This window comes from Lotus japonicus, chromosome 4 (genome assembly GCF_012489685.1).
Source record: "Lotus japonicus ecotype B-129 chromosome 4, LjGifu_v1.2".
Lineage (NCBI taxonomy): Eukaryota > Viridiplantae > Streptophyta > Magnoliopsida > Fabales > Fabaceae > Lotus > Lotus japonicus.
The window spans coordinates 17,002,150-17,059,653 of record NC_080044.1 but is presented as its reverse complement, the minus strand read 5'-3'; the positions used below and the strand labels follow the sequence as shown (position 1 = coordinate 17,059,653).

Here is a 57,504-nt window from a genome sequence, read left to right as displayed (position 1 = left end):
GCAGAAAAATCATGGAAACAAAATCTGGTGATTCGTGCTCCAACTATAAGTCAACAAATCAAATAAATGACTCAATGAATCACAATTATAAAGAGCATTATTATATTTCTTCCCAAGATTGAGAATATTGTCCACCTTCATTTTCATTCCAAGTATAGGATATTTTTTTTTGAAAGGAAGCATAGGATATTAGGATGTATGATTTTATGTTTCATTCCTATATATGTATCTGTTGCATTGTTTGTGTATTATATACCATCATTATATATTGATTATTGATGCTGCATGCTGCAGCTTGCTTGAAAACACAGCAGAAAAAATAAAGTGTCCACGTTCAAATTTTGTTCCTCTTCCACAATTACTTTCTCCTCCCCTCGCATTTTTTTTTCTTTTGGTATTAAAGCCTGTGTGAACACTTGTTGTATAAATCATGTCTTCTTTGTCTTTTGATGTGAGTAATTAATTTCATCGCACTCAAACTCAGTTCTACAAACTACCTATTTGGCGTGAACAAGCCATAGCTCTTGCCAAGAGTCGAAACATGTTGGGTCATCTAACAACTTAAATGAGGGTCTATATAGATTTCATTCAATACACCACACTAAACGCCAATGATGTCTCAAATATAAATAATTTATCCCAAAAAAAAAATTTATGTTCTTTTTGTATTGGATTAAAGTACTTTTTGTACTTCTCTTTAAATTAATTATTTTCAGGGGACCAAGATTAACTTTATATGATTGTACTTCTCATAGTAACCCACCACATGATTGTTTAGAATGAGAATCTAATCAAAGGATTATACAGTTTTCTTGCACTCAATCTCTTCCTATATGTGAGTGGTTGCATTTGAAAATTTTATTATTACACATTAGTGTTGGCTTGTCAATTGTTGATGTTATATTAATAAAACTTATTTGGTCACCATATACAACGTTGTAGTTTGATCAACCACACCGCCAAAGATCCCCCGCATTTCGCTGCAGTGGACCCCTTTGTCCATGCCGAGGGTCAGATATTATTTGTGGAGCTATAAAACATGGTGTATCTTCCAAAATCCAAAATAACTCTGAAACTTGACCAAATGATGTGAACCTCTCAATATAATTATTAGGCGCAGTTGTCATCTACCCATTGGATTGAATATGATTGGCCGTCTAATAAATGCACAAGATCTAGCAGGTTTTTTTTACTAGCATGTAGTACTTCAATTAAGGGTCTTCTTTGTCTTCCAACTAAAAGACCAAATTTTATTCAAGATTATTGTTGTTTAAGATTGTACGCATAATGTAAAAGTTCATTAAAATTTATTGAAACTCATTTATTTAATGGTACGTTATATTAAAGAGAGAATGATAATTATTGATCAGCTAATTAGTGAAAATTGTAATATGTGAAAATATGATGCGATAGCTTAAAATATAATATTAAATGAGAACATAAATAAAAGCAAAAGAGATAAAAAAGGCTTTGAATTTGGAAAACAAAAATGGTTTAGAAAGAAAAACAAAGGCAGACTTTTGCATGATGGTTTTTGAGGGGGGGCAGGAATGCTGTTTGTGTTTTATCCAATCAGAGCAAGCCATGGAGGAAGTGGGTGCCACATCATCTTAACTTATTAAAAATTAAATTATGGTCCCTCAACTATATGAATTAATAAGTATACCATATTCTATTAAATCATTTAATTAGTAAAATTTAATCAATCTGTAAAAATTAAATTGGGGAAATTATTTTGACCTAGAATCAAAATCTCAAAAACTTCAACAGGGTTCTTCATCCCTTTCATATGGCCGCCGTGGTGTTCATCGTCGCCTCGCCGTCTCTTCACCGCTCGTGTTTTTCGTCTTTCATCCAACAAACACCCGTGCTCATCATCATCGTTTTGCCCTCTCTTCACTGCCCGTGTTCATCATCTTCCATCGTTCGTCTTTTTCGTGGTCTCGTCGTCGTCGCGTTATTCATCCTGGGTTCTTAATCTTCGCTGGTTATTCATATACAAACCGTGTTCATCATCATTGAAGGTTAGTTTTCTGAGCTTGTGCCAAAGTGCCAATAATCCTAGAATTAACAAGCACAATTAATGTTTGAAGAAGAGTAGTTTCTCCGCGTCTTCTTCGGACTGGATTCTGAACCCTATGTGCTACATGAAGGCTCTGTAAAATCTTCTAAAATTTTGGAGGTTGTCCCTTGTGTATTTTGGTTTCTTGTTGGTTGCGTATGGAATCCAAGGAAAGGGCATCGACTTCTCTGATATCTGGTTGTGGAAGTAAGGCAAATGGACAAAGATTAAATTGGTTAGTGGGAATTGAAGTGCTGGAGGTAGATTTCATGGGCGGGTTCCTACTGGTGTTCTATTCTTGTTCTTAGATTCAGTAGCCTTTCTTATTTCTTTTTCTAATGATCTGAACTTATTCTTCTTTGCTTTTCTCACTCTTTTCTATTTGGGTTAGCACCCGTGCTATATTTGAATACAAGTGCTTGGCTTATCAAAAAAAAAATAGTTTATGTAGTTAGTTGTAAAGAATGGCTTAGTGTTGCCTGGTGGTTTGAGGTTGTATGATAAGCTTCCTTCCTTCTATTATCTTGCTTTTAAGTTCTGTAAGGGGCTAGTCTCCTCTGTTTGGCCACAATTTGAATATAAAAAAAAGAGAATCAAGCCTACACTGAGTCTTCTTATTGTATTTTAGTGAAGAAACAATTCATTTGCTGAAAATTTTCAATTTTATTGATTTCTGTCATATGTGAATAAGCTAGTTTTTTAGTTTTGGAAAACCATTATTCAAGCAGGTTTGTTTTGTGGAAATTTCCTGCATTTTCAATATACTGGCTTATCTTGGTATTTGAAGGAGCGCAACTAAGGGCATGGCAGTGGATCTCACCCAGGGTAAAGGGATACAACAGCTCTTTCTATGAATGGAGGGACCAGCCTATCCTGTGCATCAAAGCTGCAAGTTAATTCCTTGGCTGTGTTGCGGGTGACCAGATGTTTGTTTGGCTAGTATGATGTAATATACTGGTATATTTAGCAGCTGATGGTTGTACAAAAAGCTGCTAATGGAAGCTCATTTGATATCTGGATTTGCAATTTCGCTTGACAGCGGTGGGTAGAGAAAATTGATTTGGATTCCACTATGTGGGTGAGATTTTCTTGTTAGGCAGGATCTTATGGCTGGTGTTTTTAGCTATTTGCTTGTTGGTTATCCTGTTATTACTTTTTAATTTTTTATTCTCCTCCTCTGTATGCTTCTGTTCTGTTTTTTTCCCTTGGCCCTTGGGTCTGTACAATTTGTTATTTGGCACTTCTTGTGCTAATATTCATATATATATATATATGGCTTACATGAAAAAAAAATCTGGCTTGTCTTGGTATTTTCATTAACATCGAAGTTATAATAAATTTATAAGGGGGCAATTAAAAGTATAAACATAGTCGTGTTCAAGTGGTAACTTGCTTTAATATAAACCTGCAGGTCCCAGGTTCAAATCCAACCTGCAACCGTTTTTCATTTATTTTAACATTTTATTGTGTGTTAAATTCTAATATATATATATATATATAGGGTGTATTTTAAATTAAAAGTGTGTCATATCCCAGTGGGTATCATGCTTTACAATATGTCTAAAGGTTGAGGGTTTACACCCAACCTAAAGCTGTTTTTTCGTTATTTTAACATTTTACTGTGTTATTTTTTCAGTTCCAGAGAATGACCTTTGTTATGATATAAGAAGGTAAAGTTATAATATATTAATAAAGTATTTAAAAATTTATCCTTCTTTTATGATAAATATAAAATAAACAATTTAAAATACATAAAATAATCTTCAAGTATAACTTTTTAAAATAATCTCATAATTCTAAGTATATTTTTAAGAAATTTTTTAAGCTTTTAAAATTCTTTTAGGTCAATTTTATAATAAGTTAAATAGAACTTATAGTCATTGCTTTATATCGATTTAGGTATAAGTTAATATTGCCATGTAGCACTTATAATCATTGTTATATATTGATTTAGGTCTAAGTCAATATTTCCATATAGCACTTATAGTCATTGTTATCTATCGATTAAGGTCTACGTCCAGATTGCCCTATAGAACATAGGGTCATCGCTTTATATCGATTAAGGTCTTAATCGAGGGTTGCACTTTTCATAATCGTACTATATCGATTGAGGTCTTAGTATAGTCATTGCTATATATCGTTTAAGGTATAAGTCAAGATTGCTCTATAGAACATATAGTCATCGCTTTATATCGATTAATGTCTAAGTCAAGATTTCCCAATAGCACTTATAGTCATTGTTATATATCGATTAAGGTCTAAGTCAATATTGCTCTATAGAACATAGAGTTATCGCTTTATATCAATTAAGGTCAATCGAGGGTTGCACTTTTCCTAATCGTACTATATCGATGGAGGTCTTATTTGCCCTAGAACACTTATAGTCAACGCTATATATCGTTTAAGGTGTAAGTCAAAATTGCTCTATAAAACATAGAGTCATCGCTGAAGGTATGAAAAACGGTAGAAAGGGGGGGTTTGAATAACGTTTTCAGTATAAAACTTCCACCTTAAAGATTTTGACAAATCTTTCGAGAACTTAAGTGCTAAAGATAAGAGATAGAAAAGCACACAAGGATTTTATCCTGGTTCACTTGATAAATCACTCAAGCTACTCCAGTCCACTCGTTAAGGTGATTTCTTCCTTCTTAGAATGAAGGCAATCCACTAATCAGGTAAGAGTTACAACTGCACTTGAAACCTACAAGTGACTAACAATTACACTGACTTAGCTCACACTAAGATTCACTCTCTTAGTCTTCTCTAGGATCCGATCAACCTTGATCTCCTAAAGGAACTAAACAAACTGTTTATCAAAGAATTGTTTACAAGAGATTTGCTTCTAAAAAGCTAATAGTAAACTCAATGAATTTCAGATGAAAGAAAAACTTAGAAGAATTTAAGATTGTCTTGCGCGTATGTGAATGCTTCTTCTTTTTCTTTTTAGTCTTCAGCCTCTTTATATACTCCAAGGATTAGGGTTGAGCGTTGCATGGGAAATGCTACCGTTGGAGGGCAGTTCTGGAAAATCCAGCTTCTGCTGTGTCTGAGACTGTTAGGTAGGTCGTCAGGATAGTACATATGCTTTTGTACTTGGATAGCGACGCGACCTTTAAACCTAGGAGACTTCTGATCAGGGGAATGCTTCATATTGGAACTTGTGAAGCCGGTTGATCAGAGTCAGAGGGAAAGCCCAGATCCTCTGACCATTGTTTCTTCTGATTCTGAACTCAGAGGGAAGAACATGGTCTTCAGAGTATCTTGCTTCTGGACATCAGAACTTCACTAATCAGCTTCTGGATCTTCAGAGTCTTCTACACCATCAGAACATCTGAGCCTTCAGTGTTTCTTGGTTATCAGACTTTCTGGATCTTCAGAGCTTCTCGTGACTGAGTCCACATCAGAGTTTGTATAACTTCAGAACTTCTGAAGCTTTTCCACTGTTCATACTGAACATGGTGAATGCGAAAGCGTTGCTTGGGTAGCTCTTTATACACAGTGCTTCTGATTTGTGTGAGATTGAGTTGAGGTCAGAGCCTGTAAATAGCACACTCAGAAAAACACTTTAGAGTACCACAATTGTTCATATCAAAAGGTTAACTTGTAATCATCAAAACATAGAGTTGTACTACTAGATCAAAACTTTGATCTTACAATCGCTTTATATCGATTAAGGTGTTAATCGAGGGTTGAACTTTTCTTAATCGTACTATATCAATGGAGGTCTTAGTTGTCATATATTATAAAAATAACAAATTATAAATAAAATACAATAATACTAAATTTGTCTTCATCTTATAATGTAGCCTAGTGGTAAGCACAGTCATTCATACATTTAGTGTCCCGTGTTCGAATCCTGACGGAGGCCATTTTAGCCAAAATCAATGTATTGTTATTTGTTTATAAATACAAAAATAAGCCCCATTGAGGTTCGAACCCAGGTCAAGACAGAATATAGGAGGAAAGTTACCACTCAACCAACAACCTTTAATTGATATATAATCCACTAATTAAGTACATATATTATACTTCAGTACCATTAATAAATTAAAGTCAACTAGTTAATTGCACCTTCCAGTGATCACTTTATATCGATTAAGGACTTAGTCAGGGGTTTCCTTACAACACTTTGTAGTGATCGCTTTAAATCAATTAAGGACATAGTCGAGGGTTGCCATACAACACTTTGTAGTGATTGATTTATATCAACTAAAGACTTAGACGAGGGTTACCCCATAGCACTTTGCAGTGATTGCTTTATATAAATTAAGGACATAGTCGAGGGTTGCCCTATAGCACTTTGTAATGATTGCTTTATATCGATTAAAGACATAGTTGAGGGTTTCCCTATAGCACTTTGTTATGATTGATTTATATCGATTAAGGACTTAGTCGAGGGTTTCCCCATAGCACCATGGAGTGATTGATTTATATCCATTAAGGACTTAGTCGAGGGTTGCCTCATAGCATTTTATAGTGATTGATTTATATCGGTTAAGGACTTAGTCGAGGTTTGCCCTATAGCAATTTGTAGTGATGGATTTATATCGATTAAGGACTTAGTCTAGGGTTGCCTCATAGCACTTTGTAGTGATTGCTTTATATCGGTTAAGGACTTAGTTGCGGGTTTCCCTATAGCACTTGGAGTGATCACTTTATATCGATTATGGACTTATCACATTTCTTAATTATCCTATATTGATTAAGTCCTTAGTCAAGGGTTGTATTATAACCCTTGTAGTGATCGTTTTATATTAATATTTAATTAATGCCTACATAAACTATTAATTTGTAACCATTATGTATTTATGCCTACATAAACTATTAATTTGACACATAGCAATTGACATTGATCGCTTTATATCGATGAAGGACTTACTCGAGCGTTATCGCTTCATATCGATTAAGGATTTTGTCGAGGGTTAACCCATAGAACTTGGTAGTGATCACTTTATGTAGATTAAGGTCTAAGGTTGACCCATAAAACTTGCATTATAAGTTTATAACACTCGGAGTTATCGTTTTATAAAGTAACAAATTGTAAGAAATACATTGTTACTCAATTTGGTTTGACTTATATTATAAAATGCTAGTATATTAGAAAAAGTAAATGTAGCGTAGTGGTAAAACAAGTAACTATTCCATATGATGTCTTGTCTTCGAATGCTACTTGTAGCTATTTTTATGTATTTTTTTAACATTTGCTATCATTAAACAAAAATCATAGCAATATTATTGTTGATTAAACAAAAAATTAGGATTCAAACTCAAGTCAAGGCAAACATCAAGGAGAATAGTTACCACTAAACCAACAAATTTTAATTGATATATTTGGCTTATTAATATATATTAGTGTTATGTTACAGTTAAGTGTATTAAATATATATTTAACATGATTTGTCTTGTAGTACTTTTCATAATCAAAATATATCGATTAAGGACTTAGTCGAGGATTGACATATAGCACTTGGTAGATAACACTTTAGATGGATTAAGACTTCGTCGAGGGTTGCATTATAACACTTAGAGTGATCGCTTTAGATTGATTAAGGACTTAATCTAGGGTTGACCTTTGTAAGACTCCTTCAAGGGTTTCCAAATAGCACTTGGAGTGGTCGCTTTAGATTGATTAAGGACTTAGTCTAGGATTAACCTTTATAAGACTTCTTCGAGGGTTTCACTATAGCACTTGGAGTGATCGCGATTAGATTGATTAACGACATAGTCTAGGGTTGCCTTATAGAACATAGAGTTATCGCTTTATATCGATTAAGGTCTTAATCTAGGTTTTCACTTTTTTTAATCGTACTATGTCGATGGAGGTATTAGTTGCCCTGTAAAACTTATAATCATTGCTATATATCGATTAAGGTATAAGTTAAGATTGTTCTATAGAACACAAAGTCATTGCTTTATGTTGATTAAGGTATAAATATTGTCCTGTGGAACATAGAGTCATCGCTTTATATTGATTAAAGTCTTAATCGAGGGTTACACTTTTCTTAATTGTACTATATCGATAGAGGTCTTTGTGGCGTGTATTATAAAAGTAATTAATTGAAAGTCAATTTGTAGGCTAATGGTAAGTAAAGTTACTGATGCATTTGATGTCCCGTGTTCGAATCCTTACGGAAGCTAGGTTTTTAATTTTCAAACTGGTGCCCTCATTTTAACCAAAAGCGAATTATTATTATTTGTTATAAATACAAAAAAAAGTACCAAAGCCAGGTTCGAACTCGGGTACTGAGACAAATGAAGGAACAATGTTACCACTAAGCCATCGAAGTTTATTTAACTGTTATCCACTAATTAGATATATGATGCACTAAACATTCATTTTAATTATAAAAAAAATAACATGTACTGCAGCAGGAAGCAGGAAGCTTTGCAGTTTGAAGAAGAAGAATCACTGCATCGGCGTCGAAACCAGTTTTTGGCATCCCTCACCGTCGCGTTGTTCAACGGCCGCCACCAATCCGAGGCCAGTCATCCCCACCACCACCGTATCCTTGACAGTGTTCCTTTCTAAACAGAAAATTCGTAATTGAATATTCATTCTCAAATTGAAAATTGAGATTCCTTTCTACCATTCCAATTCACCCAGAAAATAATTCTTTCTCTCTGCAGTTTGATTGGAAAAGAAATCATTTTTGTTCTTCCCACATTTTGCACATTTACCCCCAATTTGTGCAATTGTTGCAGATTCATTTGGTTTAATTTGTACAGATTCACTCATCCAAAACGCCATCCCTGCTCTCTGAAGCCTGAAAGTCTCCAACCTTCTTCCCATCGAGCTCTGAGATCGCGTGCTTGGACCCTGTCATCGCATCTTCTCGTCCCATATCCATCGCCGTCGCTCCCACCACTTCGTCTTCTTCGCCATCGTCCAACGCCAGGCCTTGCTCCGTCGTCGTACCTGTTTGCTCGAGCCCAGCCGCCGCACCTCCTCGCCCCAGCACCCGCGCCGTCACTGCAGTGGCTGCTATTGGTGGTGAAACCCTAGTAGAACCCAACCCACATGACTATGAATTTTTAGATAAATAAAATAAAATTTTACTATGAATGTAGATTAAATCAGATATTTCAAAATTATAAAACAAATTTGAGACTAAAATTTCACTTTAATAGTTGGGGGATAAAGTGAAAATTTTAAGAAGTAAAGGGACTAAAATGTGAAATATAAGACTCACTAGGCTACCAGATGACATGGCAGCCTATTACACTTGGCATATTTTAATTGGCAGCAAAAGGGGGGCATGACTGCTGTTTAAAACAGGAACAGCATATTTAAGCTTGCCGAAGAAGTATTTTTTTACTACAAGAGAAAAGAACGGAGAGAGTATATAGTACAGTAAAAGAAACAAAAAATCAAAATCAAAATAACTGATAACTTACAAACTAAGTAAATACGACACTGATCCGATCATCTGAAATTCAAGGGTGAAATATATGAAGAAGCCTCCATATTCAAGTGTCCCCATAAAAAAATGCTGAAATGATTGTTATATCCCTCTAGAAGATTTTCGGATCTCATTATTTTAAATGCATACTTTTTAAGGGTGTTCTCATAGGGATAAATTTATGAGCTTATAAAAAAAAAGATAAATTTATGAGTTTAATGGAAATACACCGTAAGTGTCAACTTTTTTACACAGACGCCCAATTGAATTCCGTCAAATTATAGAATATATTTTTGTTTTAATTAGAATTTAAAATAAAAGTTATTATTCCTCCTACGTACGTGGCATGTTGTGATTTGTTTTCAATTTAAAACTGTTTTACACTGATAGTGCATATCCATTAAACTCTTAAAATTAATCCAATTCTTTCAATTATTTATTTCATCATCTAATTCATCAATTTATTCTAAAGAAGTTTGGATTTGATATGTTTTTATCTTAACTTTTTCCCTTTTTTGGGTATTAAATAAATCTGGTTAAAACACTTCGTTAAATTAGTTAAACTTGATATAAAATTAAGTAAACATATAAATACAAATTAATATACATTAAGAATATTATATACATTAAAAATTAATACTATGGTCCAAATTTAAAAAATATTTTTTCATTATAAATTGTTTCATATAGTATAATCAATTAAAATTTTCCGTCAAAAATATTGTTGTTTTGGTTAACGATATGGAATATCATAAAACAAAGCAAGTGGGCTAAAAGCCCAACAGTATAATGTGAGTGGCCAGAAACAAAAAAACCTGGATTACACTAAAGTGTATTTTAGAAGAGAACTTATTTGACCAAAAAAAAAAGAGAGCTTAGATACGGATACTGAATACTGGCAGCATACAAGACGGTGTCTAAACTGAAAGATCCTCTTGAGTCATAGAGCATCTTCATGTATTGTACTTGAGGGTTAGTTCAAGTGATAAGAGTTAGGGGACATAATGGTTGGGTGGGATGAAGAGTGAAGGGTCCAGGGTTCGAACTCTGAGAATAGATTAATTTACTAACATTACTAACAACTAACATTTACCTATAAAAAAAGGGTTAGAACGTAGAAGCAGGAGAAAAACGAGCGATCATAATAGAAGGAGCCCAAACAGTAAAAAAAAAAAGCCAAGTCGGTCAAGAGGGGCTCAAACGGACAAAAAACATGCTCCAATTGATCAAAAAGGAACCCTAACGTTAAGAAACTGGCTGAATTGATATTTAGGTATAAAAGGTGTTTCACCTCTACTCTCTTTTCCTTAAACGCATTATTCCTCTCAAACGCAAACGCAAGAACACATTTTCTGCATTGCCTCTCTTCCCTCTTCTTCAACATCGGCGTGCTTCCTCTCACCCTCTCTTCCTCTCACACCCCTCTCTCACTCCTAGCCCCTTCCATCGGAACCAAGCCGAAACCCTTCCCTGTCCCTTTTTCCACAAAAATTTAAGACGTCTCCTGGCTCCGCCGCCGCGTTATTCCTTCTCTTCATTCTTTTCACTAAAAACTCTCTCCCTTCTTCGTTCCCACTAAAACCCTCTCCTCTCTTGTCCAAATCAGACCAAATCAAGGCAAAGCACCGCCAGCCACTACATGAGCAATATGTGCCTTAGTACCTTATTGATACCTTATATCCTATGTGGCATTTTGGGCCCACAAAAAAAGTGATAAAATACCAACTAAGGTACCAAGCATTTATTTCATCCCCAATGTTGGCGTCTTAGAGATCTTAAAATAAGATTTGTTAACTTTACACGGTACCAGCATTGGAGAAGGATGGCATGAATGAAAGAAGACACAAAAATAATATCATTGATTTAGCTTAGGAACCTCTGAAAGTGAGATCTCAAAATAAAATAATCCTTTTTTCTCTATCATTGAATAACATAAAGAAAGTAAAAATAAGAGGGAAAGAATCTGAATGATCCAAAATTTGAGAAGGATAAATTTCATTAACAAAAAAAATTCTTACAAATCTAGAAAATTTATACAACAAACTCAGAATAACCAAAAAATTAAACAACAATGTACCACAAACCTAGAAAATTAACATCAACCCCCAAACATCACTAGAAGCTTTAGATCCTCCACATGGAAAAGGCATCTTCAGCTCGCATATCGACCCCTCACAGTTTCTTCACCCTCGCATACCCCTCCATTGCCTCGAAGCTTCGAATATGCCACATGCAAAAGAGACAATGCTGAGAGAAAGAGAGGTGAACAGTTTGGAAGAGCAAAACAGAGTGATATGACATGGAGGATGTCGGCCATGAACTCCGATCTGGATCCAAATGGTGCAGTGGAGATGAGCTTGCAACAACAACATGGTTTCTTGCTGTTCCTCTTGCCCCTATTCTTTGTACAGGGTTGGGATACCCCTAGTATCCCACTATATATTCAATCTTTTGCTTATAAAAAAAATGGAGACATAGAGGATAAAGCCATGAATGGGATGAGATTAGTTTCAAATTTTACTAGTAAATTTTCATGCGAATTTTCCTATGTCACAAATTTTTGGAAAATTATTCATAAAAAGTTCATTGAAAAGTTCGATGGGAATATCACTAAAAATTGTTTAGAGGAGGTTTTAAACCGCTGCTAAACACGAACAGAAAAAACATAAAACAAAAATGTTTAGCTTCGTGGTTGTTCCGGTCTAAGGTCTAACAATGGATATAGGATACCCTTGATGAACCCTAGCAAAGCAGAAATAATATGAGTGATGTATGAATAAGGAAATTATCTTATTAATGATGAAAAAGGTACCTAGTACAAGGTAAGGGCACCCCTTTTATAGTGGGAGTGGTCCTTATCTAGAATATTCATGGACTTGGGCCTTACATGCAAGGCCCAAATCCCAATGCGGAATAAGACAAATACATATACCCTTAAATATAAACAAGACAAAGTAACCCGGGCTCACGTCTTCCTTCTGGGTCCCATGCCTTTATCCATAAGGCATTAGTCTTACTGGGCAGGTCAACGGGCTTGTGCCGACCCGCCCAGTCCACAAGCCCACAAGACATGAAGCTTCGCCCCTCTTGGAGCTGAAATGTCTTATAATTGGAGCGAAAAAGCCATACCGCCTTCATAGAAGCAACTCGCCTAATCTGAGCTAGCCCACAGGCCCACAAGACATGAAGCATCGCCCCTTCTACTCTCGATCGCCCAAACTGTCTAACTTATCTCATGTCGTTTCGTGTAGCCGTTGCACCGTTACCGAGAAGTTGCCATCATTAGCATTCCACTGTCGCTGTCTTTTCACGCGGGATTCGAGGGATTGCCTCGTTTCTTGAAAACGTTCAAAATTGATCGTGTCGCTTCCTCTTATTTTCTCTTTCTTCATTCAGTTTTTCTATAAAACCCCAAAGTCTCTTCTTTTATTTTCTTTTACTTCTCCTTACTCTCACCTTTGTTTTTCTCTGAGTATCTTGAAGCTTTCTGTTCTCAACAGTCGTCGCTGCTCCGGTGACCTCCCACCGCTCCGATCACCATAGCTCGTTGCTTTCCAGTTACCTCGCTTACCTTCGGTCAGTTTCTCTTTTTTCTCTTTATTATTTTTGCTTTTCTGTTCATCTTCTTCCCATGAAGCTTCCCAAAATGTCTGCCAAGGTCAAACCTATTCCTCTCTTTCTCTTAATTCTGGGTCTGATGATGATAGAACCATCGTTAGTCAAGAAGTTATTAAGGTTGATTCTGATTCCGAATCTAACAACTCGCCCTCCACTTCAAACCTTGCCAACAAGAGAACCCGCTTCATAACTTCTCACCTTTCTTCAGATAATCCTTCCACCTCGGAAGATTGGCGCACCAGTGAAATGTGCATGGATGATAAGTGCATTTTCCGTTCCATTTGGAATAGCGTTCAATCTTTGAATAATAACCGCCTCACCGCCCAGGGTTTTACCAGAGTAAACCCTGAAACCGGCCATAACGATGATTTGTCCTTAAATGTCTCCCCTTGTGATGATAATGACGTTGTCACCCTTAAGCCCTCAGGGTCCGATGGTGCGCCCGCTTGGTTTTTTCTTCATGGATATATTTTTACCGAGCTTTTCATGAAGCTCCCATTTTCTCCTTTTGTCTGTGACATACTTACTTGCTTAATCATCGCCCCGTATCAACTCTTACCGAACGCCTGGGGTTTCATTCGCTGCTTTGAATTGTTGTGTGAGCAGCTAAACTTCGCCCCCACTTACCCTTTATTTTTCTATTTCTACAAAACTAGCATCGCCAAATCCTCTTGTGTGTCTTTTGTTCCTCTGTCGTCCCGCCCCATTATGTCCATCTTTAAACCTTTAAAGAGTAATTTCAAACATTGGCAAAAGAAGTTTTTTAAGATCTTTCACTCTCCTGAAATTCTCAATCTTATCCTTGACTCAAAAGATCGCCCTTTGTTCCCTTTACATTGGACTGTGAACCCTCGCCATGATATTACTGTTGTGCTCGAGGCGTTGACCGAGGAGGAGCAACAGGTCGCCTTATACATCCTTACCCTTCCTCAAATTTCCTGTTGTGACCTTCTCCAGGCCGCCAAAGATGAGAAACTTCAAGAATTTTTTTGTAAGTTTAGATTTATCGAATATACATCTTGTAGTGACAGTCTTCTTTGATCTCCTGTTGTTGACTTGTATATTCTTTACTTTGTGTACAACTGAGATGGGCAAAAATAAGGGCGACGTCAATCCTGATAGCATGCAGGCCTTTATTTCGAGCTAGGTCGAAATTGTTAAGGGTCAGAGGAAGAATGAGAAGAAGGACTCCAAGGGCGAAAGAAAGAAGTCGCCGCTGATTGATGATCGTGAGCCTAAATGCCAGAAATCTGGTGACTCTTCCAAAAGTGATCCTAAGCAAACAACTTTGACTGATTCTTTGTCTAAGGCTCACAGAGAGAGGAAACCTCACAACAACATTCCCCCGCCCAAGCATCAAACTTTTGGTTCCTTCGACAACTTGGTGGCCGCCTCCAGCCCTGTTCCTCAATCATCGCGAGACGCGATGCCCGGTAGTGACACCAGCGCTCTTCACAACGTCTTCGACACTAAATTCAATGGGCTCCACTTTATGGAGAGGAATTTCAATACCCAAATTCCTCATGAAGTGGCCTCGCCAGGTGCGGTGACCCTCGCCGTGAACCAAGCCCTCGTCGCTGCCAGCTGTGCCGCCGGTCTTCTCCCTCATCTGAAGAATATTGAGTCCGAGAAAGTCCGCGCCCAGCTGAAGCTTGAAGAGGCTAAGGCTGCCTATACCGACTTGAAAACTGAGACGGATACCACCGCTAAGCGCGCTGATACTGCTAAGAAGCAAACTGAAGATGCTTTGGTCGGCGTCCATCGACAGCTACAAGGGGCGACAGAGGATCTTGCCCAGGAGAGGGCTGTCAAAGCGGGTCTTGAAACCAAACTTGGTGCTGCAGAGGAAAGGATCAAGAAACTTGAGGCCGAGCTGAAGAAATCTGACGAGAATCTTTTGGAACAGATTTCTCGCCAGTATGTCTTAGGTCATCTAAACGCCAAGGCTCAACTGCAGATTCTCTATTCTAAGCTTGATTTCTCCTAATTTGGCTTTATGAAGAAGATCATAGATGGGAAAGTCGTCGGCCCCGCCGATCCTGACGTGCGCAGCCTTCCTTTCATGCAAGAGTCTGATGATGAGGAAGATGACGAGGGCGTGAAAAAAGCTGCCACCAACTCTCATGAAGAGGCCCAGGGCGATGGCGTGGAGAAGACTGCTTCCGACGCCAATGCAGACAAGCAAGCAAAGGATAATCAAGCTTGAAAATATTCTATGTTTTTAATCTTGATCGTCATTTTATTTTGCTGTTGTTTGAACAATGGGCCTCGCCCTTTTTTATGTACTATCTTTACGTTTGGGGCTTGCCCCTTTTTTTTTATCTTTAATTATAATTAATGTTATTATTCTGTTGGCTTTTTACTGAGGCTTTGCTCGCCCTTTGGCGAGACTTTTTATGCTTGGTACAATGGCCAAGGCTTGGGCACATTTTACTGGCCTTAGTCGTTTTACGGACGGGGCTTGGGTTCTAGTGGCCACTAGAATTGCCAAGGCTATGCTTGCTCGGTGATGACACTTTCTGATTGCGAAAGCTTTTTGTCATACTAGATCATCACCATAGAACAATTGGTTAATAAAGTTCATGAGTTAGATCTTGTCAGTTGTGACGAATATCATACTGTAAAACTTTTCTCATTTCTTTAAATAAAACTAGGATTTATAGACCCTTACATGAGAGTTTCCTCCCTTCTTTTACATATGTCGCCTCATTAAAAACATTTTTCAAGGAAAAAAGAGTGCGACTTTCTTGTACTTAACTATAATATTGTCTCAAACTGGAGGCGTTCCACGTGCGACGCACTGCACCTCCATCAAGTTGTTCAAGCTTGTACACCTTTGCGCCTACTTCAGCTTTAACCCTAAAGGGTCCTTCCTAGTTTGGTGTCAACTTGTTTTTTCCTGCAGTCAACGTTCTTTCACGCATCACTAGGTCTCCCGCCTTCATTTTTCTAGGGACGACCTTGGTTGCGTATTTACGGGCGACCCTTACTTTTCCAGCTTCATTGCGTAAGTGCGCCTCTCTTTGCAGTTCTGGGAGCATGATTAAGTTTGCAATCAGATTGTTGTTGTTTTCCTCTTCATTCCTATTCATCACTCTCCAGTTTTGGCTTTCTACTTCCACGGGCAAAATAGCATCAGAACCATAGGTCAGCCTATAGGGCGTTTCCCCGGTACTTGTTTGCACCGTAGTGTTATACACCCACAAGACTCATAGTAACTCTTCCGCCCACCATCCTTTCGCCTCATCCAGATTTTTCTTCAACCCATTTAGTATGACCTTGTTGGCCGCCTCAGCTTGGCCATTCGTTTGGGGATGCTCGACTGAAGCGAAACGCATGTTAATCCTTAGGTCAGCACAAAAGTCTTTGGTCAATGCACTGGTAAATTGTGTGCCATTGTCCATGACCAAAGCCATTGGAACTCAAAAGCGACACACAACTCGTCGCCACAAGAAATTTCTTATCTTGGCTGCAGTAATAGTGGCTAGTGCTTCAACTTCTATCCACTTGGTGAAATAGTCCACCGCCACCACGATGAATTTCATTTGAGCCTTAGCTTTTAGGAAAGGTCCCAGGATGTCCGTCTCCCACATGGCGAAAGGCCATGGGGCGGTCATTGTTGTGAGTTGTTTAGGCGGTGCCTTGTGTACAGCAGAAAAAATTTGACACTTTGATCATTCTTCTTCACGTATTCAAGGCAATCTTTTTTGATAGTTGGCCAATAGAATCCCGCCTTGAGTACTCTCACAGCTAAAGACCGCCCTCCAATGTGGCTTGAGCATACTCCTTCATGAACGTCAGCCATTATTTCTTGAGACTTCGCGGTATCTACGCATTTAAGCATTGGGGACATAATCCCCCGCCTATACAATTGTCCCCCGACCAAGGTATAAAAGCTAGCCTCTCTTCTTTTCTCCCTAGTATTTTTGCTTTCATCCTGAGGTTGCTGACTTAAAATTTCGATAATCGGATCCATCCAAGATGGTTCACCATTCTCTATAGCCTTTGCCACTTTGAATTCGACCATATCTGTACTTGGGCGGGGTAGGGTTTCCTGTATCACAGTTTGGTAATTCCCGAGTCGCCGAGTACTTGCCAATTTAGCCAATGCATCTGCGCGCTCATTCTGGCTTCTTGGTATTTGCTCAATCTTAACTTGTCTGATCGCCTGAATAAGCCTCTAGACAATTTCCAGATACTTAGACAGTTGTGGGTCCTTCACCTGGTACTCGCCGCGAACCTGCTTTACAACCAACTGAGAGTCGCCCTTTATGTATAGTTTCTGCACTCCCAGTTCAATGGCAGGTCTCAAACCAGCTATTAATGCCTCATACTCAGCCTGATTGTTGCTCGCCCGGAATCCAAACTTTAACGATTGTTCAATCAGCATTCTATCTGGGCTTTCGATTGACACACCAGCCCCACTTCCTGATTCGTTTGACGAACCATCAACTTAGAGTACCCACTCTGAATTTTCTTTGTCGCCTTCAATGGGCGTTAGTTCTGCTACAAAGTCAATCAAACTTTGAATTGTGACTTGTCCTCTTGGTTCATAAATGATGTCGTATTCTGACAGCTCTACCGACCAACTAACCAGTCGCCCTGATAAATCAGGTTTATGTAAGTATGGCCGAAGTCGCCTGGCCGTTTTCAGTATTGCTAGAGCTGTCTTTTCTATTTTTTGGTAACGCATCTCCGCCCCTTGCAGTGTATGACTAACAAAGTATATGATTTTGTACTGCTTGTTTTCTTCCTGAAGCAGGACTGTGCTGACCGCCGCATTGGTGACCGCTAGGTAAAGAGTCAAAGGAATCGCCGGTGTAGGTTTGGCCAGCATAGGTGGCGAGGCCAACAAAACTTTCAGCTGCTGGAAAGCGTCTTCACACGCCCCTGTCCATTGAAAAGTTGTATTCTTTTTTAAGCGTGCAAAAAATGGTGCCGCCTTATCGCCTGCCCTTGGCAAAAGCGAGATAAGGCCGCCAATCGTCTTGTCAACCTTTGGACCTCTCGAATGTTAGACGGGCTTTTCATGTCCAAAATAGCCTTGCATTTGTCTGGATTAACCTCGATCCCCCTTGAAGTGATCATAAATCCTAGGAATTTACCGCCCAAAATTCCGAAGGAACACTTTTCCGGATTCAACCTCATGTTATACTTCCTGATCTGTGCAAATGCCTCGGCCAAATCTCTGTGGTGCTCTCCCCCTTTAACAGTTTTAACAATCATGTCATCCACGTAAACTTCCATATTTCTTCCCACTTGGCTTGCAAAAACTTTGTCCATCAAACGCTGGTAAGTTGCTCCTGCATTTTTTAATCCAAAAGGCATTGTCTTATAGCAGTAATTCGCCTGACTAGTCATGAACGCTGTTTTTTCCTCGTCTGGGCGGTACATCATGATTTGATTGTAACCCGAATATGCATCCATCAAACTTAGCATTTCATTTCCAGAAGCCCCATCTACTAACTTATCCACGTTTGGAAGTGGATATGAATCCTTAGGGCACACCTTGTTTAAACTTGTGTAATCCGCCATCCTTCATTTTCCATTTGCCTTTCGTACCATGACCACATTTGCCAACCAAGTTGGGTATTGAACTTCTCTGACGAACTTTCCTTTCAGTAATTTCTGGGTTTCCATCTGCCCCGCCTTATCCTTTTCCTCGCCCATTCGCCTTCGGGCTTGTACCACAGGTTTGGCCCCAGGTAGAATTGATAAGTGATGAGATATAACATCGGGGTCAATACCCGGTACATCCTTGATTGTCCAAGCAAATAGATCCAAATTATTTTTGAGTAGGTCGACCAGTCGGTCTTCTTGTTCTTTTGACAGGGTGCTTCCAATTTTCAAAGCTCGCCCAAGCACCTGAATAGATTTTGTTTCCTCCGCAGGTTGAGGTCGCAATTCCTCTGAGTCATCACGTGGATCCAAATTAAAATCTTCGTGTGGAAAGATTTCCGTGACACGATGAGCTTCCTTGGCCGCCTTTTTACCATAAAGTGCCAGACTTTCAGCATAACATGCTCTTGCAGCCTCTTGATCTACCCTTAAAATTTCAATTTTTCCATTACAAACTGGATACTTTACTGTTAAATGGGCGGTCGAGATTATAGCACACACTTTTTTTAAAGTATCGCGCCCCAAAAGTACATTGTATGTCGCCCTACATGGAATAACTAAATACTTCACTTGGAATGTTTTCACAAATTTCCCTTCTCCAAAGGCTGTTGCCAACTCCACATATCCTCTGACCTTGGCTCGATCGCCGGTGAATCCCACCAAACATCCCGTGTATGGCTTCTAGTCTGTCTCCTTTAACCCTAGCCTTTCAAATGCGTCGCCATAAATGATGTCCGCGGAACTACCTTGGTCCAAAAAGACCTTCTTCGTAACATAGTTGTTCACTCGCAAAGTCACCACTATTGGATCATTGTCATGTGGAATCACATGAGCGAAGTCTTTAGGCGTGAAAGTGATAGGAGTGTGGTTCAACCAACACTCACCCTCATAGGCTTTGTGTACTGAATTCACCGCCTCCACATACCTTTTTCGCCCTTTACAAGATAGACGCCCCCCACCAAATCCTCCAGCGATTGACGAGCACGACCCATCGGGTGCTCCCAAATCCTCCACTACCTCCTTTCCTTTTGATAATCCGCCCTCGGCAACCTTAACAGTTTCAGACTGTGTGTTTTCTCCTGAGACAAAGTTTGCCAAATGACTTGCTTTAATCAATCTCTCAATCTCCTTGCGCAGAGTCCGACAATTATCTGTAGTGTGTCCCATAGTTTTATGAAATTCACACCACTTTGTAGTGTTCACATTCGCAGGAGGTCGCCTAGGTGGCCTTGGGTATTGGACTACATTTGTTTTCCCTACTGCTCGCAAGATCGTACTGAGATGAGCATTCAGTTTGGTATGTTGCCCTAGGGCGGGTGCATTTCCTCCTTGATTCGCTAAAGCAGGTTGAGCATTTCGATGCCAAGTGTTACTTTGTGGCCCCTGCCTGCCTGAAGTGTATGGCGCCGGCCTTTGGTGGCGCGATGTTTGAGCTGGGCGTTGCTTTTTTGAACCACGCCCCCTTTCTGTTGTAACTTCAAGTTGAGTATGCCAGCTGTCTCTATCTTTTTTGGTATGTTCATCTTGTTCCACTAAGATGAATTCTTGCGCCCTGGCACGTAGGTCCATCATGTCCTTGGCGGGTCTTCTGGTTAAGTCTTTGTTCAACGAGCCACACCTAAGCCCATTCTTGAAGGCCGCCACACATAGTTCTGGACCGGCGTCCTCTAAATGAACTGAAACTCGACTGAAACGAGCCATATACGTTCTTATACGTTCGCCCACGTGCTGACGGATGTTGAACAAATCAGCCGGGGTCGCCTTTTGAGTTTGATTGGCTGAAAACTATGTTAGGAACTTAGTTGACAAATCGGTGAAGTTTGAAATGGAATATGGAGGTTGTTTGATAAACCAAGTCATTGCCACACCCTTAAATGTGGAAGGCAATAATCTGCATTTTACCGCATCAGTCACCCCTCCAATGACCATTTTAGTATTGAAATACCGTAAATGATCTATCGGGTCAGTGTCGCCCCCATACATATCCAATGTCAAAGTTTGGAAGTGCTCCGGAATCTCAACTGCAGCCACAATGGGCGCAAAGGGTTGAAAATCTACCACATCCACACGCTGGCCACGGCTCAGATCACGCATTTGATTAAGATATTCCACTTGAGCTTGTAAGTGCTCATTCTGACGCTGCACCGCCTGGATAGTATCCAACACCTTCTTCAATTCAGCAGATGATGCTCCCAATGCATTGTCCGGCGCCCGCACAGGTGTTTCAGCTTGCTGGTCACCCAAAGCATCTGTCTCCGGGGTGGGAAGCTTCGTTTTAAGGTCCAAACCCGACCTGACAGCCGCACCTGGCTGTACCAGATTTTCTGGAACCGTGGTGGCGTGAGATCGTACTGCCACCGAGGTTCCATCGAAAGAAGCTTCCCCCTCCAGTTCAAGTCGGATCACATGTGCCTGGCTTCTGCCTCCACTATGTCGGCCACCACCACAAGAACGTGTCTCCATGAAAAATGATCTGCCTCTCACGTCAATAGAAGAACAATCACTGAGTAAAAGTCACAGACGACGCCAATGTTCCGGTCTAAGGTCTAACAATGGATATAGGATACCCTTGATGAACCCTAGCAGAGCAGAAATAATATGAGTGATGTATGAATATGGAAATTATCTTATTAATGATGAAAAAGGTACCTAGTACAAGGTGAGGGCACCCCTTTTATAGTGGGAGTGATCCTTATCTAGAATATTCATGAATTTGGGCCTTACATGCAAGGCCCAAATCCCAATGCGGAATAAGACAAATACAGTTGTCTTGGGTCTGAAAATTATTTTCCTTTACATAGTCACCATAGTAACAGTAAATAATTATTGCTAGGTTGGGATAATCAATAAAAAAAGTTATGATGAAGCTTACTCCAAGAGTCGATCTAAACAGTCATGGAAACTGTACAAAGTTGTTGCTAGGGAAGAGGTGATGGGGATCGAAAGAGATGACAATAGACCTTGCATCCGATCAAAATAGATTTCGAAACTTGAAAGAGTTGTTGATTAGCTTCAAGCTGGGAAAAAAGGATGAAAGTAATGGATCCAGTGGCGGACTTTCACAAAATCTTTGAAGATGTCAAATAATCTTTGTAATAAGACAAGTTAATTATAAAGTTTTTAAATGCATTGATTTTTTACGTTTAACTGTGAATAGTTTATTCACTTCTTGTTAACTGTGTAGCTAGAACAGAAGAATATTTAACTAACTTATGTGCTATAAATTTAACATGTCAATGTAAATTTGGTGATGATTTGAATCATTTGCTGACACTTTGGAGGTCTCTAAGTTGACGGTCTCGTACAAGGGAAAATTATCCTTAATTTGGAGATACTAAGCATAGTAACTCCAACTTAGAGGTACGCTTGCAATACCCAAGACTAGAGCAACCAATTTAGGGTATGTATCATAAATTGTGAGCAAATATAACTTATAATATGCTTTGCATTGACCTCCAATATTATTGTTGAGTACAAAAGCGAAATCACAGGACAGATGTCGAACGCGATGTTGGGACAATCGGTTCGACAATTGCACAACAGTACATAAATTAAATCAATGAAAAAACACAGGGAATTGTTAACCCAGTTCGGTGCAACATCACCTACATCTGGAGGATACCAATCCAGGAGTCAATTCACTATCAAATAATAGCTCTCAGGTCACATGAAAGTCCCTCCTATACCTAAGTACTCCCCCTTAGTATAGAGCCTCTTCAATGTCTACCACTATTACATAAGTGAATCTAGCTTAGCCCTTCTCCTCTAAGCTATGAGGAAACTTCCCCTAACTCCTAATGATCACTGCCACAGTGACCGATCCCTTACAAGAGATTGAAAGATAGATCTCATGATCAAACAACAATTTGAAGAGATTACAACTCAACTAAACAAATCAACTCTAAGCCATATGATTATCAATGGAGGCAGTAGAGAGGTGTACAAAATAACAGAACAAGGACTCACAAAACAAAACCCTAAAACCCAATCCTTGGGTGCCCAAGGCACACTTTGCAACTAGGGTTAAGCCTCCTTAAATAGTCATTCTTCAGGTCTTGATCTTCAATGGGCTTGCACGAAAATAGAGTCCACAAAACAGATCTGGAACAAATCTTTTAAACCAGTAACAAATCTTATCAAATAAGATTTGAACAAAAGATAACAACTTTCACAATTTAAACCAAATCAAATCCTCTTCAAAAGATTTGATTCCACTATAATATATTCCAGATAGCATAGAGAAGCTTCTTCAATAACCCTAACTTGATTATCACGAAATCCATCCAAAGCTTCTAGAAAAATCAGCCAAACACACAGCAGATCCGCAGGGACAAATGTCACAGCACGATGTTACAACATCTGGTCCCACATCTTGGCACACACATACATTAGCTAAAATGCAGACAACATAAAAAAAGGAACAACAATCTCCCCCTTTGTCAAATTTTAGCTAATACAATCCACTACCATAAGGCTCTTTAGAAATATTGCAGCTTGAAACATCAGATCAGAGCAAACAGAATATATCAAGGTAGCTTACACAAAAACATCTTCAACATAGCCATGATCAGCAGCTATGCACAAAAACCAATCTCAGAAAACACATACTAATACTCCCCCTTATTAGCAGAATTTTGGCTAACACAACTTGTGAGCACAGGGGTGGAGAAAATATTCATCAACAACTATCAGTTGCACATCATAACATAAACAGCAGCGGATACCTCCTTCCTTGGCGTTGTCCATGAAACCAGAATATATTCCCTGGAACTCACCCAAAAAGAATAGGGTGCCTGCTCTGATGCCAATTGAAATTCTGGTTCGTGCACAGGACAGATGTCGAACGCGATGTTGGGACAATCGGTTCGACAATTGCACAACAGTACATAAATTAAATCAATGAAAAAACACAGGGAATTGTTAACCCAGTTCGGTGCAACATCACCTACATCTGGAGGATACCAATCCAGGAGTCAATTCACTATCAAATAATAGCTCTCAGGTCACATGAAAGTCCCTCCTATACCTAAGTACTCCCCCTTAGTATAGAGCCTCTTCAATGTCTACCACTATTACATAAGTGAATCTAGCTTAGCCCTTCTCCTCTAAGCTATGAGGAAACTTCCCCTAACTCCTAATGATCACTGCCACAGTGACCGATCCCTTACAAGAGATTGAAAGATAGATCTCATGATCAAACAACAATTTGAAGATATTACAACTCAACTAAACAAACCAACTCTAAGCCATATGATTATCAATGGAGGCAGTAGAGAGGTGTACAAAATAACAGAACAAGGACTCACAAAACAAAACCCTAAAACCCAATCCTTGGGTGCCCAAGGCACACTTTGCAACTAGGGTTAAGCCTCCTTAAATAGTCATTCTTCAGGTCTTGATCTTCAATGGGCTTGCACGAAAATAGAGTCCACAAAACAGATCTGGAACAAATCTTTTAAACCAGTAACAAATCTTATCAAATAAGATTTGAACAAAAGATAACAACTTTCACAATTTAAACCAAATCAAATCCTCTTCAAAAGATTTGATTCCATTATAATATATTCCAGATAGCATAGAGAAGCTTCTTCAATAACCCTAACTTGATTATCACGAAATCCATCCAAAGCTTCTAGAAAAATCAGCCAAACACACAGCAGATCCGCAGGGACAAATGTCACAGCACGATGTTACAACATCTGGTCCCACATCTTGGCACACACATACATTAGCTAAAATGCAGACAACATAAAAAAAGGAACAACACAGAAGAATATTTAACTAACTTATGTGCTATAAATTTAACATGTCAATGTAAATTTGGTGATGATTTGAATCATTTGCTGACACTTTGGAGGTCTCTAAGTTGACGGTCTCGTACAAGGGAAAATTATCCTTAATTTGGAGATACTAAGCATAGTAACTCCAACTTAGAGGTACGCTTGCAATACCCAAGACTAGAGCAACCAATTTAGGGTATGTATCATAAATTGTGAGCAAATATAACTTATAATATGCTTTGCATTGACCTCCAATATTATTGTTGAGTACAAAAGCGAAATCATGCATTTTGACTTTTGACATCACCTATAGCGTTGGTGGGCCACGACGCCGACACTGTAAATTAGATTTAGAGTTTTTAACGCCAACTCCGACACTAAATTTACATTTAGTGTATATTTTTGCCGTTGGAATAATGTTATGTTAATGATCAATTTTCACCTCTACCTTAGGTAAAGACGAAGAAAAAAGAGAAAAATTAGTGATATAATTTGTGATGTGACAGAAAATATAAAAGATGATAGAAAATAAAATGTGTGGAAATGAAATGGAATGAAAATAGAGGTATGTATGTATCATTACTCTCAAAACTATTTTCTTTTAATGATGCCATACTTCTTCTTAGGCTAGCTTACACCTTTTAATTTTGCACTCTTTAAGAGCATGATGGATATACATCCAGATTCGATACAATATTCTTAAAAGTAAAAACTAAAAAGACATGATCAATTTTACTGTTCTGAACTGCACAGTGTCCGGTTCAAAAAGAACAGTGATCCAACATACACATCGAACCGTCAAAATTACAGCACCCGAATCAAATGGGCGCATCTAGCTTTACTGAAACTGAATCTACAGTTTAACATATGTTCTGTGCATTGGGGAAAAGTAAAAAAACAAACCCAAGTTACAAACATCACTTTAATTATCATTCCCTTAAATTAATTATTTATATTACGGTCCACATGAGATCATCATTAATTATCAATCGAAAATAGCCAAGAGCAAAAGTGAACCAACTGAAAGGTAAGATTAATATTGATATATTATGTAGCTGAAAATTAAAGTTAAAGAAAAAGAAAAAACAAACTATAGGAACATAGAATTATCCCGTTCTTGGTCCACATTATAGAAGACGGAGAAAAGGAAGCTTGCAAGCAAGCAAAAAGGATGAGGTCAAAAAAAGAATAAAACAAAACACATTGACGAGACCATCGCAATCAAAAACATCTACATCATCATCATCTTCATCGTCAAACTTGACGTACACCTGTCTTGTTTTGAACGTCAATCTATATCTACCTAGCAACCTAAGCTAGCTACGTACCTAGCTGCTTTCCTCATGCTTCTTCAATTCTTGCATTAACGTACATTAATTTTGTCACCACATGCTTCAATTTCAATTTTCAATAATGTTCAACGTTGAGTCTCCAAGAGAGAAATGGAATGCCATTTTCCGAGTCCCTATCGGAATCATCCATGAACCGTAACTCGTTCCCAATCTGCGACTGTGCTCCGTACCATGAACTGCCGTAACCGGAAGCAGCCCCGGCTGGCGTGGCGGTGGCTGCGGCGTTCGCTCTTCTCTCCTCCTTCTTGAATCTTATCCCACAAGCATTGCATAGAGACTGCAAACACATTACATCACACAATCAATTTTACTACGTACGAATTTTTTTTATCTGAAACGCTCGCAACACATTCTTTTAAGAACACATTACAACATACTCATTGTCGACATTGCGATAAATTAATTATTTTTTAAAAAATAATACATTTTTTAAGAAATGAGAAAAATGTATTGGTTACCTTTGGGCCTCGAGGGCCATTCCTCCAAAGAGGTGTAGAAGTGGTGTCGCAGTTGGCGCACCGGCGAGCGAGGAGAGAATCATTGTTGGAGTTACCATTGTGGCTTCCTCTGCTTGCTTTGGTTTGGGGTTTTGATGAATTTTCCCATCCAAAGTTGTTGGTGGCGGAAGAGCGACGTTCGTGGCGGTTTCGCCTCCCTCCTTCGTCTTCCGTCAAGCGTGTGGAAGGGGTTCCGAGGGAGAGCGTGCAGTCGACGGCAGAAGTCGGAGAGGGCGTGAAAGGGTACATATCACTTTCATAATCATCGTAGGGTAGTTGGGTTGGCATGGAGAAGAATGCCATGGAGTAAGAATTGGGTTCGGTGTTATGAAACATGCCGCATGTGCATGTTCCCATCATGTGACCTTGAGAGCAACCACCACAATGATGCATCATTGGAAATAGATTGAAATGGAGAAGGGTGGTGGTGGTGGGAGAATTGGAAGAGTGAGATTGTGAAAGTGAATGACAATGTTTGAAATGTTAAATTGAGGAAGTGGAAGAAAGAGTTAAAATGTACGAGAGTGGGGGAGAAAATGAGAGGCAGTGGTTGTCGGAGAGCTTTATAAGTAATAATATGGCGAATTGGCAGTCAGCAGCTGCAGTCCACGATGTCGTTATCTGTGAATAGGAGACATGCACATAACATAAGTATGTTTATATATTTTGAGTGGTATAAGAAAGAAAAAACTAACAGAGAGGGACCCGGGTGATGATACCTACAGTGTGAGGGAAAGAAAAAGTGAGAACTGAGAAGAAATCAAAGAGTGGGTGATAGAGTCAGTGAGTGAGTCAGGAAGTGAGTGTTGTGGTGGTGGTAGTGGTAGGGTACATCATTATCACTATGAGCAAGTGTTGTGTTTTTAGAGAGTTTGTAACTGTGACACTGTTTGTTTGGCTCTGGCTTGATATTTTGGTTGGGTTGCATGGTCTCAATTTATAGAAGGAGGTAGCACCCGGAAAAGCAACGAGGTGATGAGAGAGAGAGTGGTGAAGAGGGTTTTGTTTTGTTGTTTTGGTATGGTGATACCGTGATAGTGATTAGGTAGTCAAAAGTTCCCACGTGACAGTGGAACAGTCTTCCATGGATCTGCCTTCTCCGATCACGAGGCTTTAATTAAAGTGTTTAATACTCCATCAAAAAAACCTGTGTCTGCAGCACCATCCGTATCTCTGCCTCTCTGCCGTTACCACACTCCCAAGGAAAATGGAATAGTACTTGTACTACTACTATTACAAGTATGACTTCCTATGTATCCCATGAAAAATTTTAATTACATTTTTATATTTATTTCTCTTATTTTAGACATCCCCATTACATGATTATCTAAATATTTCATGAGAAAGTTTGAGTTAAATAACTTATGGTTTTAAATAAGACTTTTTTACCATCATAGTGTAATTTTGAAACATATTTACCATTATAGTGTATATCTTTTTTTATTTCCCAAACTAGTGTAAATCGCCACTCTAAGTGGCGATACATATATATTTTTTTTATTTTTTTTAAGAAGTCGCCACTGTTAGTGGCGACACTTTAAATTATTAATATTTTTTTAGAAATCGCCACCGGTAGTAGCGACACCTAATTTTTTATTTTTTTGACTTTCTATATTAGTGACGGAAAAAATCCGTCACAAAATCCTTTAATATGATTTAAAAGAATTAGTGACAGAACATGGATTGAAAACTATCCGTCACAAAAAAGATATTTCATCGCTAACCCTTTTGCGACGGTAGAATCCCTTCTCAAATTTCCGTCGCTAATATATTTAATATTGTTCTCTTGAATTTTGGGACGTAATACCCTTTGCGACGGAAAATTTCTTTCTCCATATTCTGTCACTGATTGCTTTCAATTAAGGCTTTTGTGACGGATTTTTTCCGTCACTAAAATAGAAAGTCAAACAAATAAAAAAATTAGGTGTCGCCACTAGTACTGGCGATTTCTTAAAAATATAATAATAATTTAAAGTGTCGCCACGATAAGTGGCGATTTCTTAAAAAATATATATATATATATATATATATATATATATATATATGTATCGCCACTCTAAGTGGCGATTTACACTAGTTTGGTAAATAAAAAAAAAGGTATACTATAATGGTAAATATGTTCTTAAACTACACTATGGTGGTAAAAAAGTCCTTAAATAAACCAATCACATTTAATAATAGTAAAATAGAATTTTCATACTTTTTTATTAATTAATTTATAAATAACCCTATTAATTTATTGAGATGATGTTAATTAATAACCCTATTGATTCATTAGGATGATGTTAAGTAACCCATGCTCGTGTCCCCAAATGATAATTTAAGTGGTAAGAACTATGGACATAAAGGTTGGATGAGATAAAGGGTGAATGGTCCGAATTCGAACCTGAAAGATGGATAATTTACTAACATTTCTAACAACTAAAATTTACCTATAAAAAAATAAAAAGTGACTCATGCTCTTATGTTACACATTATATTTTTCACTTAGGTGAAATTTGTGCGTAACTTATCATTTGTGGTTGCCAAGACATGAAAATCTAATTTCAAGAGAACAATGAACACTCTCCTCTAGTACTTGTCTTAATTACACCTGCGTTAGTATAGTTATAGGCCGTCCAATCCACCCATCAAACATGCAGCTAGCATTAACAGTAACAAACCAAAACAACCAGTAGTTTTTGTGTCTCTGCTTCCATATATCAGAATCTGGCCGTACCGTTAGAATCACGTGAATCTACAAACAAGTTCGTCAATGGTCATGATAGTAACCTCGTGCCCCGAATCCAAACACCATCACAACAAGCACCACGCTTTACATACGGACCAATTTCTTATGGGAGCAACAGTATTAAGCCGTAGAAGAAGTGAAGTGAAGGGAAGATCCCTTTAGATTTGGATTGAGTTTACCACAGTAAGAAAAAGGGTAAAGAGATAAAGGTAATCCCTGCAATGATCAAAGCCATTCTTACTTGGCTTGTTATGCGTCTAGTCCACTAGACAACAACACATTTCAATGGGTCAAAGATAGAAACTACACTACATCAAAAGAAAAAGCTCTCATCAAATTTAACTTAAAATAAATTAAAGCAAAAACTTGTTATAAAATGAAGTAATTATAAGGACCCACATGCATGATAGCCTACCCCAAGCAACCTCTTCCTCTGGAATATCGATCAAAAGATTCAAAAAAACATTCAAGAGAGAGAAAAGAAGAGAATCGGATCATCTTGAGATTGATGAAGCAGAGTTCGACAAAACGGGGACGAAACACACCGCTTTCCAAAAGATGCTCCTCTCACTCCCTATTTGCTTTGTTTGTGCAATGCGATTAGCCCAAGACACAAGCAACCAAGCTAAGCGTTCTATTCTACTGTCATTTGCCTACGGCCTCACGCAACCTCTTGTAACGTGGATCACATAATCTTGTACTTTATCTAATTATTTTTTAATTAATTTTTTTAAGGATTAAAGATTTTATGAAAATTTTATGAACTTATAAAATATAGAGTAAAATACACTCCCCTCCCTTCTCCCTTGAGGTTTGCCAATATGACACTCAGTCTCATTCTTAATTAAAATCTACACTCCACCCCACCTACTTTACTAAGTTAACTACATCTTAAAAGATGCTCATGGAATATTCTCTTTATTCCAAACTAATAGATGCAAATTTTCAAATAATAAAAAATCTTTTACTATTATTTTTATTTAAAAAAGTTTAAGAAATTTACGATTCATATTTTATAATAATCTATTTGAAACTATTTATTGTATTATATGTTGACGAAAGCTACACATATACTCACAATATAATTTATAATATTAGATGACTTTTTTTCTTTATAAAATTCATCCTGGATTATATAATTTCAAGATATATGAATTATATTTTAATTTTTTATTGGTACATTGAAAAGATAAATTGCATCATCTAAGACTTTTCACACCCATCAACTCATATATTCCCAAGCTCTTACCACTTGAACTATCATTCGAGGACATACAACATCATGTGATTGAGATTACTAAGAATTTAAATCCCTTCTTGTATTCAGGGTTGGAGTACCCCTAATACTCCATTTTTAATACATTCACTTGGCTTACCAAAAAAAAAAACTAAGAATTTAAATCTTTTTTTTTTGAGATATGAAACTATACCTTATTCAGTTATTCTAGTAGACCAAGCACCTCGCGTAATAATCATCTCTTATTTAATTTGTTGCATATCCCATTTTATTTGCTTGGATAATATTGCATGTTGCAAGTGCAACCAATCCATGAAACTAATAATATACTAATTAAGAAGGTGACCAGAACAATCATAAAAAAAAATTCGGGCTTTTCATTGGAATAAATGTCATCTAATTAATCATGAAATTTTATTATTACAATTAATCATGGAAATAAGTTAAAAGAAAAATAGAAGTATTTGTTTAGTCTAAATTTATATTTGTAAACTTAAATATTATCGATATTCCTATACAATATTGTGAAAATATTTAATTGTAAATATCTTAAACTTCTTGAAATAAAAAATAATAAAGGGAATTTTTTTAATTTTATTATTATTTAAATTTATAGTTTGGAATTAAAGAAAATATTCTGTTAGCATCTTTTAACATGTTAGTTAACTTGTTAGATTGAGTGGGGTGGAGTGTAGATTTTGGTTAAAAATGGAGCTGAATGTCATTTTGGCAAACCTCAAGGGAGGGGAGTGTATTTTCCTCTAAAATATATTTAGGGTTATTTAAATGACTCATGAAAAAGTTTGAGTTAAATAACGCATTATTTAATCACATTAAAGATAAATTGGTTAGAATTTCTATATTTTATTTATTAATTTATTTATTAAAAGTTTTATTTATCTATTGAGTTGTGACCTATTAACTTATATTAGTCATTTAAACAAGTCAAATATAATTTATTTTTATTTTTATTGAAATTTTCAGATGAATGCTACTATTTATCCCCTGTGAAATATTATGATTGATTATCGGTATAAAAGCAATTCGTATAAAAACATGTTTAACACCAGGCCATCACAATGCATCACAATTAATTTATTTTATTCAAGAAATGTTGTCAAATCATTATGTGGATTATGTGGCTTTAATTATGAATTTTAAATGATCTCTTTAATTGAAAATTTTGTCCGGTTCATAACACTTTTAAAATCTTTCAGAACAATCCAATTATTATAATTAACTTCATAAGTTTTTTTGTGTGATATATATGTATTACTTGTGATATATATATGTATAACTTAAAATCAAAGCCATTCTTAAGTATAACTTAAAATCAAATAAATTTATTTTACCAAAATGTCCCACATTCACCTTGTGACTAATAGCGTGGAGCCTGGAAACTATCTGATTTTGCCGACTATCTCTCTGCTCATGTTGTTTCTGAAATCCTCACTATGCCACCGCGGGCGCCAAACATTGGGAGGGACAGAGTTATTTGGGGACTTACGAGTGATGGTAGCTTCTCATCAAAATCAGCTTATGATGCCTTGAGCACCTCGCAAGTGAGCACCCAGTCGAGGGAGTGGAATTATGTGTGGGGTTTGAAGGGCCCATTCAAGGTCTGCAGCTTTGTGTGGAGACTTCTTCATAATGGGCTTTGGGTTAACTACAGACGCTGGCAATCGAACCTGACGACCACGCCGACGTGCCCGCTTTGTGATGAAGCTGATGAAACTCCTCTCAATCTATTCCGGTATTGCTCTAAGGTGAAACCGCTATGGTTGCATTTGATTGATCAGCGGCATGTGAGTGAGTTCTTCGCCGGTGACCTGAAAGCTTGGGTAATGAGGAACCTGCAATCGAATTGTCTGCACTCGATGGGCAGGAGTGGCCCTCCAGACTTCGCTCTCCTTCTTTGGGCCATCTGGAAGTCGCGTGCTAATTTTGTCTTCCAGGGAACTCCGTTTGATTTAAGGTGCATGATACCTATGGCCATGAAAACAAAGCTGGACTACGCTCATAGCTTGCGTGTTCTTCAGGATCCAGTCGCGGGTAGTGCTCGTCGTTATGAGATGGTTCCGATTGCTTGGGAGCCCCCGCCGGATGCTTGGCTAAAATGCAATACTGATGGCTCTGTTCGTGGTCCAACCAATTTGGCGGGGTTGTGGAGGTGTGTGTCGCGACCACCACGGCAACTGGGTGTTTGGTTTTAGCAGAAATCTGGGCTCTTCTAACGTTCTTTGGACTGAGCTCTGGGCGATCTTTACCATGGTGACTCTTGCCTGGGATAGGGGTTGGCGTAGGATCATGGTTGAGAGTGACTCTCTTGTTGCTGTGAATCTGATAAATGAGGGTTGTGCTATCCTTCACCCGTACGCGTCCCTTGTGAATCAGATCCGTGTCTTCCTGGCTCGGGATTGGAATGTTGTTTGTGTTCATGTCCTGCGTGAGGCGAACCAAGTTGCGGATTGTCTGGCAAATGAATCTCATGCCCTCAGTTTGGGGTTGCACTGCTTTGAAACCCCTCCTCCTAGCTGCTTGAACCTTTTGTTTTTTGATCGGATGGGAATCACTTTCCCTCGCACTATCTTAGTGTAGTTTCTCTTCTTTTCCGGGCATTGCCCTCCATGTAACAAAAAAAAAAAAAAAAACGGTGAGATCATATTATGTAGGAAACAATATATGCCACTGTCATACATGGAATACCCTTACTAATCATGATGTTACGTGGCTCGTTGTCATACATGGAATACCCTTACTAATCATGATGTTACGTGGCTCGTTGGATTTCATGGGACCCACCTGTCACAGTGGTTTCTTTCCCAATGTAAAGGTCAAAAAAGAAAATAAAACCAATAATGGCCCAAATCGTATCCAACGCCTAATCCGACGAAAATCCTAAAATTAATTTAATAAAATTAATTGTAATAATTGATTTTGCCAACCTATGCCACGTGGGTATATATCGTGGAGGGGTTTGCTTGCATGCATGCAAATGTGTTGCACAACGCCGGTAGCCACATTTTATACTCTACCGTAGCAAAAGTATGCTTATACAATGATGGCATTAAATTAAAATAAATTAAAGCAATACTAGTTGCTATGATAAACTTTGGGAACACCTAAAATTACATTCCTCAAAAGCAACAAGATACAACTGGAATGTCTGTCTTTCCCTTACTTGGGGTTAGGGACATTCTTTCTTTTGCTAGCTACATTATGATTCAAAGATTCATCTAAGAATATAGGTGGATTAGGATTGGTCTAGTGATTTTGTTGTTGACGGGATCTTCTTTGAATTAAGGCTTCAAAGTACCAAAATGGATTAGGAATATGAAGGAGATAAAGATGGGGAAAGAAAAAGTAGTTAAACTAGGGGACCAGGGTTTAGAAAAAGGGAATTGTATTATAGGAGAAACCTCTAATAAGACGTTCTACCTCATGATAAGTAAAATTCTTGTCAGCGGCATAACATCTCAGATCACTTTACACTAACCTCTAATTGTCTCCTCTAAGGTCTAACTTTTTGGTCGTCAAAGATGATCTTAAACCAATGTGCATATTCTAGCGCCTTAAAATACCATTTCTTTATCTTCTCATATTGTTAGTAGGGTTAAATATGTTTAATCTCTCAAATTAAATTTTAATTTTTTTTTGAAACAAAATTATATTTTACTATTGAGTACGAATAATAGTGAATTTTCATAGTTCTAATTAAATTCTAATAAGATTTTTTTGTGACAACTAGATTCGTAAATCTATGTTACTTTATCTTAAGATTTTTTTTGAAAAACCTACTTTATCTTAAGATAGATTGATCATTAGGGAAATGCCTTTGAGGTAAATCTGAACACAGGGACGGAACCAGAAAAAATTGTTTAAGGGGGCGAAAATTTAACACATGCTAAATAGAAATTACAATATCTAACTTATACTATTAGCATTCCTGTAAAATTAGATTCAATTATCATCATATGTCCCAAAATTAATTGGAGTAATTGTTAAAATATTCTTTTTCACAATAACTAATTTTATATTTTATTTTTCGGTATCATTTTCACTGTTTTCTTCTTTCTATATTTGTCTTCTTCCTCTTTTATTTCTATGTGTAAATATATTACTTCCCTAATATATTTATTTTGTATGTATATTAGTATAAAATGAGTAAAGATGTTGTCTGGTGGTAGGGATGTTGTTAATATTGACATTGTATAGAGTTATTTGAAAATTGTTATTTTTGGCATCCAGGCAGGAAAGAAATATTGCTGTGATATTATAACTATGATTTTTTTTATCTAACTAAAAAGAGTAATAATTTATTCACATTTCTCTTTCTCTTTCATCTCTTTTTAATTTATTTCTCTTTTTATATTTCTACATTTTCTATCACATCAAATAACACTTTTTATTTACCTCTCTTCTCCTTCTATCATACTCTTAATGTAACTGTGTACAAACCATTATATATTATGTTCAAATAAAAAGAGTAAGCTTTACAAAACATTATTCCACTAATAATAGGAAGTGGTGGTGGAAAAGTAAGGTTTTCTCATTTCTTAAAAGTGCTAGAGGCTGTGTAGTATATTACACTACATAGGGGGTGGGGGGCGAATATAGATTTTACTATGGTATACACATATATTAACTTGTATGAGCACAGGGGCCAGCACCCCAAATGCTTACAACCTAGTTCCGTCCCTGTCTGAACATCATTATTGTTCCTTTTGAATTTCCTAGACAGTAATTAAGGAATTTTATGTCTGAAATTTCAACTGATCAAATAACCTAGGCGGATAGTTAGGTGGATAACTCTTAGCATAAGTAAAATAAATATTTATATAAGTGTTTGAATTGAAAATAATTAGAGGATTCATTTCAAAATAAATATTAGAGGAATAGATGAATGCATTTCTTTTATTGCTTTTTTTATACCACTTTCTTTATATTGAAATTACAAACAAATTTCTTCAAGTATCATTTTATCCGCTCGAATCAATATTTAACTAGTGGAATCGATGTTCACGCAATTCCTGAGAACAATGAACTCGTGTATGATTTTTTTTGGTACATCGAAAAGATAAAAGTTAAGTCAAAATTAAGCAGTACTACTAGAAAAAAATATTTATCAAAGTGTCGTTGCCGAGATTGTGTTTTGAAACATTGGTGAAAATAGTAGAATGTAGATTTGAGATGTAAATGGTGAATACATTCAATGTTTTGTCACACTACTAGAAATTCGCTCATTTCCTGCGAATTTAGCTCAAAAATTCGCAGGAAAATATTTTGCGAATTTTCAATACCCAGCTAATACCTTTGTGGATAATGCTTGCTGCGATTTCCAGAAATCGCAAGAAATTTCCTCCGAGATATAACTACTTTAGATAAAGTAGGTTTTATATGTTCTTGTAGAAACTCTTCATTTGCACTCATTGTACTTGAGCATGGGAGATGTAGATCAAGATACTTGAAAGTGAAATAAGATGTCTCTTGAAACAAATATGCTTCACATATAGACCTTCCACATATTTTTTTGTTCTTGACAATTTTTTTAGTTTTATTTAAAAATCTAAGTACAAAAAAAATAGTATTCAATTGATTAGTTCAATAATTGTATAATATTCAACATGAAAAAAGAATTAAACATATATGTAACATATATACCTTTCAAATGGGTACATCCAACGATATTGAATTGGTCCACCAATTATAGCCTCATAAGGCAAATGAACTACTAAGAGATCCAGAGAATCAAACAATGCGGGTGGAAAAATGCGCTCCAACTTACATAATATTACAAGGATGTTTTGTTCCATTTGTAATAAATGATCTCTCTGCAACATCGTTGAACATAGGTTTCTAATGAATTGACTAAGTTCAATTAAGGACTTCCATATTGGTTCAGGAAGAGCACAAAAAGCTATTGGAAGTAGGCACTCCATAAAAACATGACAATCATGACTTTTCATCCCAAACAATCTTTTATGATTTGCATCTACACATCTACCAATATTGGAAGCATAACCATAAGGCATCTTCAATCTCATCACCCATCCACATACATCATTCTTCTGATCATTTGCTAAATTGAACTTGGCTTTGGGTTTCATAAGCTTCCCACGAGGATTTGTTGTAATCAACAACTCATCTCTGCAACAATACTTTGCTAAGTCCAGTCGTGCATTTTCATTGTCCTTAGTTTCCTCATTATTGTCCATTACAGTATGAAACACATTCTCAAACACACTTTTCTGTGTGCATAACATCAATGTTGTGTCTCAGTTGGTTGTGTTTCCAATATGGCGAATCCCAAAATATGCTCTGTTTGGTCCAATTATGGGAAACCTCATGCCCTGAAACTTTGCAAACCCATATTTTCAGTTACTTTGGGAATGTTGTAAACTCTTTCAAACACTTGTTTACCTTTTAACAGAGGAGGAAGGACACTTATCTCAATTCTATCTTTGTAGAATTCATCATGGCTTATTCTAAAACCATGATTAAGAGGTAAAAATTGACGATGACAATCAAACCAAGTGCACTTTCGACCATTTTTCAAATAGAAAGTTTTAGATTTTTCCATGCATATTAGACAAGCTAATTTTCCTGCAGTGCTCCACCCAGACAACATCTCATAGGCTTGAAAATCATTTACTGTCCACATCAACGCAACCCTCAATACAAAATATTCTGGAAAATATACAGTTGTCACAGTATAGATTTTTCCAGAGACATATCTAGTGCAAAACTAATGTTTCAATTATATTGTTTTGAGAAGACAAGAATTCATGAAAAAGTAAAAAAAAAAAAAAATACACTGATGCTAGTTACAGAATCAAACAACTTTGATTCTTATTGATCAGAATGCTTACATACACACTGATGCTCGTAACAGATTACATGTTGAATTATTAATAGAAAACTGATCGCTATCTAACTTGATTTGCTTTGCTGGTGGGATGAAATCAATCCCATTACCCACCCCAAGTTTTCTTCTGTAATTGTCATTGGAATACTGTTAATTATTTGGACAAATTTTCATAATATAAATGCAGATATAATTTAAAACCATAATGTTAATCAGTTGAGAGGAAAACAGATATACTCTAAGTTGAAACAAATATGAGTGAACAAAATACCATAACTTATCAACAAGACAACAATAAAAACCGAGGCGATTCGCTGTATTTAAAGTGAGGTAACATGAAACTAATCAACATGTCTAGAATAACATAAAACATATGTAGTGTGTGCTAAATAACTCTTGAATAGAGAAACTATCAAAGTAGACCACAACTGAATCTAATCTAATTACTAGTCATAGTTACCATTCTACTAGAGATATAAGATGAGCATACAAAGCACAATTAAACAAATTGTATATACTTTTTGATTCTTACCTCAAAAGAATAAATTTTAATGCTTTTAGTATGGGCACTTCTATCAAACAAATTGACACAACTTTCACTCTCGACTTTCCTCTTCTTCGATGGTTTCCCTGCAAAAAATCATGTGAACCTGATTAGTTGGCTTAAATGCCTTTGAAAAGTACTAGGAAGAAACACATTGAAGGGAACACATTGAAGGGAACACTAGGAAGTAGTGAAGAAGAAGTTGCAACCCAGAAATGAAAACATTCACAATTATCCTAAACTGAACATACACTTCTGATGCACAATCTAAAATTGAAACAAACTATATATTTCCAATTCACAACCAATGAGTTCCAAACAGTTAAGGACTCTTATGAGTTACAAATTAGGAGCAACAATTCGGTAAAAAGCACTCCAAGAACATCAAATGTGAACTACAATATTTTGATAACTCACCAACAAGTTCTATATATAAAAAACGAAAGTAGAATAAAAAAGCTTTGATTCTCATTGATCAGAATGCTTACATACACACTGATGCCAAAATGAGAGGTTGGACCATACTAGTTTTGGCAAAATTACTCTTATCTAATCTAAGATTCTATTGTTTCCTTGGCTTTGAAATAATACATCTTACAGATTCACATAATCATATTTTTGATTTATTGTGATTCAATCCAAGCTATTATGAACTTTTCTTAAAATCAAACGACATGAATAAAATCCAAGCCATTTTGAACTTCAGCATGAACACAAAGTGAGAAATCAAATCTGAATCAATCATTTAAGCTCATCTTAGGTCCAGAGAGCGTGGTTCCACGACGTTGAGTTGCGAACCTAGGACACGAGGAAGAAGACCGAGAGAAATGCGAGAAAGAAGACAAACGTTCTACGTGAACGTGAGATAAGGAGGAGAGAAAAGAACCCTAGGACGCGAGCGAGAGTAGAGAAGCCATGGTTCTACGCGAACGCGAGATCAGGAGTAGAAGAGAGAACCCTAGGACGCGAGCGCGAGCTAAGGAGAGAAGCCATGGTTCTACGCGAACGCGAGATCAGGAGTAGAGAAGAGAACCCTAGGACGCGAACGAGAGTTGAGGAGAAATGCCATGATTCTACATCAACGCGAGATCGAGATTGAGAGCTGAAAAAACGAGATATGAACCAAGACTTTTAAACATTATTATTTAATAAATTTTAATATATTATTAAATACTTTTAATATAATAGATAAGTTTATTGTGTAAATTGCTAAGAATTTAAATTTCTTAATTTTTTGTGATTTTTCCCACGCATTTTACCGTTGCAAAATCCCTATCAAATTTCAAAAATTTTAGTGAAATTTCTAGCAAAACTTTTCTTGCAAATTTAAAAGATTTGCAGCAAAACTTTACCTGCGAATCTTTCTTCAAAAATTGTATTTGTAGGAAAAAAACACCCAAATCAACAAAATTCGCAGGAGATACATGAGAATAAAAATTTGCCAAAAAATGCGCAAGAAAAAAGCACATTTCTAGTAGTGTTATTATTTGTCAATATCATTGGTTTGTTCTTGTTCTTTAATGCTTGTTGTGGTCGGATCAATTATAACGTGGTGTCAAGTTTGAAATTCTATGGTTGAATGAATCAACTAGCAAATTTAATACCAATTAGCTATATTACTCATAAAATCACGATTTTGATTCATATATATATATATATATATATATATATATATATATATATATATATATATTCCAAGAGGGGTTCGGAAGCAGAAGAGGAGAGGGATGAAGAAGATTAAGAGAAGTAGGATGCCACCATGCAGGGGCTTATCACAGAAATAATTAAATTAAAACAAAAAACAGAAATAAATTAAAAGGAGGCTCAGCCTTCCATAAACAGAAAACAATAAACAAGATTGATATTATATAAACTGATGGAAAACTTTTACATAAAGATTGAAGAAAGATTGAAGAAAGATTGAAAGAAAGAAAACAGAGGAGTAGTGCTTACTCTCGCTCAGACTTCTCTCTAAGTGTTTAGGTGTATCTAAAACTCTCCCTTACAAGGTTCAGAGCAAGCCTATTTAAAGAAAAAATTGAACACTGTTTAAATAGTTCCGGTAGCCGGTACTATTTGACGGGTACTATTTGCTACAGTAAAAAGTTCTACTGTTGCTACAGTGAAATACAATAATTGAGATTGAATTATTACAAAATCAAATGATTCAAGACGACAAAGCTCAGCAAAGGTCATCATCACTTGATTCCAAAGATTCCAGGACAAAATCTGACCCGAAAGAAGATTGTGTGGAGATTTTCTGCTGGGGGCCTTTGAGGAAGAGGCCTGCTCCTTTGGCACTTTCAATAATTGAAGGGCTGTTTGGAGATTTTTCAACAGATCCTCCTCTGTTGAGGCTCCTGCAAGGGCCGCTGTGATGTGGGCCTTCTGATTGAGCAAGAGGCTGGATTGAGGACTGGCATGCTTGAGGCAATTCTGATTGGACTTAAACCATTGATTAACATTCTCTTTGTAAGATTTGGAAGCATAAAAAATCTTCCACCATTTGATAAGAGCTTGCTTGAAGAGAATTGGTTGGGTTTTAGTCTTAAGACCATAACGCCAGGAGAATACCCAAGAGAGGGAAAAGATTGTATAAAAATTTAAACAATCTGGGTAATTGTTTAATTCTTTATTCCAATGTTTTAGGAAATGATTGTAACCCTCAAGAACTTCAGAGGGAAAGATTTCAATTGTTGGTCCAAAGAAATTCCACCAGGAATGAAACCAATTTGGAAAAGAGTATTTGTTGGTCCATTTAAAATAAATGAGCCAAGAATGTTTGAAATTTTTGTTCTGTAAACCTAGGATTGTATTATCCCAAGCTCTAATGTAGTCCCAATAGTTAAAACCTACTGGATCAAAGTTTTGGGAGAATTTTTTGTAGCTATTTGGATTAGGTCCAAAGTCAGTGGGACGAAGGACACGGAGAATTTGGAGTGTAGAATGAGTAATTAGGGAGTCATCAGATTTATCCCTAAAATGCTTGATTTCTACGCTGTTTGTGTCTACAAGAATGAACTCGTAGAACCTTTGGGTTTTATTTGGATGAATGGGGTCAAGATGGTTGGGGAAGAGTTTAATACCAATTTTGTTGGCAAGGTTAACTCCTCCAGAGTTGTCCCACCATTCTGTTTCAATGAGAGTTTGGAATCTGGAGATTGATTTGGTCAGGTAACCGGAACTTTGGTTAGGCTGACTGGATTGAGCAACAACAGGTTTTTTCCCGTAATGAGTTGCTATGTTTTTGGTTTTATCAATGATAGTTTGGAGAGATTGGAGATCTTGGTCATCATCTTCATCTGCGATGCTGGCCCAGGTCTTTTTTGGGAGTTTAACAAGGCCTTGAGGTATATCATCTAAGCCTGATTGTTTGAGGGCAAGAAGTGTTTGGATGGGTAAAGCATAATCTGCTTTGGTTTGCTTTGGTTGAGGAGATTGGATTTGAGCAGTAGGCTCAGATTTTTGGACTGTGGGTCCAGATTGATGGGCAGTGGGCCCAGATAAGATTAGGGAATCAGAGATTACAATACCTTTGTTTTTACTTGTACTCCTGCCTCTTCCCCGAGATGATGAGGAAGAGCCTCTGGAGGCCATTCTAAGATCTTCCCTGCAAATACTCACGAGTAAGAAAATCAGGGAGAGAATTTGCAGATCCTTTTATGTATTCTATATCAAAGTCAAAAACGCTTAAAATAGCTTGCCATCTGGCAAAGATATGTTTTGAAGCTATATTTTTGACATCTTTTTGCAAAATCTCTGGCAGATTTACAGTCCACACGGACCAAGAATTTTTGATTAATGAAATCTGATTGGAATTTTGAAACAGATAAAACAATTGCTAAAACTTCTTTTTTAACAGTAGAATAATTCTGTTGAGCAGGGTTCCAATGTTTTGAAGTAAAAGCTATAATTTGTTCTTTGTCAAAGATTTTTTGTTTCAAAATACCGCCGAAACCAATATCTGAAGCATCAGTTTCAACAATTTTAAAAGCTTGAGGATTTGGGAGATAAATACAAGGGAGATTTTTGATTCGGAGTTTAATCTGCTTGACCACGTTGGTATGGACATCAGACCAGGGTGGGGGATCCTTCTTGAGTCTATCATGAAGGGGCTTGATTATAGTACTGAGCTGCGGACAGAAATCAGCAACATAATTGAGACATCCCAAGAACCTTTGTAATTGGGTTTTGTCTATGATTTGATCTGGAAATTTGTCAGTAAACTCAATAGCTCTATTGATGGGGATAATTGTTCCTTGATGGATATTGTGACCAAGGAATCTGATTTTGGTTTGAAACAAACTGACTTTTGTTTTAGACACTGCCAGTCCATTCTTTTTGATGATGGAAATGAATGTATTGAGGTGTTTGAAATGTTGATCAATAGATTGAGAAAAGATCAGAACATCATCAATATAGACAATTATGAATTTAGGATAAGGATTAAAGATTTCGTTCATGATTCTCTGAAATTCAGAAGGGGCATTTTTTAAACCAAACGGCATAACATTCCACTCATATTGTCCAAAGGGGACAGTAAAAGCGGTTTTATACCTATCCTTTTCCTGTAATTGGATTTGCCAGAATCCAGACTTCATGTCAAATTTTGAAAAAATCTTAGCGTCATGTAATCTGGCTAGGAGATCTTTTTTGTTGGGGATAGGATACCTAATCCAACAAAGAGCTTGATTGAGAGGCTTGTAGTTGATAACAAGTCTGGGGGTTCCTCGTTCTATCTCAGCCTGTTTGTTGACATAAAAGTCTGCGCATGACCAGGGACTCTTACTTCTGCAAATCAATTTTTTTTGCAGAAGGTCGTTGATTTCTCTTTGGCAAAATTGAAGAAGTTCTTCATTCATTTGGATAGGCCTAGCTTTAGTAGGGATTTGTTTATCAGAAAAATCCTTTTCATAAGGAAGTTCAACCATATGGCTCTTCCTTTCCCAAAAAGCATTAGGTAGATCAGAGCAAATGCTGGATTGAATGTTATCTAAGATATTTTCAATCCTGGATTTGACAGAGGGTTGTTGTAATTGAACTTCAATATTTTTGTAAGAGATTTCTTCCTTGAGAAAATTGATTTGTTTCTCTTTGTAAGATATAGTATTCAGAGTCTTAACAAAGGGAGGTTTAGAGAATTTAAAAACAATTGGCTGTCCAAGATGTTGGACAGTGATGCCCTTTTCATCCGTGTTGTAAGGGAAGAGCTTTTTTATGAAAGGCGTCCCTATAATGACTTTGTGGGTTAAATTTCTGACTAGCAGAAAGGAAGTTTCGATCTCAAGACTATCATTTTTGATGATAGCCGAATGGATTTTATATTTGATTATAAGTTTAGAACCTTCAGCAGCATTGAGTTTCTCAGTTGTTTTTTCAAAATATCTGGTGGGAATGAGTCCCTCAGAAATACAACTGGAATCAGCACCAGTATCAAAGAGTGCTGGTGTTTCTAAAATAAAATCTCCTATAATGATTTTCATATTGATATAAAATTTCTAGATGGTGACATAGTTAATAATTTCCAGAAAATCACCAATATTGTTGTTTGAAGTGGGATAGGGGGTTGGCGAAGGACTCGAAGAATTATCTTCTTCAGAATTTTCTTCAGTCAGTTTATCCAAGATAAGTTGCTGACTAGTTTGGATTTGTTTGAGGCTTTTAACCTCAGCCTTAAGGATATGGACTTCAGATTGAAGGTCTTGAATGGTGACAGGTTTGATGGTAGATTTTTCAAGACGCTTGAAGGTGTCTTTGAGATTGAACTTATTGGTAGTAATAGGACTTTTGGGAGGCCTATCTTCAAGAGTAAGTTTAAGTCGTTCCAAATAGACTTTCTTCTCATCAGGATTTGGGATAGAATCGATGGCCCTGAAGAGTAAGTCCTGCTCATTGGTCAAGACATTGATAGAAGATGATGATTGATCATCATCATTCTGGATTTGATTTAGGTCATCAGAGACCTCGGAGTCAGAAGGGACAAATTCTTCTTCATCAGAAGTTTGAATGAGAAGGTTATTGATCTTATCTTCAATCTCTGGTTCAAGATGAAGTTCAGAGATTCTCCTTTTGAGTCTGCAATACCTGCTAATATGGCCTGGCTTGCCACAGTTATAGCAGGTGACATATTTTCCTTGAGAGGGTCTATTCTCAGGAGGGGTCTTTGCAGCTTGTGTGGAATGGGATTTAGATCTAGGTTTGGGCTTCCTATGATCATGATTTTTGCTAGATTTCCTTCTCCACTGCTGTTTAGGAGGATCTTGCTTTCTGGGTTTAGGTTTCTTAGGGCAACCCTGAATACCAAACTGTTCGCAGAAGGTACCCAAATCTCTGCGATTCTGAGATTTCTCCTTGGTGAGTTGCTGTTGGATTTTGTCATCTTGACAGATTTTAAGAGCAACTCTTTGGATGATAGCTATGAGCTGGCCATAACTAAGAGGTTGATAAGGGATTTCTCCCCCAGGATTTTGGCTTCTAAGTTTTTCACGAACTTTATCGCCAAAAGATTTAGGAAGTCCTGCCAGGAATTTCTCTTTCTAGAAGGCTTGTTGGCTGTCTTCTCGGGTGTATACTCTGGTTAAGAAGGTATCTTTATACCATCTAAAATCTCCTAGAGATTTGCACTTGAGGTTAGACAGAAGATCACCAGATCTATCTTTGATGAGGGAAGGATCTCCAACAAAATGTTGGGCTATGGTAAAGATTAAGGAATTGACAGCATCAGAGATGAATTTGCCATCTTCAATAATGGGATTACCTTCTTCATCAGTCTTGACAGCAGTCAAGATTTGATTCTTCTCATCTTCAGTGAGATAATTATCCCACCATCCTTTGAGTTGGCCGCAGAAACCAGCAACCAAGATTTCGACAATAAGAGTTTCAGGACAATTGTTGGAGGTTTCATAAGCAGTGGCCACCATAGTCATGTTTTGGAGGATTTTGGTGATACCATACTCATTTTCACCATCAATGTTCCATTCATAGACATTGTTGGCGCTAAAGCTTTTGAAATTAGAAGAATCTTTTTCTTCTAATAGGAGATCAGGAGCCGTGGCTCTTGGATAATAGAGTTTGGTTTCCTTTCTCCACTGATTCTTCGAATTGTGGATGACTGGGTTAACAGCAGGAATACTCTTGACAGATTGATCATCGAATTCTCTTTCTTCAATGTTATTCAACAAAGAAGTAGAGGTATTACGCGTAGAGCTTCTTCGGATTACAGGTTCAGGAGCTGCTGTTGGAGGAGCAGGGACTGCTACTGGGGTAGTAGCAGGAGATTCAGGAACCACTTGATTGAGGAGCTTAAGTTGCTCAACAACCTTTTGGAGAAGTTCATTATCAGATTCATTTTTGGCACGAAGAGATTGAGCCGAGTGCCTAGAACGGCTACTGATTTGGAAAGGCTTGAATAGAGGCTTTTCCAGTTGACATCCTTTAGGGATATCAGGAGGAGAGGAAGAGGAAGGTTCAATCTTGACCTTTCCTTTATCTTTCCTAGAAGAATTATTCGTTTGAGATTCTCCAAGAGTCTGAAGATATTTGTTGGTATAATTGGCTTGTCCCATAAGGTCTTTGATGTCTTTGCTGGTGACATCACCTTCTCCTTCTCTGGTTTTGAATGGAGAAGCCAAGACTGGTGCAGATTGAGCTCCTTTAAGGAAGAAAGGAGTTTTAGGAGGTAAGTTTGAGAGGGTTTCTTTGCCATCCTTAAGCTGCCAACTAATAACGTCGACTTGATAAGGGTAAGGGATTTTCTTCTTAATGGTGTACGCATGAAACCAGTCAAAGAAGAAGATGTTTTGTTGAACGAGTTCAAGGAACCCATAGAATTTATCTTGGATTTTCTTTCTCCTCTTACCTTGGTATTTTGCAAAGAACCATTCTCTTTGCTCATTCCAACGATCAGAGTAAAAGTCTGCTCGGATGCCTTCTTTGTCAATGACAAATTCAGCAGTGATTGCTCCAATGAAATCAGCAGTTTCTCCAGAGGTTTCTAGAGAAGAATACGTTGGAGATAAAGTGGATTGATGATCTTCATCCTTGTCATAGGTAGTCTTGACAGGGGTAGAATTGACATATCCAGCAAGATGAATAGTAGATCCATCATGCGAGAGTGAGGGTCGAGCACTAGACTCGGGTTGATTTCTTCTGATTGAAGTGGTTCTAGACATGGACAAGGATCTTCTGGACATGGCTGATTGGAAATCATTTGAGGATGTCCTAATAGATCTAGGGATAGAGAAAGAATTTCTCCTATCAAAGATAATGTCAACTTGGCCAGATTGGTGTTGGATGATTTCACAAAATTCAGGGGTTTCAACAGGTTGGGCAGGAGCAGCCTTCTCCAAGGACCATTTTTCAGGAAGGGTGATATCACTCCATTGGATAGTTTTAGGCACAATAACATTGGCCTTATCATAATCAGTGAGGAACAGGGTGGTTTCCCCAGATTTCTCACAATTTGTTCGCAAGAAATAGGATTTGATAGAATTCATTACCTTGTATTGAACCCTATAGATTAGAGAGATTGGAACAGAATCATCCTTCATATCAAGGCCGTGAAGCTTGATATTTAGGAAGAGAACGTCAAGGATGTTTTTATCATCCAAACTAACCGTTAGGTCAGGGAAACAATTGAAAAAGATTGGTCCATTGCTCAGGCTGGTTTCAACCGTGCCTAAGAGGGAGTCATGGAACCGATTATGTCTAACATCCCTAAGACAAAGAAGTACAGCTATATCAAGGGACTTCCTGGTCATGGGTTTTAGACCCACTTGAACACTACCTATATGTAGATAGTTAAAGTTTTTATTGATATGATCTTTGATGGATCTTTCAGAAAGTAGATGAATTTCTTCATCATCAATTCTGAGTTTGTAAGTTTGTTCAACAGTTTTGATTATGAAATCAGATCTTTTGAAGAAAGATCCATTTGGTTTATAGATCTCAGTATGAGAAATTTTTGGAATTTCCCATTTATCGAGATCTTGATTGATGTCTTCAAAATGAATTTCTTCTTTGAAAACATTTTTGGATTTTAATTGATTAGATTGATGATGATGATGGTCGATTGAAGAAGAAGAGGGTTGGGAAGATTTGAATGAAAGCTTGGAAGAGAAAGAGCGAAGCATCAGAAATAACAAACCTTCCTTACCCGTAAGTATCATCGCCATCACCTGGTTCTATAGAAACAGATAAATAAATTAGAAATATAAGTTATGCTCTGGGTTGTTCTTAATAGTTGAGCAGTATAGATCTGGATCAGACTTAAGCCACCACAAAAAGAAACTAAACAAGGACATTAAAAATATTCAGAAATAACATATCATATCTGTAGTATGACCCAAATATAGACTTACCGCCACACAGGGACTTACTGCCTTAACGCCTCCGCTGCAGATATGATCATAAGTCTGAATAGTAATAATCCTAGAAGATCTTCAAGAAAGGTTTTCATTTTAGTTTAGTTCAAAGTGTACTACCAGTCTAGATCCGTTACCATAGTGCTTAATTATGTAAGAACAAAGCAGAAAAATAACTTATATCTAACTTAATTAACATGTTCCTACTTCCCCATCAGGCTCTGATACCAAGAGGGGTTCGGAAGCAGAAGAGGAGGGGGATGAAGAGGATTAAGATATATCTAACTTAATTAAATATATATATATATATATGTTTATTCACGTTATTGCATATAACTGTGTTGTACATATTTTGGTTTGAAAGTGTTGCAAATATGTCTTCTTGTTCACTTTCTTGTTGGTTCATGTTGTTTTGAATTTCTTAAGGATTCTCCAATTTTGGTTCTTCAATAAATTTCCAAATTTTAAAAGACTTAAATTATCTTTTGATTTATGTGAGTCCAGATGGAAAATCATAAATTTTAGAAACCATGAGTTTAGTGTGTTTTTGCTTTTGTTTTCAATTTTGTGTTCATTTTGCTCTTGTAGATTTTGTGTTCAATTAAGTGTTTTAAAAGTTTCACAAGTTTCCCATGATGTTACAAGATGGTTTGATCAAACATGAGGCAAGAAAAGTGAATGAATGAAAATTTGGAGTGATGACTTGTTGGATTTACATATGAATAACATGGATTTGATAATGTGTTTTTGAAGCTAACAATTTAAAATTGAAATTTGTCACGGGTCCATAATGATATTTGACATGCTTCATGATGATTGATAAACTTGAATTGTGCTTAAAATGAAATTTAGCAGTTTGAATTGTGAAAGATTGGAAAATTAATTCCACTTCTTTTTTTGTTGTTGCATAATTCTGAGTTTTCTGCATAACTAGCTCAAGTGAGGATAAAACTCAATTAATGGACTAGTGAGTGAAAATTACGCTGATTCCGGATAAGATTGGCTTGAGTGAGCTTTAAGTCATGTACAACTCGCTTGAGTGAGAATCAAGCAACGAAAGCCTTGGAAATTGTGTTTTGCATGCGGAAAGTCATGGTTCGAGCAAGCATCAGACCATAATCTCGCTCAAGCAAGAGCAAAACTTTGCTTGAGCAAAGTAGTGCGCTTGAGGGAAACCTAAGCGAAATACACACCCAACAAAACTCTTTCGCGTTTTTAAGTGCTAAAAGGGGTGTTTGAATTTGTTTTTGCTTTCGTCATGTTTTTTATTGAACCCCGTAATAGAAGCTCTCATTTCTATCGTCTTATTTAGAGCGAAGTATCTTTCCATTAAAGCATTCTCTAGTTGGGTCTAGGTAGTGATTGCCACTTCATGTAGTGAACAGTCGAAGTATCTCAGCTTCAGTCTAAGTAGATCACTACCTAGACTCAACCTAGAGCATCTCAGCTTCAATGGGGAGGTTTTAGAAGATCCTAGAATTATAAAAGAAGAAGCAATTTCCTCCCACTTTCAATCCTTTTTCATAAGGGGACAGCGTTGTAAAGACAGATTAAGTTGTAGTAATTTGGTGAAGCTCTCTGAAGAACAAAGACGCTTGCTAGAGGAACAATTCACTCTGGCTGAGATTTGGGACACAGTTAAATCTTGTGATGGGAATAGGGCGCCTGGCCCGGATGGGTTTAATATGGTCGTCTTCAAAAAGTTTTGGCAAATGGTTAAGGATGATGTCCTGAAGGTTTTTCAAGATTTCCATGAAAATGGAAAAATTCTGCTAGGGCTAAACACGACATTCATCGTTCTAATTCCAAAAGTCTCCAACCCATAATTCATAGGGAAATTTAGACCCAGTAGTTTGATTGGGAGCATATACAAATTGATTGCAAAGGTGTTGGCGACAAGGCTTCAAAGGGCCATGCCTTTGATCCTTTCCTTAAACCAATTCGCTTTCACACATGGTAGACAAATTGCAGATTGCGTTCTTATAGCTGATGAAGTTGTGAACTCTATGAAGAGAAAGAGAGGAGGAGGGCTCCTATTGAAATTATATTTTGCCAAAGCCTATGGAAACATTGATTGGGAATTCTTGTTTGGCATGTTGCATAACACAAGTTTTAGGAATAAATGGATTTTATGGATGCAAGCTTGTGTCACAACTACTTCTTTGGGTCAATGGTTCTCCAACGAATTTCTTCACCATTGAGAAAGGCTTAATACAATGGGATCTCTTGTCTCTCCTTCTCTTTAATCTTTGTGTCAATGGCCTTTCGTGTTTGTTGAATCAACTTCTCCTGGGTGATAATCCTAGCGGTTTTAGGATTGGTGATAGAACGCATCTTATGATGCTATGTGATCACTTTTGGCGTCTGTTATGCAGCATTTTGCGTAGGTAGGGGGTGTCTTGGTGCTGCCCATTATCTGCGAAAGCTCTTTTGCTTGAATGGAATGAACTGAGGAAGATTTCAGATCTGCTATTGTGGGATATCAGCATCTATGTGTTGTTTTAGTCTATTTGGCGTGCTCACAATGAGGTAATTTTTAATAATAAGCCTTTCTCAGCTGAAAATGTGTGGGATTTACATGTATCAAAATTATTTGGGTGGGTCAAAGGTTGGTGGAAGGAGCGTCCCTTCTCCTGTTATGATTTTGCTATCCAATTTGAACACATTCGTATCAAGAGGCAGCCAGTTAAAGTCAGGATAGGTGACTGGATTCCTCCTCCGGAGGGCTTCTTAAAATTCAATGTCGATGGCTCCTCCAAAGGTAATCCGGGAGCAAGTGGTATCGGAGGCTTACTTAGAAAATCTCATAAGGTAATGATTGACCTTTTCTCGATGGATATTGGTATAGCGTGGGCTTATGAGGTAGAAGTTAAGGCTATTTTGTCGGCTCTAAAATTCTGCAAACACTTTGCGATCCGAAGCATCATTATCGAAAGTGATTCCTCTCTTATTGTGGGTTGAGTTGGTAACAAATCTAAACAGTCACTGAAGCTTCTAAATAATCTTAACTTAATTGATCTTCTGATTTTGGAGGTCACTTGTGTAGGGGTGGTGCATGATTTTAGAGAAGCAAATGACTAAGGATGGGAGTGGTAGAGTTCAACCTCTTTCGGGTTTGTTGTAAGGGGAAAACTTACCTACAGTACCATACATCCGGTTGGTGCTGTTCCCCAATTAAAATCAAACATGTGTACATTTTTTTATTTCCAATAATAAAGTAAAACTGGAAAATAGAATTGACGATGAACAATAGAAGGGCAAATCGATCAGTGTTTGACCACCGCCTCCATCTCCCTTCTTAACCCATCTGATCACCCCGCAACAATTCGAATCCACTCATAACACATCGCGGTGAACTTAATTGTGTTGCGCACAGAGGTTTGGAGACACAATTAAGTGCTTCCACGGCGGTAGCTGCAGACCGACAAATGGAGTGGATGCGCAGGTGCCGGAGGACGACACAGCGATGCAGAAGAATAAAGGGAAAAAGATGGAGGTGGATTGAGTGAGAGGGTCTCCGATGGGGCCAACATGGTTATGTAGTGGGTGGTTTGTTTTATTTTGCGGGATGGGATGCTCTGATTTCTTTTTAAATGTCGCAAAGGTTGAACCTTGGATCAAATTTGTGTAGCGGTGGAAGATCTAAGTGTAGCAGTGAACTTGAGGAAGAAATGATGAAGGGGGAGGAAGCCTACTGTGTCAATGGGGTACTTTAATTGCAGAAAATAAATTCATAAACCACGTGTTTGATTTTAATTGGAGAACAGTTCCAATTGCATGTATGGTACTGTAGGTAAGTTTTCCCCTTGTTGTAATGTAATGTACTCTTGTAGCCTACTCTCTTCTTTCTTACTTGAGAAAGATTTTATTTGAAAAGTACAGGAAAAAGATGGTCTCAAGCTTTATTATTCAATAATATATTATCCTTTAAAAAAATAAACTTGCGGTAACTCTTATAAACTTATCTTATTTTTTTTTACAAAACTAGTTATATTATTTATTATTAATCAAAAACATTTGTTATACAATATTGGTTTTTTTAAAACAAGACAATTTCTTTAGTACCCTTTTAAAAATTAAAGGTTCCATACCTTTTTTCATATTTTCTCTATGTAAATTTATTTAAATTTATGATTTTATCCTTTTTATGGTAAAAAACATGGTTATTAAAATCGGACCGGATCGGTCAGTTCGAACCGGGAACCGGACCCTTGGCAGGTCCAAAGCAACCACAAAACCGCCTAAGAAAAGAACCGAACCTGAACCGCATGAACCGGTGTAAAACCGGGAGAACCGGTGAAAACCGGCCGGTTGGCGGTTCGGGGCGGTTTAAGGTTTTTTTTTTGCAAAAAAGAAACACTGAAAGTTTTGGGAAAAAAAACTGAAAGCTTGAAAGTTGAAAACAAACAAACATACTATCAACGTTACTCACGTAAATACAATTTCTCAGAATAGAGTTTGAAACGTTAAGCACCAAATAGACGAAGCTAAGTTATTCGGGTGACTGAATCACACGTCTTCATTACAGATATTTCACTCCCAAATGCGAGATCACTCTCTTACCTGGTTTTTCTTTCTAAAACGTAAAAACAATGACGGCTGCATAGCACAAACAAACAAGCAACTAAAAGAAAGTTGAAGGGAAAATCTAATAGGGTTTCATGTGGGCTTGGCTTATTGGGCTTAATTATTATTTACACTCACCCACTGCCCTTCCAATTTCACTTTGGCCACTTTTATTTGTTTTTTTTCTTTTTATCTTAGTGATAAGAGTAAGACACGTAGGTCTCTGTTTGGTTTTTACTAGGCATTTAAGTTTTGAAGTTGTTAACTGATGTATGTATACTAGTATCAAGACCCGTGCTTTGCACGGTTAATTTTTTCTCCATTTAATTAATTAACAGTGTATTGATAATACGTGAGTTTTAAAGGATATGCAATTTTGGTGTAAAGTAATTCTACACTAACAAACAATTATAGTGGATGGAATAGCTCACTTAGTTGAGATAAGGGTAGAAATATGTGTTTGAGATGGAGGTCTAGAGTTCGAATCTTGAGGGTGAGCATTTATAATTACTAACAACTAACCACTAATATTTGTCTATTAAAAAAAAACACTGACAAACAATTACATTATACCATGTAGGAAGAACAATCACTTTCGTTTTAAAATTTTAATTAAGACAAAAATATTTTATGTTGTGGTGAAATTCAATAGATAACCTATCAAATTCGTTCACACTAACAATACACACACTTTTAAATTTTAATACATAATATATAAGATATCTTCTTTACTTCTTTTGGAACTCAAGCTATATTTCAAACAATCCTCTTATCCATGTCAATATACATATATTCGCATTCAACTTCTATTCATAATTACAAATGTGTTGTGTTTAGTTTTCCGATGTATCAAAAACAAATGTGTTGTGTTTGAGATGGAGGTCTAGAGTTCGAATCTTGAGGGTGAGCATTTATAATTACTAACAACTAACCACTAACATTTGTCTATTAAAAAAAAAAACTGACAAACAATTACATTATACCATGTAGGAAGAACAATCACTTTCGTTTTAAAATTTTAATTAAGACAAAAATATTTTATGTTGTGGTGAAATTCAATAGATAACCTATAAAATTCGTTCACACTAACAATACACGCACTTTTAAATTTTAATACATAATATATAAGATATCTTCTTTACTTCTTTTGGAACTCAAGCTATATTTCAAACAATCCTCTTATCCATGTCAATATACATATATTCGCATTCAACTTCTATTCATAATTACAAATGTGTATTAAACTAAAAAGATTTACCAAAATTAAGATCTTGTTTTCTTTTCCCCAATATCCCTTCAACTAATCAACCCCCACATGATAATTAAAATGTTATTAACTAAATTCAAAAAATTCTTTTATAAGATTAATTAATATAGTTATAATATATAATATATCATTGTTTGGTTTGGAAACTATTAACATAGTCAAATAATTATTTGCACTTTGTTTAAGAAAAACACCAATCATATTCAATGCTATTTTTTTTTTGTTACAATGCTAAATTAATATGACTGGAAACAACTATAATAAAATTGTGTTTCTATTAGTTTTAACGTGAAAGTATTTTCATGTAAGATGTTCCTCCCCATCAAATATTTTATTTATTAGTTTCTTCTTTAATTTATCCAAGTATGGTATATTTTAACTATCAAATGATAATACTCTTATACATATTATTTATATATATTTTCCTATTAGTTTTAACATTGAAGCATTTTCATATGAAATGGTACTCCGTAATTTAATCATACATCCATATAAACCATGTATATTAATATTTCCTGTGGACAGTTCTTTACCCATAATTTAATCATACATTCATATAAACCATGCATATTAATATTTTCTAGTCATTGTGACCAGAAAACGATATCTCTCCAAATGAGTTTCAATTATCTTTGAAAAAAAGTTTCAATTAAAATTCTATTAATTTACATAAATGCAATCACATGCTCGACACATGTGTTTCTTTTTTGTTACATCGGAAAACTCGACACATGTGTTTCTAAGCACATGTGATGTGCTTGTGGCATGTTGAATGCTTTTTTTTAAGGGACAAAGCATGTTAATACTTTCACTATCAATTTATCATACTTTTATATAAAAAAAATTAGAATCATTAAAAAAATACTGAAATTATATTAAAATTTATTTTTCTATTAATTTTTCCATGAACATGAAAATTGAAATGTGCATACGTGTAGATCATTTAATTCATTCTATTATTCCCTTAAATTGAAATGTACTATTAAATCCTACATGGATTTTGCAAACCAACTCATTAACATCATATTTGAACCAAAACTCTTTAACTATCGCCAAAAACCATTGTTTAAGTGACTGCTCTATCATGGTTTTTTATTGAAGTTTATAAAACTTGTTATCTATATCTTCACCCACTCCAATTTACTTTGCTCACATATGTCATTTCCGGTAAAGAAAAAAAGTAACAAACGTTTAGGCACCCTGAAATAACATTCAAACAAAAAGGATAAGAAAAATCCAAAAAGAAAAAGCCATAAGTTTTACTCAATCTATACTTCTAAGAAAAGAAAAAATTGCCCAGATAAGATCAAACAGCTAAAAATGCTTGTTCTACCCACAAATTGGTAAAAACAACTGCCCTGATTTCCTCCACTCATAAGCATCTTGAATTTGTCCAACAATAGTGCATGCACCCCTATGCTCGTAGCTGAATCATAGTCTTTTTGTTTGCAACTTTGGCATGTGCAAAATAATTTAGGCATGTTGAAAATTGAAAAGATCAAACAGAGCAATGAGTTCAGAAAACCAAAACCAAAACAAAACACAAACCATTATAAAGCAAGTAAGCAACTAAAGAACAAAACCAAAACCAAAACAGAATTTGTGATGGAGTAATACAATGTGATAACGGGTGGAGGCGGAGTATAGATTCCCCACAATTTAAGAACAAAACACACAACTGATGTGAGCAAGAAGGCAGAAACACACACTGGGAAATTGAGACAACTCAAAAAAAACATAAACTCAGACAAAACATTGAATAACATCACCTGCTATGTGCAAAAGAATAAAGGAGTAAATGCTTGTTGTATGGTTGGTGGAGAAAACGCGTTTGTAAAGGTACGGAAATCATGTATTAGAGGGTTGACAAAATCCTAAGCAAGAGTGTCATCTGCCACTTTCACGCATGTAAGTGCAGTCCTACAGCGTGCTAGATTCACACATGACAATAGCACCATTAATGTGTGCAGATAGTTGTCAATGAGCAAGATAATGATGAAGTGGAAACACATTTAATGGGTTTGGGTTGGTCAGAGTAAGGTAAGGTTCTTTGCTGCCAAGGCTTGCTTTATTTTGTCACACTATATTTTACCTTTAAGGGCTAAAATCAAACAAAAACACTTATAAATGGTGAGTTGCTTTCTGGTAGGCCGGAACTCCTCTGCATAGACATTGGATTGGTAGCAATTCAACTTAGTCGCAATATGTAGATTCAGCGGTAGAGTCTTCTATATCTAATCACATATGTTAACCTGTTAACATGTAGAATGAACTTTAAATTCAAAACTTTCTAGAAAAAAGCATGTAAACCAAATAATACCAACCCCATAATAAGAAGCCATGAAGAGCATCATATTGCTCAATTTATTTCAGAAATAAATGAAAAGGTCAAATTGGCGGGGAAGTGGAAGCTTAAAATGGTCTAACATACACTTTAAGATGTTATGCTGCCAGTAATATGACACGGTATCAAATAGTCTCACCATAATAACTTTTGAAAGGTAAGGATGTGTCTATGACAAAATAGCCTGTAGAAAATTGTTGCATCAAGATACCTAGTCTATAATGCACTTATTGTCATTGATAATTTGATTTAATGCCTATAAGACAACTAAACTACATGCTATGTTTTATACATGTGGCAAAGAAGGTAGATTTAACATATGACCTTATCATTCACATAATTGTAAGCTTAAGCATCAAACAAAATTATAAAATGTATTGAGTTAAGCTTGAACATTTTCATTTTAATGAGTTCAGATGAGATATCTGGCCATCATCGTGACTGCCACATGCAAAATTTAAGCCATAGTAAATAAGTTGATGGTGATAGCAAAGATGAAAGGAACTTTCAAACATACCTAAAGCATGTATCGTTTCCTCCTCTTTGGCCAATCTCCACATCACCTGAAAAAAGTTCAAACTAAAATGAGCTTTAGACAAAAGAAACGCAAGGGAACAAATTTATATAAAAATGGATAAAATTAAGAGGGCAGAGAAATGGACAATCAGTCATACACCATTTCTTATCTTGAAAACACAAATCAAGTTGGTCTCTGAGTTCTTAAAACCTCCAATTAACCACACCTTGTATATACATATGGAAGCCTCTAATATAGTAGGTATATGTAGCGATGGCCATCCTCACCTGCATGCAACCATAGTTGAAATGTTATTCTTGTGGACAATGAGATCCCTCCATCCCCTCTCTACCACAGTGAAATTCTCATCCCTGCATAATCAAATAGTAACCTCAATTACTCAATTGTCAAAAACATACATTCCAATTACATCAAACAAACCTGAAGTAAAACAAACCCAAAGTAAGCAAGAAGAGTTGTGAAGTGATTAATACCATGTTGAACTGCAGTGTGATCTACATTGCAAGCATCAGGCATACTCTTTCATGATTTTCATAAGAACCTGGATATTGAACATCCAGAATACCTGCACATAATAGCCAATTTCAGTGGGTAGTTAACAATAAGATTAAAAAAAAAAGAACAGAAACTGATGATCCATATTTTAAATGAATTTGCAACTCAAATCTGGTGTAAAGCCTCCACGTAACAGAGTGAAGGTCTCTGGTGTAAAGCATTAACAACATTAGTACCAAATAATACATACAAAACCCTCATATTTTTCAACAGGGTTACATGAACATACCTTATACTGAACCTATATGCATCTTTTCCTACAGTACCGTAAATGTCATATAGTCTATTTACCCTTTTGGATGCAAATCAAAGAGCACTTAATTGAGATTATTTAGTTCTTTTCATAGAGGACCTTGGGGTATTACAAAGAAGGAAAAGAAAAAAAAGGAAGCTAACAACAAATAGAGCCCCCGCTTTAAATTACATCAGATCCTTGAGAAGCCAAACCCCAACCCAGAATGATTTGCATCAGATCCTAGTCACAAATTGGAAGAGATATTTCCATACCTGATTGGTTCTCTTTAGTCTGATCTTGCTTAACTATGATATCCTTCCATCCCTGTTTAGGAAAGCTAAAATGAGCAACCTTCTAGATTAAAGGCTATAAGATATTGGTAACAACAATAACAAAAATATACTTCAATTCGATGACACATACTCTCCTCCAAAAAGGCAAACCAAAATCTTTGAATTAAGATAAAATAATTGAAATGAACATTACAGTTTATCAAAACCCAAATCAACAAAGATGAAGCATAAGAGGAGCAAAAGTAAAGTAGCAGAAAGAAAAATATAAAGTAAGGAAGAACACTGCAGTTATACTTATTAATGAAGACCCATACAACAACAAAATATACTCATCTTTGAATGACTTTGAAATAAAACATACCATTGATGATCGCTCAGTCTTGAAATATATTGATCTTCAGGCTGCCCAAGCATATGCAAGATGATTAGCATTAGACAAATCTAACTATAGTTAGGAGTTGCAACAAAAGAATTTAGCAGATCTGAATTCAGCAGATTAAATAAAACTATGCCTAAGATTGAAAATCCAAACAACTTGTGTTAGGGAAGGAAATCATAATACAAACCCCTAATTTCAACAAAAGTTAAGTTTCAGAATGTATGAACTGACCATATCTGATGGAGTCCATAGTGCCATGT

General features: G+C 36.7%; 1 protein-coding gene across 2 annotated transcripts; it reads right to left on the bottom strand.

The window, feature by feature from the left end:
• Nucleotides 1–25,482: 25,482 nt before the first annotated feature.
• LOC130716233 (GATA transcription factor 18-like) lies at nt 25,483–27,274 on the bottom strand. 2 transcript variants are annotated; one of them, XM_057566438.1, is made up of 3 exons: nt 27,048–27,274; nt 26,290–26,949; nt 25,483–26,108 (listed from the first exon to the last, which is right to left on the bottom strand). In XM_057566438.1, the coding sequence occupies exons 2-3, from the start codon at nt 26,722–26,724 to the stop codon at nt 25,887–25,889; spliced, it is 657 nt and encodes a 218-aa protein (XP_057422421.1). In that variant the 5' UTR covers nt 26,725–26,949; nt 27,048–27,274; the 3' UTR covers nt 25,483–25,886. The 2 variants fall into 2 exon arrangements, with proteins under 2 accessions (XP_057422421.1, XP_057422422.1); XM_057566439.1 differs by having other exon boundaries at nt 27,052–27,274.
• Nucleotides 27,275–57,504: the final 30,230 nt, after the last annotated feature.

Excerpts from the sequence above, each read along its gene's own strand:
- LOC130716233 (XM_057566438.1), bottom strand. The coding sequence starts at position 26,724 with ATGATGCATCATTGTGGTGGTTGCTCTCAAGGTCACATGATGGGAACA. Across the intron at positions 26,109-26,289 it reads ATGGCCCTCGAGGCCCAAAG|TCTCTATGCAATGCTTGTGG; the intron begins GTAACCAATACA and ends ATGTGTTTGCAG.